We start from the raw sequence: 72,089 nt of genomic DNA, 5'->3' as shown, positions 1-72,089 counted from the left end.
AATGAGGGAAAAATCAGGGAATTGGCCCAAAAGTCAAAAGCACGGTAGTCAGACCATTACATGCCTGTGTAATAGTACTTATTAGTTTTACATTATCGTGTTTATACTAAAAAATTCACTGCAACGACCGTAATTCACTGCAACGACTTACAAAACTCACAAAACTGGGAATGGGTTTGAATAAATTATCAGGGAATATTTAAGCTTTGTCAGGGAAAATCAGAGAATTTTGTTTTCTTGAAAAGCTGGGAATCCTGGAACAAATGCCTCTTAATATTAGCCATTGATAATAAAAAATTATGGCTTCCTTAGAATTTGTAAACATCTTGTTTTCTGCTCCTGCCCCTAAAAAATGAGGTTGACATTGAGAATACCTAAATGTCAGATTCAGATTTCATCATATAACTGGTGTCCCTTTTACCCTTTTTTACACAGGCTAAAATTTCCTTAACCCCGTACTATAGGTGGGGCTAAATTGCCATTTAGCCCCACCTATAGTACGGGGTTAAGCTTAGCCCACTTTCGTTTTACACAGCATTTTTGCAAAGTGGGCTAACCCCACCTTTAGTACGGGATTATTTGGCCCTGCAAAAAAGCAGGGTTATCCCAGCAATTGCGGTGCTAAGAGCGATAGTACGGGGTTAAGATCGCTAGTGTAAAACGAAAGTGGGCTAAGCTTAACCCCGTACTATAGGTGGGGCTAAATGGCAATTTAGCCCAACCTATAGTACGGGGTTAAGGAGATTTTAGCGTGTGTAAAAAGGTACGAGTGAAGTACTTGTACTACGAATGATCGACAAAAACCACTAGTCCGGGGTTAGCGAGTTTCGTGTGTGAAAAGCAAGCATTGCTTATCCGGGGTTAGCAATAACAATTTGGCATGTGTGAAAAGGAAAAAAAATAGTACGGGGTTAAGAATAGTACGGGGTTAGCGATAGTCCGGGGCTAAGAAAATCCTATGTAAAAAGGGTATTTGTGTGTTGTGTTCAGTATATAATAATACTGTATTAAAGTGCAAGTCTAAAACCATGGTGAGGGAATCCAAAGCATGTCAACCTCATTTAGAGCATATACATTTTTTTTCCCTCCACATAAATTCCATCCCCCATGTCCACTCATCTAACCATACAATTACACTCAGTGGGCTTGACCTCATAAAATATTGAAGGAAATTCTTGGACTTCATGGCTACATTGGCCCCATTCACAATAGAAGCATTCACACTAGTAGAAAATTGGCAAGATTAAAAATGGTATTTGAATTATGATTAGAATTTAATTCACTTCTGTTTGGACAGAAAAATGTCTCTGGCCACCAGTAGATTCTACTACTTCACCGTACAAATACTTATGTACATGTAATATTTGACAACCTTTGAGTCATTGTGGAGTTTGTGCATTTATCCATAGATTTTTGTTTAATTTGAATTTGCAAGCTTTTGAAAAAGATTCAGTCACCATGAATCCCAGCATACTTCAAAATATATTGTTGAAAGGAAAACTTTAAGAAATGTCAGAATTTCAATAATTTTTTAGATCGAAATAATCATGGTCACAACCCCTCCCCCATCCCGTCCCCCAGAAAAAAAATCATTAATGAAAATGAGTATTATTCTTATCTATAATTTTCTATTGCAAACTCATGTTTTGCTTAGTACTTTACATTTGTACTTTTAAATAGTGCTATAATATTCTGCGTCATTAAAAAAAGAATAGCTTACGAACATACTTTGTTAATTTCCTATGAATCTTTTCCCCATTGTTACGTTTGTTATGAAATATACATTGATCAAATCTTTTCATTTACAAGGGGTTTCCAAGAAGCAATCAGCTAATTTTTACTTGTTGAGATATGATTGAAGGATTAGTTTAATTTGATGCAGTTGTATTAATTCACCATGCATGTGTTGTAAAGACTTCAATGCCGGTTTTGACTGGAGGCAGTCAGTTACAGGTTTAGTTGTCCCTTTGTTCGGAACACAGTTTATTGAGAAAGAATTATTGACTGATATTTAGTTCTATTGATTTTCTTTATGTCAGGTTTCCTGACAAATTTCACAAGCTTTACTCAATTGATGAAATATGGAAAATGAATGAGAAGTAACCAAGGTCCTGTAAACACAAAGGTTAGCGATTGATCATACGCTTGATTTTCACGATAGATTGTACATTGTAGTCCATGGAATCAATCGTAGAAAAATGTACTACAATCAACCGCTAACCATTTGTGTTACGGGACCCAGATTGTATCCTGACAAAAGGTACCATAGGTGCCTTGATACTACTACTTCCACTTGGTCTTGTTGTAGTAAAGCTTTGGGAAGCGCCGTGATGTAGCGGTTATGACTTTGTAATCAGAGGGTCGTGTGTTCGAATCCCACCATGGCCTATACCGTCCAATGGTAATTCGTCAATCCACACTTTGCCACTCTCACCCAGGTGCGAATTGGGTGCCGGTAGGAAACAGCCATCATTGTGGTTAGTTTAGCAAGTGTGGCTGCTAAAAAGCTATGAATCCAGTGACCGGGTAATGAGCATGATCGGTTAAGGGTTCGCATTGAGGTGAAAATTTTTTTTTAAGGTACTTTTATCAAATTTGCTTTTAAAATAATCTTTGATATCTCAGGTTTCAAAAAACTAAGTTTCATGAAGATTGATGATTCCGAAAGTACCGGAATAGTCCATTTTATTCATGGGGGTGCTGCTACCTCTCATCACGGACGGACATTTTTACTCAAATTGAATTCACTCTAGTTTTATTGTTTTTAAAGTTACTCTAATTTGGTTTGGATGTTCTTGCACTCTGAACATTTCTCTATTATCAGACATAATATAGTAGAAAAAAAATATTGGGAACTAATTTTTTTTGGTAGGTGTTAACATTTCCATTTTGAAATTTCCGTCCGTGATGGAAAAAAAGATGAAAAGTTTTTTTATTCTTTATCAGAGTAGAAATAAAAAATAAAAAGGTTTAGAGGTATCTCTCTAAACACTGTACATTATTTTATTTGAACATGGCTAAAATCCATACATTTTATCCATATCATAAAGTCAGTCAAAAATGATCACGGACGGACAAAGTTAATTCACTCAAATTCATTTCACTCTAGTTTTATTGTTTTCAAAGTTACTCCAATTTTTTTAATGGTCTTGCACTCTGAACATTAATCTATCATCAAACATAAATTAGTAGGAAAAAAATATGGGAAGTAAACTTTCCTTGTAGATGTTAACATTTCCGTCCGTCCGTGATGAAATTAATGTCCGTCCGTGATCATTTTTATTAGGATAATGTCTATGGACTCAGCTTTTTATTCTTTATCAGAATAGAAACAGAAATAAAAGTGTGTAGAAGTATTTCACTGGACACTGTTCATCATTTTATTTGAACATAGCTAAAATCCATACATTTTGTGCATTTAATAAATCAATGAAAAATGATCACGGACGGACATTAATTTCATCACGGACGGACGAGTGAAATACTTGTGGAAAGATTCATATATGCAAATGAGAAACTTTGCTGAGCAGATTATGAGTTTAATTTTAGCTTCTAATTGCAGTGAAAATGGCTCTGAGAATTATTCAGAACTCAAATGGAATAAGCCTACAACTCTTCACAATTTTTTGTGATATCTTTGTTTGGCCGTTATTGGGGCTATATTGTTGTCAGGAAAATTGTTAAGCATTATTGGAATGCAGATAGAGTTGAAAAGCTGCATGTACATGTATATGCCAAAAAAGCGGGAAACAAAGTATGGCAAGAACAAGTCCAAAGCTGTAGATTTCATCAATTCAAGCTTGCAGAAAGTGATGGAGAAGAAGTAGAATGCAATGCATAATCTGATAAGCAGAAAAATCAATTTTTCCATGTACAAACTTATGGATTCACAATGCTTCTAACAGAACATAGGTTTGTGAAAATTACATGAATACCTTTTTTCGAAGTCCATTTTGGAGCTAATTTTAAGCAAATTGCTTATCTGGTAAACTGTGAAAATGCATAAAGCTTGCCATGTAGTGTTTAGAAGTTAAGCTTTGGATTGGAATATCAATTTCAATTTTGGATTTGGTCAGGGCCTAAATACATGAGGGCTGTTGATGTTATGGGGTGTCTCCGCTTTGATATATGCAAAAGATGGATTTAAAGAGAGCCCCTGACAAGTGTTGATCCAACAAACAAGCATAAGGATCAGTGACCTGTTAATCTTTTAGATTTAGTTTTTGGACCTTAAAAAAACATCTTTGCTCTTGGAAAATTAATGCCTAAAATCATCATGATCATAAAAATACTTGTATCAACATGATCAATAATCAACTAGCTGTTGATTTTGAACCTACTTGTATTCTACACTTTAAAAAGACAATAGGGGAAGGCGGGGTAAGTTGTGACACTTTTTGCATTTTGCACGTTAGAATTGATATGACTAGTAATATTGTAGAAATAAGTACCTTACCTTTAAATTTGATTCTTGGGAAATATTTTTCACCTATATATAACTTTCTACCCCCACGCTGAATGTCATTGTGACCTTTGAAAAAAAGGATGTCAAATTGCTCAACTTGCCCCATCTGTGGGGTAAGTTGTGCCATCGTCTGGGGTAAGTTGAGCCACAAAAACTATGTAAAAAATGTATGCGGGAAGAACCAGGATGTCAATTTTTCATTTAAAGTCTTTTCACTTGCTAATTCTCTATGAATACTAACATCTTCTGAAAGTAAAAGGACTGTCATGTGAATTTGCTCCTTTCTGCCTGCATATCAATGGCTTTTTACGTTTTTTATTTTTTTTTTATTATACAGTTGTACATCACCTATTCTTTACGTTCGATTTTGACAAGAAATGTGTTAAGAGCAATCGTATGTCTAGATTATACTGTGCGTCTAGCATAGAAATCAAGTTGCTACATCTTAAATCAAGTTGCAGCAACTTGATTGAAGTTGTAGCAACTTGATTGTGCAACTAATACTGTTTAATATTATTAAAATATGTACAAATCATTAAAACAATTGCATTTGTTTACCAAAAAAGTACTAAGAACTTTTTACAGAGTACTTCCATTGTATTTTAATTGTGTCCGTCCGTGATGTCCGTCCATGATGTCCGTCCGTGATGGAAAATATTTGCAATTCTCTCGGAAGTTTGATATTGGTTAAGAATTCAATATGCTGAACATAGAAGCTAACATACCCAAGTGTTAGGTGCATTAACAATAATTGGTCCATGTAAAGCTGTTTAGATAGAAACAATAAAAATGTACAAAAATTCTAAAAACCACATTTCTATCTTGTCCGTCCGTGATATGGCACATTTAGTGGATACCTGTGTTTGTAGGTAACCATGGCAACAAACTTTTTTAATCATTCAGCATACTATGTCCTACCCTTCACTATAAAACACAAAGGAACCTTGTTCATCTTATTCCTAATTTGTTACAAGCCTTCAAAACTTTCAAAATCTATCAAATGTCCGTCCGTGATGAACCGATCATGCTCTAATAATAATTGTGAAGCGCTTTGAGCAGTCGTAGATTGATGAAGCGCTTTATAAAAGCCAATTATTATTATTATCATTCCTCCTATTTTATTTAATTGAATGAACATTCACCTTTATTTTTCATTTAAAAATTATAGTTTAGAGTTTCATTTTAGATATTTAATTTCCCAAATGCATTTGTCTAATAAAACGTGTTGAAATCTGGATGAGATGTGAACATAGTTTGTCCAGCTCTACATGTATGGGGTATATACATATATGTAGCATGCAATCTTCACTGTTTTTTTCGTTTGTTAGGTATAGGATCACTGGAGCTTGTCAGATGAGAAAACCTGATGACATAAGGTCAACTTAACCCTTTTATTATTTTTATTATAAATACTATTGACTATCCGGCAAGATGCGATGGGTGGGGGTGCTAATACCATGGAGCTACTACGGATGGAGATCTGCCTCTCTTGAACCGCTTTACCCCATGCGGGGCACCGCTATTCCCCTCAGAGCACGGTGGTCCATCACAGCACTTTCACACTCACAGGCGCAGGCCGCTCATAAAGTTGATCGAATTCAATTTAAAATACTGATATTTGGACCCAATGGGTTATATCAATATAAATAAAATTTTCAGATCATAATCAACAAAATATAAAAGTTAGGTCTAACTTGTTAGATCTATCTCTTCAATGCGTCAATTCTAATATTTTTCTGAAACAGTCCGGAGCTGAGGCCTGTACTGTGTGAAAGAGCTGAGCGTGCAACCTCGGAGCTCCGGCATCACACTCACCTTCAACTTACACAAATAGAAGTAGATTGGGCACTGTAGGATACTCGACGATGCGACAATCGCTGTAGAAATGCCCTGTAAATTTGTCGTTATATTTTCAAGGCGAGCAAAACTGAAAAAATAATCTTAGCATCGAAATCAAGTTCGAAGTATGGTTTTTCCCCTCATAATTTCTAAGACAGGTGCAAACAGGAAAAGGTTTTATAAAGCAAGAAAGACAAACATACATAAATGACTGATCTCCAACTTTCTCCTTACGTACTGTGGCTGGGTCGAATCAGATTAGTATGTATGCAAAAATGATCATCTCGGAAGTTCAACCATACATCAAAGTCGTACATCAGGAATCTTCCGAAGAGATATGGACGTTGGAAGAACAGTAAATCGTGTTTTGATTTTGAAAAAAAAAGCTAGAGCTCGAGAGGAAGTTATGTGGGAGATCGTCATTTACGGCGGTGCATTGAAGGGACCTTCACAGATTCTCGAACCTCAGATTTTACGAGCGTGCTTATTGCGTTACGTAAGCGGGCTCTTACTTTTGCCTGGCGGCTCGCCGATTGATGTTAGATCTCGTTTCTTCACCTGAAGGAAGTGATAAAACAAACGATTACCTAACATAGATTGGAAGATGGATCTCCATCTGTAGGTCCATGCTAATACTTCCAAATATAATAGTGTGGTTTCCAAATTCATTTCTCACACAGTGTTTTCTTTGTTTGTTTTTTTCAAATGTTTTTCATGTCATATTCTTACATGTGTGTGTTGGAAATTATTACAGACAATGTTTTATAGTTATACTGAGCTGAGAATATTTATCAAATACCTTTTCTTTCTTTATTATCACTTGGAGCTATTTCTTTATGATTCTCAACACATGGTTTGACTTTGCCCAAAAGTCATATTCACATTGAAATACAGAAATTACTCTGACAAAAAAAAAGAAATAAAATCTACAATGATTTGAATTCAGATTAAGATGAAATACTGGAGTAAGACTAGTTGCTGTCCATTGCTGACCTTGATTTATGCCCATGAAATTTAGGTGATATTAAATGTAAATATGTTTACTTTAAGCTTTATTAGAGATTACCAGAATTTGTTACCATGATGATGGCTGTTCATTAAAGTAGTTGTAATTAGATGATTTCATGATAGCCACTGAGCAAAGCAGCTTCACCTTTTAATGGTAATGAAGTTGTTCTTGCATATTTCATTAGAATAATGAACCATGAAGTCAGAAGGATAGATGATATCATTGTCATCTTGATGCTTATAAAGCCCCTATCCATTCATGTCGTATACTACCCTATATCGCCTGACTGATCCCTGTAGATTCCCTGGTGGTGCCGGCCAATAGGCTCTCTCACATCTCTAAGGCGCCATGTTACTTCCACGGTCAATCCTCGTGCCCGCAGCGCCCGATCAAGGTGTCATGTTTCGGGTCAAAATAGCCAGGGAAATCTGAATGATTATTTCTGGGTTTGCCTATCCTAATGGGATGGGATTGCCGTGAGTGCCACTAACTCTGTTGTGATATCTCAAGTGGTTATTAGGTGATCTAAAATGCACCAATATTGGTTTTGTATTTATCAAGCTCTTACTGTCACTAAACATCCCCAGGTATGTTTTTAATCTACGATGGTTTCAATCTCCAAAGGATGCTGCCTCTTCTCTTCATCTGCCCTTACTGTTGAAACAGGTGGAGCAAAACGGATCTTTTACCGCAAAACAAGTGCCACTAATACCTGTTTTTCTGATCTCTATTGATTTTGTAAATGTTTTCAACTCCGTGTTCGCATTTTGTTACAGTGCTCTAGATTGTCGTAGCTTAATGATTTGACAATGATATGTTATTTTTTTTATATATATAGAAAGTTATGTGTACATAGCTTTGATCGAGTACCGGCCTATGTATTACAAGCTTTCTTTTGTTGATGGCAAATTGATGGCTATGCTAACTTGTTTTCAACAAATCACAAATTTTCATTCCTTCAAGTTCAAGTTTTAGTGAAATGTTGTTAGTTGTACTGGATAATTTGAATCCAATGCAAACAATACACATGAAACCTTGCACTGCTCTCCTCCAACTGTTAAAGTGATTGGTTAACATTGGTTTGACTTTTAAAAAATCTGAGCTTGAAGGTCACACTTGTCACCTGTGTCTGTGATATGTTACAAAAATGAAGCCCAGAAAAAATTGCATTAAAAAATAATTATTTAGTGCTTCAAAAATTGAAATATAAAGTGACCGGAAACACCATCTTAATTTCATCCCATACACTTATGTGTACTATTTGGGCGTCTATAAGATGCCTATTTACAAAATCGGGGTTTGCCTTGTAGTTTTAGCTTTTCATTCTCAATAATGGTTGTTTTCAGGGTTTATTAGTTCTAATACATGCACTTGTACACATGTTTCATCCTGGTTTGAGAATTTTTTAAATCGGCTGCTCACAAAGTTAAACAATACCTTTAAGGGTACAAAGAAGAATGATTCCAGGTCATTATTAAACAGCGCCCCCATGTGTTAGGCTTGTTTGATGAGAAGGGACGTTTTGAGTGATCAAGTTGCCCTTATACATCCTCATGCATAATACATGCCGATAGTGACTATCAATCTAGATGCATCTACTTAAACCAAGGCAACGGCATGAGCTTTGCCAATGATAAAAGTCATATGCAAGTGGGTTATACATCGTGCGATCATATCGATGCCAAACGCTTCAAAAAGTATGCTGGAAAATGAAAGCTCAATCATCAAGTTATCTTGATGGATGATGGATAGAGGAGATACTCGGGGTGAATAAATGATACGAGATTTCATCTGGGTTAGATAGTGGCTCTATTTAATTGATAAATGTTAGAGATAAGAATTGGAACATTTTGATGACATTGCTTTACAAAGTAGTTTTACATTAAAGGTATATGTAAAAGAGAGTTTTGAATTTTGAAACCAAATTTAATTTAAAGATTATCTATTCATGAAGGTGACATGTCTGCCACCAGTAGAGATCATAAAATCAATTTTCATCTCTTATTTCTATAGAACCAGTAAAGTTTGAACTCCGCATTTCACCTGTGATGGTGATATGCTTGTAAATATAAAACGAGTAGAACTTTGGCATGCACAAAGTCTAGAAGGTTCTGATAAAGTGAAATGAATCATGTGTGATGGTTAATATAAGTTATGTTCAATCGTTTTAATTTTAATACCCAACCCCACCCTGTGAACTAGAGAATGCAACTTCAATAACGATTATGTTATTCTTTGTTTGCTTTAGATGAAGTCACAGTCAAGGGACTAACAAGTTCAAAGTTATGATATGCTCACCATTGTGGAAATAACTATAGAAATGTTCCTTATTATTGCAGGTTCTACTGCTCTTTCATAGGAATTTTCTTTTATAAAATAATGTGAATAATACCCTTTTCAGTAACTCGCTGGCCCAGGCCAGGCCCCGGGCTAAGTCGTAAAATTTTGAGTTTATGAATGGCGCGGGCCAAAATAGCCTGCCCCAGGCCCGGGCTATTTTGGCGCTGCTTTTATCAGCACCAGGCCAGCGCCAGGCCCGCACCAGGCGCCGACCAAAGAGTTTATGAATGATAGCAGCACCAGGCCCCGGCCAGAATTCCTCGCACGGTCAAAGGTCACACAATTCTGGCCATGCCTCTGCATCGGCATATGGCGTGTTCAGTTACCATGACAGTTTGCCCTTACGTGCCCGAGTTTTTGAATGGGTGATCGTAAAAGTGGCGCGGCTCTGCTATAGTTACTGAAAGCAATTTTTATCGCTTGGTGCGGACTATTTTAGCGCGGGCCTGGTGCGGACCAAAAAATCATGAGTTACTGAAAGGGGTATTAGTCACAGTGAACTGATCACAAAGATTCATCATGTATGTTGGCACATTGTGTGTGTGTGTAATTCATTCCCAAATTTGTGAGACATGTGATTTTCATGTGAGACACGATAGAATGTTTTCCCCAACGACGAATGATTGATCACAATGTGTTTCAAAAACTTGGTTCTTTAGACAATGGCTAAACTGGGGATGGAGAAAAAGGTCCCTGGATGTTATTTTCAGGGCTGCAGAAATATCACAAGTGAAGGAACTGTTAAAAGTTCATAAGCCCTTTTCTGATGAGCAACTAAAACACACACCAACCTACAGTGGCACAGAGGTTAAGGGGCATGGTTTCAGTCCTTGCCTTTGTGTTAGGTGCTTAAAAGGCTCATGATTGTAGCACTTAGCCCTGACTTGTTTTTTCCAGATACACTATTTCATGGCTATGTGATTCTTTGAATAAAGTCACAATTGAGGATCATTAAGTTCAAAGTGGCTTTATAGGGAAACACATTAGCAAATCATAGAGAATTTTTTTTATTGGACCTAATTGTTGAGTAGTAAATTTTGCAGTTCATTAAAGTGTACTTCAATGCAGAATTTGAAGGTGTTTTGTGTCCTGTACATTGGCTTGTCTTCGTGATACCTTGGATGTTGTCTCCTAGAACCTTGCGATGACGCTTGGCACCACACTTTCCAAGACCCTTTCCTCCTTTTCCGCGACCTGACATCTTGTTGAATGAGAGCTAGTTGTGTACGATACTGAAGACTGGATGTTACGCTGAGCGAATTGTTTGGTCTCTATGACAGTGACCCCTGTTTAACATAAAGACTGGAAGTAGTCTATGAGGCCGTTCTCATTAAGCTTTCTAAAACTAATTTACTGGAAACCGATTCAGGAAACCGGTTTGGAAGATGGCTTTGCTAGCGTTCCCACTTGATAACATGAAAGTTTTCAAAATCACTTCACGTAAAGCGCTCTTGTTGCTATGGAAACGCTCTCAGTTGGGTGACACCGAAGAACGGTTGCGTCCTCACGCTAAAACCAGTTTAACGAGGCAAAGCGATCTTGAAAACTACATCGCGAGGTGGTTTTCCAAACTGGTTTGGAAAACCACTTTGACCGTTCTCACTACCCGTTAAACTAGTTTCCAGTAAACTAGTTTTAGGAACGTAGTGAGAACAGCCTGATTGATATAGATGTTATCCTAAGTGGTCTTACTACAGTACAAACCAGTTTGGAAATAAAGCTTGTGATGTGATTTTCAAGACTTGGTTTGCTTGCCTCTTTAGACTGCTTTGTGGAGATGAGGACGGAGTCAGTCTTTAAAGGTCAAGGTCAAGTCCACCTCAGAAAAATGTTGATTTGAATCGATAGAGAAAAATCAGACAAGCACAATGCTGAAGATTTTATCAAAATCGGATGTAAAATAAGAAAATTATGACATTTCAAAGTTACGCTTATTTTTAACAAAATATTTATATGAACGAGCCAGTTACATCCAAATGAGAGTCGATGATGTCACACACTCACTATTTCTTTTGTTTTTTATTGTTTGAATTATACAATATTTCAATTTTTACGAATTTGCCTGAAGCACAAAATGTTAAAATAATGGAATTCCACGTGTTCAAGGAGGAATGAAACTTCATTTCACATGACAATGACGAGAAAATAAGAATATTTCATATAATAAAATACAAAAGAAATAGTGAGTGAGTGATGTCATCAGTTCCCTCATTTGCATACTGACCGAGATGTGCATATAACTGTTTTGTGAAATGAAGTGAAACTTCAAAATGCCATAACTTTCTTATTTTACATTCGATTTTGATGAAATCTTCAGTGTTATGCTTGTTGAATTTTTCTCTTTTTATTCAAATCAAGTTTTTGTTGGGGTGGACTTGTCCTTTAAGAAGTGGTCTTCACACTTAAAGGACAAGTCCACATGTACATCTGTACATGCTTTAAGTGGTTCTGGAAACCTGTTTGGAAGATGTTCATGATGATAATGCTTGTGAAGTGATCCTTGAAACTGGTTTTGTGAAGTGGTTTAATGGAAACTAGTTTTGGAAGTAGTTGGGAATGGGTTCTAAGATGAATATAATGCGAAGACGCTTGCAGTATTCCTTGATGAAAAAGATGCTGCTCTGACTTTTGCTATTAAAGGAGAATGAAACCTTTGGAACAAGATAGCTTGTGCGAAAAACAGAAAAAATTCAAAGAAACAGATCAACGAAAGTTTGAGAAAAATTGAACGAAAATTAGAAAGTCATGAGCATTTGAAGTTTAGATCGATATTGTAAATATAGATCCTCCCATTGGCAATGCGACAAAGATGTGTGATATCACATGTGAACAACTTTCCCATTGCTTTTGTGTATATTTCACTAAAAATGCCTCTTTTATCACATCTATTTTGTAGATCATTAATTTTTTCTGTAGGAGGGCTTGTAATACAGATTTTCGAGGAATATATTATCGATAAAGAGTTTGTATCACCATTATTAGAAAGAGGAAAATGAGTCATTTTGGGGGTATTTTATAGTCCATCAAAGGGAAAGTTGTTCGCATGTGACATCACACATATCTGTCGCATTGCCAATCGGAGGATCTCCATAGCATTAGTGATCGCAATATTCAAATGCTCATAACTTTCTCATTATTTCTCTGATTTTTCTCAAACTTTCTTCTTATTCTTTGATTTTTCTCTTTCCACAAAAGCCTACTTGATCCAGGGTTTCATTCCCCTTTAAAGTTCAAGGCCAATACATTCCTGTTCTGCTCATCATAATTTTTTTATGACATTGCATGTACATTGATATTTCAAATGGTAAATATTTGGAACATTTTCTAAATCCATTTGGAAATAAGTACTTGAATGTGATCAGTTGACCTTCATGTAATTCAAAGGAATATAAAATGAAGAGATCCATATAAAATGAATACATCCAGAGTCTAATTTGCACACATTTTGAACTTTACACCTGTGATAATGTGATGTGCACATAATGAAAAGATCACTCAGAACTGATGTGATCCCGGGATCATGAGTTTATTTCAAGCTTTATTCTGAAGTCCAAAGTTCTCTTTGAAAATCCTGTGCACATTGAGAATTTTCTGATTGTGTTAACTTTTGGATCTGGTAATGAATGTCACTCTTGTGACGAGCACAGAATGTTATTCAAAGGAAGATTTGGTTGTAAAGTAGCAATCAATGTTTGTTATTCAACTAGATAAACAGGAAACCCTGGCACCCATAATGTATTCCCTTTATGTGATTTCCTTTATTAACTGCAAACAATGTGATTAACTTTAATGTGGAGAGACCTTTTTTTCAGGCTTCAAAGGTCTTTCAGCGGTCTTGTTCTCTGTGGAATGGGGGTGGTTTTCATGTGATCAACTTTCATGCCGAGAGACCTTTTTTCAGGCATTTTGAAATTTGTACTGCATTTATACTTGAGAACAGAATGTGAGTTGATACCATGTAAACATGTGATCAGTTTGCTGTGATATGGCTGAAAATCTAATTTATACTATAGAGCATAAAACATTCACCTATTTTCTGTGGACCATGCCAGGACAATAACAGTATATTTTAGTTATCTATTTATGAAATCTATGAAAACTTGATTGAAATTGAAAAACTATTGTTATGGTTTTTTTCCAGATCTGTAGCACCATCTAAGACCTGGTAATATTTCTTTCTTTTGTACTTTCTAACTAAAATGTTAGTATATTACATAAATGGACATATGATTCACATTGAAAGAAGAACAGAGAAAAGGAAGTTGATTTGCTTGTTTGAATTAAATTAATTGATAGATTAGTTGGATTTTGGACTTTATATCTGCTCTCACTTCTACATGTATATTGTGCTTTCTTTCCCCAGTAATATTTATTCTTAATTATTTTTATACCCCCCCAAAAAAATAATAAAAATGAAATAAAATAAAATGCCCATAACACAATACTTGAAAGTTGCAAATGTAGTGAAAAATGTATAGGAACTTTCCCCCTCATGAAGTTTTGCACATCTATGAATTGCATAGTTGATTTTTCAAAAATTATTTCAGTTGAGCATTTTATTATATTAATTTATGCATAAAATAAGATTTGTTGTTGTAAATCACTCATTGCAGCAGATCATTCCTTGCCATTTGCCCGTTGCAGCATAACAAATGTCAATTTCTAATTTTTTTGGATTAAATTAAAATTCTTGCCTCTTCTGCCAATGGTATATTTGTACTTAACCTTTCTTTACTTTCAAAAAGTTCACTTTTTAAGCAAGCTTTAGTACATGATTTTCTTCTACTAAATGAATTTCAATTGTAAGGTTACTGAATGAATGTAAACAATGTTTTTATGATAACAAGTGGAGTAGTCCATGCAACAAATGTTGATTTTCACCTGGCATTTTTTTTATATGAGCAAACAATAACCAGTGAAAATCATTGTTTGTTTGACTAGTTGTTCTTTTGAGGTAAATAATGAATTATAAATAGTTTTAATTGAATTTTGCACGGATTGGCTGTAAGGCAGAACAGAAGTCATGTTCCAAAGATGTGTTAAGATGTAATTTTGAATCCATTTAGAAGATGCCTTTCAAGTTTGGAAATTCAATTTGTTATTGCTCTGACCAATATGGTTACATATTGGAAAGTGATAGCAGTTCCCTTGAAGTTTATTAAGCATGTCTTTCAACATTCTGACATAATTAGAACACATTGACCCATTCAAAAGTACAAACTGCATTTCTATTCATGTATTAACACACTCATGCTTTCTCTCTCTCTCTCCCTCTCTTCTCATTCTCTCTGATTAGATTAGAAGAACTAAAATGATTATAACACATTTGTTTGATTTCTGTATTTCCTGCTCTTGATGGGACATTCATGTTGAGCATACCGGTGTAGTTTGGCTGATAAAAGATTGAATTTGGCACTGAAAATTCTTGCCCCGTTTGTGCTGACAAACCAGCCATGTGATAAACTTCAGCATGAGTATAGTGTAGAACAAAATAATCCATTTGCACTTATGCTACTCATGCATCATTTTTTAAAAGCCTAATTGCATCACCCATCACTTTTTTAACATGCGCATGGTTTGATGACATCAAAAGAAGCGTTCACATCAATGTTGCACAGCTGTGTCCCAGATTGAATTTTCTCTCGTCAATTATTGAGTGTGCATTCTGGGTCATCATTTTCATCACTTCCTATTTGTTAATTGAGATAACAATAGGTGGTTTCAAACCGCCTCGATCACAAGAATCCCCGTTAAATTACCAGAACTTTCTTTGGCTAAAAAATACCCATTAATTATTCCTGCATTCACACCGCCCCGAAACATACCCTTCGGGATAAGTTCTCGAAATTACGAGCATGTGCAGTATGGTCTAATATAAGCAGGCAAGGCGCGAGATTCAAATTCACTAGCCCAGCAGCCACCCACGCCGCCGCGCCCAATGACACGCTGGGCTAAAAGTTCCCGTAATTTTCTTTCATATTGCCAAAATACCTGCGACCTTGGAAAAATCCCCACGAAAATTCTTGTAATTTCGCCAAATACCTACTATTTAGCGGGTATTTTCTTTCGGGGAAATTATGCGTAGTTTGCTTTCACATTACCAAAATACCTGGTATTTTCTGATCGGGGTAAATTTCCCGATCAGAGAATACCTGGAACTGACGAACTTCGAGGCGGTCTGAAACCACCTAATGCTTAGGACATTTCAGAGAATGAGAAGTTTAGGACATTTCAGAGCATTAATGTAAATTATAAATTTCATGTGGTAAAGAGGTTCACTTATCGGTGCCAGCTTATGAACTTTTATCTTTCATCTAAGAGAGAGCCTCTGAGCACATATCTCTTAACTAAATTGTTTTAAACTCAAGACCAGATTATTAAATTTCAAGAAGTTTTTGTGAGATTAAAGAATGAGTAGAAGAAATAATCAGTTGTCTCACGATGGATCAAACGTTGTTTGAGAGCGACGTTTCATCCGCAAGCTGATTGCAGGCAATGAACAGAGACGCTGCTGTGCACGGATCTCAATGCCGTTGTCCCTGTTAATATTGCTCGCGTGCAAACAGATCCGAATCGCTTCTTTAATACGCAGCGTATACCAATGCTTATCTCTAGCAATGCAGCTGACCTAATCCCAGTAAGGTGGATGATAGGGCTCCCAAGCATTTTCTGCAATAGCAGAGCTATCGGTGCACCTAAGCCGAACATCACCGCGATGTTCCTTCATGCATTCTCCAAAGGTCTACCAGTCTCGCCGATGTAGACTTTGTCGCAGGTGGAGCAAGGGATCTTATAAACAACCCTATCGCGTTTGTCAGGGATCAGGCGTTGATATCACCATTCTTGTGGAAGCCACAAAGAATGGTGGTAAGCTTGCGGGAGAAGCGATTGGCTGGGTACTTCGTGATAGGGGCCGGATTCAATTAATTCAGACAATGAGATGATGTCGTCTTAGAAGCCTGGCTTTTCAAACTTAACCATGAGTGATAATTGATATTAACTTTCAAAGTTTTTGAGCTCTGCTTTTCAAAACTTACCAGACTGAGATAAATGCTCATTACCACTGCAACTTTGAATATAATGGGCCACTGACACTTTACAATGTTGTCATGTGGGTTTTCATCAAATATAACTTGTATGACTTGTCCATGGCTTGTTATGAAAAAGTAATCTGTGATATAGTTATACGAGTACAAAAAATGTGAGTTGAAAACATTCTTGTTGTCTTGGTATCTTGTACATTTTGTCTTGTCTTTGTCTAAGTCCCCAGCAATCACTTGATCAATTTAAGGGTGAAGACTGAAAGTGGAAGTTCACCATGAGGAAAAGTTTCTTGTAAAAATGGCAGAAAATAATATCAAATATTAGTAAAAATTCATCAAGTATTAAAATTATAAGCATTTTAAATTTTTGATTTGTGACGTCATGCATGTAAACGAGCAGTCCGACAGCGGCGGCAGGGTCGTCAACATTGAAATCTTCACCAAGGTTAAGTCTTGAAACATCATCATAACTTAAATAGTATATGAACTTAGTTCATGGAACTTGGACAAAAGGGTAATCAAGTATGACTGAACATCCTGCCTGAGTTTCAGGTCACATAACCTAGGTCAAAGAACTTTTAGGGTAACAAACTTTGACCGTGTTGGGGTATTCATGAAATTGACGTCATAACGTTGAAATTTTATGGATCTAGTTTGTGAAACTAATACCGTGTTTACACATTGACTTGGCTCGCGTGTTGAATCCGCGAGCCGGGTTGAACACTGCGAAGAAGGGATCAGAGATCGCGTTGATACGTACATATAAAAAGGCGAGTTCAACACGGCTCGTAGATCTCGAACGGAAGAAGAATTATGACGTCGCAAATTAAACGCGGGAAATTCACCGCCGGAATCGAATCTTGTCCGTGCGAACAACAACAATGCTAAAAGTGAAGCGCGCAGTGACCTAGGTCAAGAGAGTTCGACACGGCTTTCTGTTTACACACGAAAAAAATTGCCGAGTCTGACTCGGCTCGCGGGTTGAAACCTCCGATTTTGGCGGATCGAAAAAGCCGTGTTCGACACGGCTCGCGGATCACACTGATCGCGTTTACACAGCATAAAATTGCCGTGTTGAGCACGGCTCGCGTGTCGAACCCCCGAGCCGTGTCACTGTGTAAACACGGTATAAGACATAAGAGCAAGTATCCCTGAACATCCTGTGTGAGTTTCAGGTCACATGACCAAGGTCAAAGGTCATTTAGGGTCAACAAACTTTTATGATGTTTGTGATATTTGTGGATTTGTCATCATAACTTTAAAAGTTTATGAATCTAGTTCATGAAACTTGGACATAAGAGTAACCATGTATCCCTGAATATCTCCGTGTGTGTTTCAGGTCACATGACCAAGATCAAAGGTCATTTAAGGTCATTGAACTTTGGCCGTTTTGTGGGTATTTGTTGAATTGGCATCTCATGTAATTTGTGAAACATAAACATAAGGGTTATCAAGTATGTTTTGCACTTGTTTATGGTCAAAGGTCATGTTGGGTCCATGGACATAGTATTTTGTTATCATATCAGTGTTTTTTTTTTGTGAATTATTATTCAATAGCTGTTTTCAAAGTCAGCGCTGTTGCTATATTGAATAACGTAATGCAGACAAGACTGAGGCGTTCTACTTTTTTTCTTTCAGGATTGGGTGTAAGGATACTTGTCTAAAAACTGAAGTGACAATATAAATCATGTTCAATTTTCTGAGACAATGTCATTTGTTTGATTTTTTAACATACACTATGTAGGAAAGCTGCTTGCATATTACATCACAAACCAAAAAGTCAAATTATTATAACTCTTTTGATTCTTAATGGATTTTCTTCAAACCTTCGCTAATATTTTGTATTATTTTCTCTTATTTTTACAACAAACTTTTTGTCAGGCTAAACTTCCCCTTAAGTTAAAGACCAAACTTTACATCTCCTACATTATTCTGTTCACTAGTTATGTACAAGTCATTTTTTAATGTTTTTTTCCAGCTTTTCTAAAAAAAATATATATATAGTATCGATTAGTCAGGTTTATTGTCAAAGCCTCTTTGCGCTATTTTCAGTCAAATGTTAATCCTACTGGCTCCACTCTTCTGCGCATTGGTTATGTACATGGTCAGTTGAGCTGTAAGTGAGTGATGGACAGTGTGAAGTGCTCTTGTCATTTGACTATTATTTTCTGTCTTAGGGATATCTGCAGGCAGGTTACAAAGAAAGTGTTCAGACTTATAAATCATAACTTTTCTGAATTCAAGGCAGGCTAAATGTGATGTTTTAATCACCAATAAAAAAAAGTGAGTGTTGCAGGCAGCAAGATACATGATCTTGGTTGATTTAATTGAAAAGTGTGATTTTATTTTTTGATGGATAGGCCTAAATATATTTTTTATATTTTTAGTGTGAACGAGGTGTTCTTGAATTTCAAAGTGATAAGTTACCTGGAGAATTAAGTTTATGTTCAGGACAGTTACGAGGATAAATTGAGAGTCCTTTCACAATTGGCAAATTAATAACTATTGACCTTAACAAAATCAGATCCATGCTTACAAGGCAGTTATTGTATTAATGGGTAGTTTCACACCAGTCCAATAACAGAAAATACCTTCAAAAATAATTTCAGATATCTTTTCCTGAATACTGCAAAACCTGCTATGAGAGGCAACATATATTCCATAAGTGATTTTTCATATTAGTGAAATGGACAATGATATGCATACATTAACTGATAGATTACAATTTTTAGCAAACTATGGAATATTAGGTGATTTTGTATAATTCACAGGGCCCATATGTTGACATATTATGCAAATAATTGGACACTTAGTTTTCATAACATTATTCAATTTGTCCATTAAGTAACTAGTTTACTTTGGAGATGTCCTTTAAAATGAAAGTTCTGAAATCTCCTAATCCAATTCAATACTCATCAAGTTCCTTTTACTTTTTAATAATGATGATGATAAAAAAATCAAATTTAAGAATTTGTTTTACAAGGTCTGTATGGTCACTGCTGTGAAGTATTCCATATCGATTAATTCTAAACCGCAGGACTGTTTGGAGCTGAATTTCTAATGTGACGGGCTGTAGGGATTTAGCATCAGGTTACTTTCTAAGAAGAATGGGGTACTGAACAGGGACAGCATCTCTCGAGTCTCATGTCCACTGGCCAAAATCTTTCAGTTTGCTCTACCCACGCCAAGGTCAGCGAACTTGCTGCTGCTGCTGCTGTGCAGTCATAATGACGATGACGAAAATCAGGTCAATCAAATTGGCAGCGTCAGTCAGCGCGGCAATGAACATAGCAGGCTCTATGTTGTAGAGATGGTTGAGTGTGAAAGAGATTAGACTCCACAGATAGGGATGCTAGAACCATGAATGTGTCCTGCTTTGCTTGCATTTCAAATTTGTAGGCTGCTATACCCTCTACTTTTGACTAATGATGGAATTACACACGGTTGATGCTCTTTAGTCAGTGCTGGCATTTGGCGACAATGATTGCTTGGGTGTCCCAAAACATTGTAACAAAGTTTCTGTATCGTCTTCTGATATCTTCAGGGTATCATCTGGCCGGTATTGGGATATTTATTGTCTAAATTTACAATTGTGATGTTTGCAGAATCAGACTTCGGAACAGGATATAGTGAGTTTTAGTCATTTTTAGATAGCAGAGCCTTAGGGTGTGTTCATTGTCGAGTTTCAAATTTAAACAGCAACATGAATCATGACTGAAAACTGATTTACATTACGCAGAACACAAACACTGATGTATCTACTGGATTATGTTTAGTTGCAAAGACTTGCTTTGTTGCTTTTGATAATTGGGAGTAACACTAATTTTTGCCATGTTTGCTATTTAAGGCCAGCATTTAAGTAAGCCATTTTCCTGTTGCATCATATTTCAGCCTTTTTCTATTGAACCTTTCTTTTTATTGATTACAACTCAGTGAAGTATTGTACTGTTCATGTTTCACTATCAGTGAACAGTCTTTCGATCACAATCTGTTGTTCAATGACAACTAGGGCCTGGGGTAAATTTACTAGTAGTAGTAGGAAAAGTGTGAGAGAGAGAGAAATTCAGTACGTTAATTGAACGGTACCGAAAAAGATTCCAAGAAGGTATAGTTGGTTAAGTCGGCCTGCAACTTTTATTCATGAGGTAGAACATTTCAAGTGATGCATTATGTTCATGTCATGTGAGTACATCACCCGCCCATGGGAAGCTCACTACTTGTGAAATAGTGCATAGTGTTACAAGATAGCAGGTATGATGTGGGCAATATTAGGCCAAGTAAAAAAAGAAAGTAGTTGATCGTCCGGGTTTTTTGAGAGCGGTGATGAGGGAGGTCCTTACTATTTGCTATCTTACTATTTTTGTAAAAAACAAGGAGGCATTTTCTCGGCACATTTTTTGACATCAGTGATTAGGGAGGTCCTTACTATTTACTTTTTTTTTTGCTATTTTTTATTCAATGGTTGTCAGACCATGTCAAGCTCGAATTATGTGATCGATGCACGCTCAATATTGTAGAAATGTATATAAATATATATGTATGTATATATATGCATAATGTATATACATACAATTGATTGGAAATCTATGGAAAATATATTATGCGATAAAAATCTATTGATGTATTTATACTGATGTATACCGGTACCGTATTGTTGTAAAACAAAATGTTCATGTCAAGTGAATGATTTAAACATTATTCAATATTATATATACACATGTATGTAAAGGTAAAAAAAATGCATGGGGGGTCATTTTTATTACCATGGAGCCGTGTTTAGTTTTCGAGAGCCAATCTCTTTCTATAGCTCTGGGCATGGTTTCGCATAGCAGTTTTCCAGCTGCTTGTATATTCATTTACATGTTGTTCAATACTGTTCAATTTTTATTCATTTTTTAATTGATATGCATGTTAAGTGATGATTGAATAAATTGTTAATTGTTCACATAATGTTTATTATTTCATGTTTGTAACTGTTAGTGTTAGATCTATTTACTAATTTTTACAATTTTCCATCAAATTGAATAGCTCAAGGAAGAATAAAGTTTATCAAATTTGAACAGAATTGGCACTTCTTGGAATCCCATTAATGATTTTGAATCTTGATAATGAATAACCCACTTGAAATTATTTTTTTAAATATTCAATGCACTGCCTGCTGACGCTAGAAAACTCGCCAGAAAATTCAATTCATTCCACAAATTCACATGTTGCGCCAGCACAGTCAATACAATAACATCATCCCAGCACACATTCACCCAACAGTCACAAGCACAGTCAATCACCGTAACACACATCGAAGTACAGGTGCTATCACTCACCAAAAACCCGCCGAAATACAAATTTACGTCATTAAAATTGATTTTTCTGCGCCATATTTCCAAAGCACGCGACGGATTAGTTTAGATTCAGGAAGCGGGGTCCCCTAAAATGCACTAAAATAGAAGATTATCCGTGATCTTTCCCGAGTTTGCAAACTTTATTTTATCGCTAATTTATGATGGTATCTTCAAAGTTCCAATAGAAAACCAAATCAGAAATTTTTTCTTTCTTGCAGTTACGGTGATATCGGACTTTGCAATTGTTTTTGAAGTTGCGAGAGAGATCCCAAAGCACATGAGAGCAAATCGCTCGCCAATTTTGTGATTTTTTTCGCTGTTCAGCAGCCATAAAAATAGTAAATATCGAGAAAATTGATGCTGCAATGAAAAAGGGAACATCAAAAAAGGAACATCACAATTTTTTTTTTTTTTAGCCAATTTTTGAAAATAGCAAATAGCAAAAATTTTCATGCGGCGGCCAAAATAGATGCGCGCGAGGACGATCAACTACTTTCTTTTTTTACTTGGCCTTAAGAGTGGAAAGGAACAGACAGGGAGATAAGGGATTGTTGCAGAAGTATGAAGATAGGTTCATGTCATTGTTATATAATTGCTAGATACAGAAGGGAGTGTACATGTTCATGATCTTATGTGGGTGTGTTGTTGGGTAAGAGGTGACATATGAATTATGTGTGAGTGTGGGTGTGGGAGATATAGAAGGGAGTGTATGTATGGTCATCTATAGGTGGTTTCAGACCGCCTCAAAGTTCGTCAGTTCCAGGTATTCTCTGGAAATTTACCCGATCAGAAAATACCAGGTATTTTGGTAATGTGAAAGCACACTATGCGTTATTTCCCCGAAGAGAAAATACCCGCTAAATAGTAGGTACTTGGTGAAATTACGAGAACTTTCGCAATGTGAAAGCAATTTACGGAAACTTTTAGCCCAGCGTGTTGTTGGGTGTTGTTGGGTGCGGGCGCTGTGGTGGCTGCTGGGCTAGTGATTTTGAATCTCACGCCTTGCCTGCTTATCAGACCATACTGCGCATGCTCGTAACTTCAGGAACTTATCTCAAAGGGTATGTTTCGGGGCGGTGTGGATGCAGGAATAGTTAATGGGTATTTTTTAACCTAAAAAAGTTCTCGTAATTTAACAGGGATTCTTGTGATGGAGGCAGTTTGAAACCACCTATTGTGTAAGTGTGTGAGTGTGTTGATGGGTGAGTGAGTGGAGATGGTATGTGTGTGGGTGTGGGAGATATAGAAGGGAGTGTGTATGGGTCATCATTGTGTAAGTATGTGATGGGTGGGTGAGTGAGTGGAGAGGGTATGTTTGTGAGAGTGTGGGTGTGGGAGATATATAAGGGAGTGTGTGTATGGGTCATCATTGTGTAAGTATGTGAGTGTGTGATGGGTGGGTGAGTGGAGAGGGTATGTTTGTGAGAGTGTGGGTGTGGGAGATATATAAGGGAGTGTGTGTATGGGTCATCATTGTGTAAGTATGTGAGTGTGTGATGGGTGGGTGAGTGAGTGGAGAGGGTATGTTTGTGAGAGTGTGGGTGTGGGAGATATATAAGGGAGTGTGTGTATGGGTCATCATTGTGTAAGTATGTGAGTGTGTGATGGGTGGGTGAGTGAGTGGAGAGGGTATGTTTGTGAGAGTGTGGGTGTGGGAGATATATAAGGGAGTGTGTGTATGGGTCATCATTGTGTAAGTATGTGAGTGTGTGATGGGTGGGTGAGTGAGTGGAGAGGGTATGTTTGTGAGAGTGTGTGTGGGGGAGATATATAAGGGAGTGTGTGTATGGGTCATCATTGTGTAAGTATGTGAGTGTGTGATGGGTGGGTGAGTGAGTGGAGAGGGTATGTTTGTGAGAGTGTGGGTGTGGGAGATATATAAGGGAGTGTGTGTATGGGTCATCATTGTGTATGTGAGTGTGTTATGGGTGGGTGAGTGAGTGGAGAGGGTATGTTTGTGAGAGTGTGGGTGTGGGAGATATATAAGGGAGTGTGTGTATGGGTCATCATTGTGTAAGTATGTGAGTGTGTGATGGGTGGGTGAGTGGAGAGGGTATGTTTGTGAGAGTGTGTGGGGGGAGATATAGAAGGGGGTGTGTGTATGGTCATCATTTTGTAAGTATGGGATGAACTGAAGGTGAAAAGAGATTTGAATGTGAACAGGTGGGATGTGTCTAGTGTGGTGCGAGTGTGAATCCTGGGGTGGTATTCTGAAAACGTTCTTATCTTTGTTCTTATCTTTTATCTTATCTCACTGAGATAAGAAGACGCTAAAATCATTGCAAATCGGTATTCTGAAAATCTTCTTAACGCGTTCTTATCTCTGTAAGGACTGCCCCCTTCTTATCTCCAACACGCCCATTTTTTAAGATTTTACCAATCAAAATGCGCTTTATATTGGCAGTTTAACCAATAAGAGCGTTCCTTATGTGAAGAGAATATCATGGGCGCTGCGCGTTCACTCTTTCTGGCGCATTGCGCGAAATAGGCATTTTATACGCAATGACTGATTTTATTATTATTTCGAGACGTCCATGTGCACAAAAAAAGAAAGAAAAGAAAACTAGAATTTAATTCGTCATGCGGACGAATTAGGTGGTCTGTCTTCATTATTGCCATCATGATCACTATTACCATGTTCATGAAGATCAATATGATCTTCATGATGACAATGGAATGGTCATCATGGATGGAATACTTGTGAAAGACGGGAGATGATAAAGCACTGTGAAAAGGGTCTCTTTGATGTATGACAATACATGTGATATGAAAAAGTAATTATAATCTCTTTTATCTTGCTAAATTTTAACTTTTGTACCTTTAAATTATCATAAAGGATCATGTACGAGGTGGTAAAAAGAAAAAAAAATGGAAAAAAAAATCATCTTGTTTACCCCAGGACTCGAACCTCCGCCCTCGAGAAAGCAAGTCAAATGCGTTATCCATTGAGCCACGATATTCCCCATAGAGATTACACGTAAGCAATTTTGAGAATTACAATTCCAATTTTGCAAGTGAAAAACGGGCATGATCCCGGCATCTGATAAAAAAATAGAGGGAACACTTGCGAAAGCTTAGGATCTCAGCTACATCATACTAAAAGCTCAGGGAAAAGTGACACTAAAAAATGGAGATATGGCTCACGAAATAGAGGAATGTCGAATCCAGTTTTGAGAAAAAGTCATGTCCCATAGAGATTACACGCAAAATGAGGAAAAATGACATGCCTCTTTTCATCGCTGTTTTACGCCATGATGCGTTTCTCAAAATGAAAATTTACTTTAGTTAAGAGAAAGAGTACATTCTAATCTACATTATATCGAAATTTGGGCGAAAAACGATCTATATTCGAGAAGTTACAACCAAATTTGCATAAATTTGATGACGTCATTTTTGAAAAAATGAAATTTTTAGTTTAGGCGCCATTTTGATTTAATATTATTAAAAAACATAGAGGGTTGGGACTCAGTTAAGTAATTTCTTTTTTCAGATATAAAAGTATAATTTTAAGGAGATTCATTCCGTTCTTATTTGCCTCAGTTCTTGGTAAATATATACTTTTTTGCATATCCTTGTTCATATGAAATGAAGATTTGTATTTTTTTTTCATTTATCTGCAGTTAATGTAATTCATTTGAATTAAATCCTTAATAAAAACATGTTGAAAAAAAAAGTGAGTTTGTTGTTGGGTAGTGGGGGTATCTGCTTGAGATGGTGGGGGTGGGGGTGGACGATACAGAAGGGAGTGTGTGTATGATCATCACTATATAAGTATGTGAGTGTGTTGATGGGTGATATGGTGTTGGGTTGGTATGTGTTTGTGTATGAGAGTGCTTGTGTTGGGGAGGAAATGAGTGATTGCGTGGTAAGTGGACAGTTAGAGGGGAGTAAACAGAGATTGTTTCTTTTTCTGGTACTAAATGAAATGAAAAATCGAAGTTTCTTCCAAATTTCATACATTTAATGAATTCACAGTCACAAAATTTTATGTGAGTGCGAGATAACAGTTCAATGTTATTAAATGAGGTTCAAGCAGCTTGAGTAAACATTCTTTCTGAGCTGAGAGTAGTCCCATACATACATTTATTGTGTGCAGTGCAGAAAAGAGTAAATCCTTTTAATTTTAGTGGCAATACTATGTACCCCAGTCTGCAGTTGCTCTATTCAATTTGGACATTGTTCTAAAATTTGTTTCATGGCTAGAACTTGGATTTCATATTTGAATTGTATTATAATGGTCATTTTCAAGGCACTGTCTATCTAGAAATATTCTACTTTGATGTGCACAGACTGGCTGAAAATCGCTAAAAAATACAGTTGTTAGAAAAGTTTGACTTTTTAATTTGAGAGCCTGTTGTGGTTAAGTCAAGTAAAGGTTTCATTTATGAATTAAAATGGAGAAACTGGATATGAATGTGGAGATGATAGCATTTCATGTTTCAGCCCCACTAAATCAGAATGCAATTATAGAATTTCTTGTTTAGTATGGTTCAACTTTGAAATTGATTCTAGAATCATCTCAGTAGGTGATAACACCATATATTTCTCTGCTCGGAGACTACTCTTTTTTGTATCACTAATGAAACTCTTAATGGCCATGTGCATACCAATTGTTTTTTTTTTGTTTTTTTTTCATCTACAAAGCACGTCCTAATGGATTGATTTTCTATTCGTTAAAAATTAATTCAATTCCTGGCCTTGCCCTTTTCTATCTTTCCTGAAATTCCCCACTAGTCGTGGTCAAGTACGTCTCTATGTTATTAAGTGATTTTGATATCAAATGTGTGATATGCTTTACTTTCTCCTATTACATTCTTGTTATTAAGGTCAATAGAAAACAAGGTACCAGCATGTGTGTCATGTACATGTATGTGAATATTTCAAGGACCTACTGGTCGACTACTATTCCATGGTTGTTTGATGGTCGCCTATTATCTTTATCATGTTTCCTTTAAAGGGGAAGTTCACCCTGACAAAAACTTTATTGTAAAAATAGCAGAAAAAATAATAAAAAATGTTGCCGAAGGTTTGAGAAAAATTCATCAAATAATTGAAAAGTTATTAGAATTTCAATTATTTGATTTGTGACGTCATATGCGAGCAGCATTCCTACATAGCGAATGGTAAAAAATCAATAAAATGTCATTTTCTCAGAAAATTGAAAATGGTTTTCATTGTACCTTTTGTATATCAATAGACAAATCATTTCACACCCGATCATGAATAGAAAACAAAATTAAGTCATCAGGAACCATGCAAAATTTGAAATTCATGCATTTTATATTACATAACACATGGGGCAGCTGCTCGTTAATGACGTCACAAATCCAAAACTTTGAACTCTAATAACTTTCTTACTCTTTAACGGATTTTCCTCAAACCTTCACCAATATTTTTTACTATTTTTTCTGCTATTTTTGCAACAAAGTTTTCTTCAGGGTGAACTTCCCCTTTAAACCCCAGTGAGGATATACCATGTAGTGGTATTACAAATCTGTTTTTGTTTGTATCTGATTATGTGATGGTTTTTAGTGTTGTTTAGGAGATATGTTATTTTTATATATTACTGTTAATAGTGAATTCAGACTGACTTGATCACTGTAATGCTGTAAAATACTTGATAATTATTTTCCACTTTCATATTGACTTAAATGCTAAGAGACCCTTTCAGGGTAAGTTCTTGAAGTTATAAGCATGCACAGTATGGTCTGATTAGCAGAAAAGGCATCAGCAACCACAACGCCCTCATCCAACTACTCGCTGTGTTGAGAAAGTTCTCCTAATTTTGACAGATACCTACTATTCAGCAGGTATTTTCTCTTAAGAATGTTACAAGTTTTTGCTTTGACATTGGCAATAATTGTTTCCTGATCGGGTTTGATTGGAGGCAAATTCAATATCAGGGAATATCTGGAACTTCTAAATGGTCTATCTATTGCTCCTCTAGAACTATGGACCTATCAGAGAATCATGTAGGCCTATATTCATTTTCAGGGCTAGGAGGACATTATTATTATATCTCATGTTCTATGGCAGTAATCAGTTTCAAGTACTATTTTATCATCATTTCTACTCTGTTTGTATCTTATGCAGATGTCCACCAAATTTAATGTGCCAAAGCTGTTCTCCTATTATGCTGATGAATTTGAAGGTAAATATATTTTGCTTTGTTTCGTCTTACTCTTAGGAATTAACATCCATCACACCTGCCTGACCTTCAAATTTAAATGCAAATGGTATCCACCTTATATCGGTCGAATCGAGTGGCTTTAATCTGTTTCTATGATGTAAAACAATGTCATTTCCGAGGAAGATGGAAGGCACTCTTTTACATACAAGATTCATATCTGAGACTGACGCTGTGATATAGAAACTTATTTCATTGTAGGAAACAAGGAAGTTGATAATAAGAACCTCTGATGTAAACGCCATGTCTATGTCATGAAAATGTCACTTCCTAATATCGTGAAAGTTACCAGTAATGTCCATGAATGACTTGATTATACATATATAAGGTAGCAGTGCATATTCTCTCTTTACTTTCTCATGTAATTAAATCATGCATGAACGGCCATTTGATGGCTGGACACTAGAAACTGACAAATACAGTATGACAAGTTCATAGGTGCAAAAATAATTTGTTGTTGAAATAACATGGAAAGAATTACAAATTCTGCTTTTCTTTAGTTTAAAGAATTTGTTGTTAGTTAAAAAAATTAACAATAACCAAACAAATCACAAGTTTGCCATGAAGAGAAAAAAAAATAGGTTAATAGTTATAATAACTGTGAGACAGTATCAGGCTGAATAGAGTGAGCTCCAATGTTCTGACTCCAGCATAGGCAGGCATATAGACAGTCACTCCCCCCCCCCCAAAAAAAAAAGTCCCCAAAATGGAGAAAAAGAAAAAGGGGAGAGAAGGGAAGGAGGGTGTAGCTTTCTTTTTTTTCCTTCTTATTTTTTTGTCAAATGAATAAAAACCTAAATAAGACATTCTCTCACTCTCTCTTACAGAATTTTGCTCCTGCGCTCCGTGTGGGATAAATATCGAATTTGCTTTTCCCTTTTGTTTCCCACACCTTTTTTCTACTCCTTTTTCCTCTCCCAGCTATGGGACTCGTGTATTTCTTGCCAGAATTTATAAAGTATACATTGGTTTAAAAAAGTGCATTGACACAACATTTCAGCTCTTCTAGTCAGGGCGGGTAAACACTGCCACCACTCCGAGTCTGCATACGCTATTTCTGCTTTTAAGCAACAATTTTTTGGCAAGTATCTGCTGAAGGGGCAGACTTTAAATTCGCGCCGTGTTATATGAAGAAGTATATACGATGAGACTTTATCCTACATGGCTGCACATCCATCTCCGGGTCTTGTTTTGCACCATTTATTTGAAACTGAATTTTTCTGAAGTTTCTTAATCACACAAAAGGAAGCGCTTATTTTTTAATATGAGCAAAATTACACAATTTTTTTCTTGAGCATCCGTATACATGTATATTCCATGCGCAGCAGTTTTCCAGCAGCATTATTGCCTATGATTTTTGAAGGATGGTATTATTTGTATTGTTTAAAGGGCATTTTGTTCAAGGAGTCCAAAACCGTGTTGCACAAATGGTACCTAAAGGTCAACTTTGCCATCCTTAGGTAACTTCCACAGATCCTTGATTTTTATTGGCTACTGAGCATTGTTGCCATGGTAGTTACCATTGGATACTACTTTAGCCACCATAATAGCAACTTTGATGCCCTCTACCAGTTGTGCTTGCCTGCTCTCGGGCAATATGTGAGTGTACTAAAATGAAACACTGCGGGAGATCTAAGTAAAGTATAAAACATGGAAGTGATGATCTCTTATTTTACAGCTTAATCTAGTTAATTAGTTTTGACTCCATACACCACTATGGCCTTGACCTGAAGCCTGTATAGTATGGCCAACTTATGTTGCTTGTCCATAGTCCAGTGTATCTACCTGACTTCCCTTGTCCATTTATCAGTGTCATGATTGAATGATTATGTTATACCCCATTCTCATCAATTTCCTTTTGGCCGGCCTTCAGCTATTATTTTGATGTGATAGCAATTCGGCCAGGCAATGAGTTGGTTCAGGGGGGTCCAACCATTGGAAGGTAAAATGCCACTTCGTCTGCTGCCAACTCATCCACTCATCAAATGGTCTACTTTCATTCTGTCCATCAACATTTTGTCTAACAACCATTTGGTCCAATCACTATTTCGTCTAATGACCATTTCGTCTCATAACCAGTTGGTCTAATATCCATTTCATTTTCATTCATTTTGCACAATGTAACACTTAGTCCAATTAGACCAAACAATATATGGACTAAATGGCTATTGAACCAACTAGTTATTAGACAGAATGGCATTAGACTAAATAAAAGTAGACCCTGTGGTGAGTTGAAGAACTGATGGTAGACCAAAATGACAGTAGACGAATTAATAAACTATAGTGACATTGGTTAGCCTAATTTCATTCTGAATCCTGGTATTTTTATATCAACATTAGGGTAGATTTTATTCTTTCGTTGTCTATTTATTAATCATTGATTATGTATTGGTTTGATATAAATTTATTATCCATATGTATTTTATTTACTATATTTGTAAGGGGTTGCTTGAATCTTGATTTTGATAAGAAAATGGTTTGATGAGATATTGTTGTTGTCAGTTGTGTGGGTATTTAAACAGAGTCATAAGGTGGTTTCAGACTGCCTTGAAGTTTGTCAGTTCTAGGTATTTTCTGATCGGGAAATTTACCACGATCAGAAAATACCAGGTAATATTGGCAATAGGTGGTTTCAAACTGCCTCGATCATGAGAATCCCTGTTAGATTACGAGAACATTTTTAGGCTAAAAAATCCCCATAAATTATTCCTGCATTTGCACCGCCCCGAAACATACCCTTCGGGATAAATTCCTGAAGTTAGGAGCATGCGCAGTATGGTCTGATAAGCAGGCAAGGCGCGGGATTCAAAACCACTAGCTCAGCAGCCACCCACGCCCAACTACACACTGGGCTAAAAGTTCCTGTAAATTGCTTTCACATTGCCAAAATACCTGCGACCTTGGAAAAATCCCCGCGAAAGTTCTCGTAATTTTGCAGAGTACCTACTATTTAGTGGGTATTTTCTTTCGGGGATATTACGCGTAATTTGCTTTCACATTGCCAATATTACCTGGTATTTTCTGATCGGGTAAATTTCCCGATCAGAAAGTGCCTGGAACTGATAAACTTTGAGGCGATCTGAAACCACCTCATGGGCAGTGTGAATGCAGGAATAATTAATGGGTATTTTTTAGCCTGAAAAAGTTCTCATAATTTAACGGGGATTCTTGTGATCGAGGCAGTTTGAAACCACCTATACTTCACTATGACTAGAGGCACTTTACTTAAAGGAGTTTACATGAATACCTTTTCTTCCAGGCTTACTCCATGAGTGCCCTTGTACGGTAATCATGCCGTCTTTATTTGAAGTTGATTCATCCTATGGATTTGTTACACATGATCAACACCAAATAAGCTGAAATAAATCAAGGAAAATACAATTAAAAATTTTTGTTCATACACTTGCTGTTATGTTCATCATCACATTCTATTTTCTTCTTTGACTGTCATGAAATCGTTTCAAAGACATTAATATACATTTCATGGATTTTTTAAATAATCATAAAGATAATAAGAAACGGTTCTTGCTGCACCTAACACATAATATCAATGCACTTCCCAAAGATTTGGATATTGTTACCCTTGCTTTAGCCTGGTTGCCCTACGGCTACAGTACCCAATCATTTTAAGGAATTAATTCCTGGCAAGGTACCCATTTACCTCACTTGGGTTTAGTACAGATTTGTGTATGAGGCTGTTCTCACTACGTTCCTAGAAGTAGTTTAGTGGAAACTAGTTTAACGCGTAGTGAGAACGGTCAAAGCGGTCTTGGAAGCGATCTTCCAAACCAGTTTGGAAAACCACCTCGCGATGTAGTTTTCAAGATCGCTTTGCCTCATTAAACTGGCTTTAGCGTAAGTGAGTACACAACCGTTCTTCGGGAAGCGATCTTCGCACACTTTGAGCCCGCTTCTCCACACAACAGGCGTAGAATGCCTATGCTGTGGTTTCGAATTTTGCGCAAAATGTGTCACCCCACTGAGAGCGTTTCCATAGCAACAAGAGCGCTTTACGTGAACCTTTCGATCACACTTTCGTGTGATCAAGTGGGAACGCTAGCAAAGCGATCTTCCAAAGTGGTTTCCTGAATCGGTTTCCAGTAAACTAGTTTTAGAAAGCGTAATGAGAACGGCCTCTATGTCTTGAATGGGTATTTTTCTACAGTATACTGGGCAAATGTTCCTATTGGAAATTGTAATGAAATGAAGGTAATGCAAATTTATGTTAAGTGCCTGGGTATGAATGATTCTAATCCCTCATGTACACTTCACAAAGATTGATGCACATTCATTGAAATTCATTTTGAAAATTACCCATCCATTGTTTTCAAGATATATTCATTCTGTTGTCATTGCCATGTGAGAGATAAGTCCTTTTGCATAAATAATGGATATTTTTTATTCATGAGTTCATGTTATCCTTTCAGCCTCCAGCTATGTTCGTTATCAAAGCTGAAAAAAATGAGATAAACAAAAAGGACACCTTATATGTAATGAGGCTTATCTATTTGATTGTGTTTGCCCAGTGATATGACAATGATGGAAATTGCCTTCATGTGGCAGATGCTATCATGAATAGAGCTTTCATGTAAAGAAGCAAATAACCCTTTGTTTTTATAGATCGCATAATAAGCATGGAATTCCCATTTGTATTACATTTAAAAGCTACCCTGAAGTGTTCAGTCAAAGTAATATCTTTAAGGCCGTGTTTATGCTTCTACTTTTCAGGCCAGAATCAGCGTTTCCAAACGTGGTTAGTCGAAAACACGGTTGCGTCCATGCTATGCAAATACAGTCATATTGCTCCATGTTATCTCTACGTAATAACAACAATCGGGAAAAAAAACTTTCGAAAAAAGGCGCGCCCAATTTGACCTCGCTTTACGATGCGAAGCCAGCTGGAGATCATGATTTGCTCTGAAAAGTGAAGCATAAACAGCACTCCCAGAACTACGTTTACGATCGGCGTTTTGAATCAACGTTTGAAATCGCTGATTCTGTCCTCGCAATGGAAGCATTAACACACCCTTAGAGTGGCACGTAATAAATTATGCAATGGATTGAGCTGAACATGATACAGAGAAGTAAAAGAGGGAGTGATATAGAGGAGAGAAGGGATAAACTTATGTTCAGATACAGCATAACATAGTGAACCAGGGTGCTGCTGTGTTATAAAGTTGGTCACAGAATGAGTGACTCATTTTACGTTAACATGATGAATTGCCAAAATATGAACCAATTTTTTTCATATATAACTTTCCATCAGCACTTTATATAAGATGATAATTATCTGTCCGTACATTTAACTTCACTCAGAGAATAGGTGGTTTGAAACCGCCTCAATCATAAGAATCCCCGTTAGAGAGAAATGCCAATAGCTGCAGTTTCTGATTTCATGAGAAAGTCTGTAAAACCAGGCTTAATTGTCAGTATATCATCGAGGATCTAGATCTGGTAAAGTTACATAAACTGAACTTTGTGAAATCTTGAAATCTACGCTGATAAATGTTTACACTGAAGATCACCAACACAGATAGGCACACGTGGGACAGTGTATTATTATTGCTGGAATAAAGACCCGACGGAATCCGCGCTTATTTTGCTTATTTCTCAGCAATTACACAATTTCTTTCAGAATCCTTTGGCACATATTTTTTATTCATACAAACAGACACTTTGGTGGTCATTATGTTAGATTCTGTAGAAAGTCATTTTAAGATCGTTATCAATACTGGAATTTATCTTTTAATTAGGAACTTTTTTAGGCTAAAAAATACCCATTCATTATTCCTGCATTCACACCGCCCCGAAACATACCCTTCGGGATAAGTTCCTGAAGTTACGAGCATGCACAGTATGGTCTGTATAAACAGGCAAGGCGCGAGATTCAAAATCACTAGCCCAGCAGCCACCCAAGGCATCCTTGCCCAACGACACGCTGGGCTAAAAGTTCCCGTAAATTGCTTTCACATTGCCCAAATACCTGCGACCTTGGAAAAATCCCGCAAAAGTTCTTGTAATTTCGCCAAGTACCTACTATGTAGCAGTTATTTTCTTTCGGGGAAATTACGCGTAGTTTGCTTTCACATTACCAAAATACCTAGTATTTTCTGATCGGGGTAAATTTCCCGATCAGAGAATACCTGGAACTGACGAACTTCGAGGCCGTCTGAGACCGTCTAGTGTGACTCTTAGCTTTGAATCAAGTCAATCAGACGTGTAAACTTGGCTACTCATTTTCCTCTTCATGCTGAACTTAACAAGCAGCTTTATAAAACACCACCCTTAAATACACAAATCAATCATTTATGCATCTCTGCTATGCAAGCTGACTGGTAAAACGTGTCTTGAAAATAGGTCAAACCATTGTAAAGCTACAGCAACCATAACAAAATGAATATTGGAAAACTCCATGCTTCCATAATATTTATTTGATAGGATGAGAAAAGTGTCTTAATGGACTGTATCCCACACTATGAAATTTTTTAATGTTTTGTTCAAGCGTTTCCCCCGATAAGCTTAAAAAATCATGATCCTGCCCAATATGAAGATAAAGGGAGAATCAGTTACCAAAAAAAATAGAGGAATGACAAAACAAAAAAGAAAGGGAGGAAGTGGTAATAGAGAGGGTGAAAAATTGTGTGTAAGTGATTAAAATCATATATTGGCCATGCCAGAAAATTCTGCATAAATATATATCCTAAACCTTTTATAAAACAAATTTGTTTGTTTCATCCAGTTGGTTTGAATGTCTGGAATTCAAATTATTAATGATGTCTTATTTTCTTTCAAGTTATGATCTTTATCTGTAGGCATTCCTTTTAACATTCTTTTTACTAGTACTTTTGCTTGTTAAACTTGAGATTGGAATATAAACACATTTGTATTTTTTTCTAAAGATTCTTTAATAGGAATTAATAATTCTCTCTTCTAGATATTTTACCTTTTCAATCTTCTCTCCTTGTCACAATCAGTTAAGAAATGAAAATGAGTTTAATAGATGATATCTTCCCAAATAGTGACACTCCTCTCCAATTCCAATGTCCTCGATTATGATCACTCTTTTGATTTGAATTGAGCATTAATGACTATCTAGTCACTTCTATCCCTCATTTTATACATAATCATAGATTATTATCAGAGTGAGATGTGTCGACTCCTCTTACGTTCACCGCATTATCCTTGGGAGTGGGACACAAGATGAGAGGTAGAAAGCATTAATGACCGTTAATTTATGTTGTATTAATGCTCTTCTGTCACTCATTTTGATAAAGTGCAAGATATGATAATGAGACTGGAAAATGTTGATGAAAATGATTTTACCGATTGCTTACTATGGAAGAGGTTGGACCCCATTGCATGTATGAAATGGGTTGAACAATTACCTCTGGTACCTAGTACCTAATATCTGCATTGCCTCGATTGACATCCTCAAACCTTGGACATTGGGTCAGACTCAGATACATTAAAACGTGGCAATTGCTTCAGGCACAAAAGAACATCTTCAGCATTTGCTTTATTTCATATTCATATTAAACCATTTGCTAGTGCTTAAACCCTTTTCTTGCCTTCAGAAAGCAATTGCTAGCAGTTTGAACAATAGCGACATCACGCTGTTGTGAACACAACTCACAGAAAAGGCAGGGCTCGGAACGCAGTGGCAGTGCAATTTTTTTGTGTGGTTTGAATAAAAATGAATAAAACGGCTGTTTTCGACTCGCCGTAAGGCCACTGTAGGGGAAATGTGACTGCTACATTGTATGGGACGACACCAATGGAGCCAAACGCAGTGCAGTATATGTGTAGTATGTGCATGTGCTATGTGACTGGCTGATGATTGACATTTTCATGTCAATTTTGTAGCTGATTATGGTAAGGAATGGCAGCAAGTGCTGCACGCGTCAATACTGTCCTACAGCGCCCTCTTTAATTCCGCGAATGGTAACCTGTAAGTCTTTCAAACACTTTGCAACTATGTGACTGGCTGCTTTTCCTGGCTTTATTTATTTCTTAACTGTATAACCTTCTTTTTATATATATATGTATGTATATATATATATATATATATATATATGCATACATCCTACATAAGGGTGAAGTCTATGAATGGGTTTATTCTGTTATAATACACATTTCAACGTTAAAGCTTGTGTATAGTTTTGGTAAATCCACCAAAATGCACCTATCACTATTCCAATTCATTGCTAGCTAATATGAATGGATATGCCCTATAACAGTTATGATGTGGAGGATATGAAATGAAAATGTGTTTTACAGGATAAATTTAGCGATTTTACATGGAAATTTAACTTGATTGGGTCACCCGATCAAATTAAAATATCTGTGTGTTTTTGTCTTTCAATTAAATCCTATTCCAAATCATGGAATGGGCTGAAACTTTCAAGATATGTTCTTTGTCTGTAACTTTTGGATATCTAATCACTAAATTTATAAGATAAGTGCTTGAATGCCCATTTTTTAATTTAAAACAAGCATCGCTGAGAGAGGGCGCTATATATCCAAGATTTGAATATTTGAAATTTTCTCAGAGAAGTGCAGTTGGAAAAATATCTAACGGTCTCTACGCTTCAGTAAGACTGTCATATTAGATGATATTCGATTATCAATCACATTATTGACCCTTTACCAAAGCTATACACAGGCTTTAAGTGGAAGGTCGAGGGCGTTAAGGCACATTTTGAACATTGTGATCACAACATCTTGTGATTCATGAATGATTCCTTAGTGAGAAGCATCAGGGTGTATTCCAATGATTTCTTGATAGTTCAGAGTGTGATGTTCATACGTTCAAAGGGTGACATTTCAATAGATAGTTTTGTTGTATATAAGTGAGAGAGGTCAGGGGAAGTGCACTGAGTTTGCCTGCGTTTATGATGTGTGACAAAAGCATTTTCAGTTGCTATTTATATACCACTTGTGTGTTTTGTAAGAAGTCAATGTAAAGGCAACAGTTCGATTCATGGTCTTTAATTTGTATTCTATGTTGTCATGTAAGGGCATGTCTAATAGCAGAATTCTTTTGGGATATTGTCTAAACTTTTGGTGTGCTCCTTGAAAGGTTTATTTCAACGACGAGATGATTTTGATATCTAGGGCCTGTAGACAAAATCAAACAAGTGTGACAGTGAACATGTTGTAATTTTGCTTAGTTCACAAAACTGTCACAAGTATATGCACAATTAGCAGTTTATAGCCAAGGGATAATAGACACTTTGCAATCACTTTTTTTACTCTTAGTTTCAGACATTTGATTTTTTTTTTAGTTTTGATAACTTAATAATTCTCTATGCAACATGATTATTAACAATATTGATGAGTTCAAATTCTTTTTTTTAAAACTTGTTGGTAGCAAAAATTAATAACATGGAGAATCTAGTGCCTCAGTGGAAGTACAGTGTTTGCAAGGTTTGTATAGATAGGTGCCGCACAAGACTTTGGACGAGTGCCCAATGTTCACCATCTGAAGAAACTGTATTTTCAATGCATATACTTATGCACACTATATCTCAATAAACAGAGTAAAATTCACAGAGCAAAATGCGGAAAATTTGATCAAAATCGGATAACAAATAACAAAGTTATTGAATTTTAAAGTTTAGCGATGTTTTGTGAAAAGAGTTATATGCACGTCATCGTGAATATTCATTAGGTGGGCTGATGACGTCATATCACCACTTTCCTTTTTCTTATGTTATTACATGAAATGATAATTGTTTCATTTTTTCATACTTGTGTGAATGATATATCTCCCTTATAATGAAATAGGTTGTAGCAATGACAGCTAATGCTCTAAATCAATTTTTTAAAGTTCTTAGAAAAAAATGAATTAACCTAATTTCATAAAAGAATAAGTGGTTATATGACTTTATCAGTTTGCTTTATTCATGAAGACATGCCTAGAACTATTTCACCAAAAGAATGCAAATCTTTAAAATGCCATAGCTACATGTATGTTATTCCTTGTCCAATTTTGATGAAATTTTCAGTGTTTTGTTTGATTTTTCTTCATCTGTTCAAAGCATGTTATTTTCAGCCTGGAGTACCCCTTTAACTGCATTTCTTTTTGTTTCATAAAACTCTGAAACACCAGTCTTTAAATTAATAGGATTTATGGTATTTTTGTCGCTATTCTACTCTTTCTCCTACTCTAGCATGTCTGCTGGAGCGTGCAATTAAATGTAGATTTTGGTTGTGAATCTTTTTTCACTGTGCTATCATGTGACGCATTCTAAACAGTTATCTATCATACCTTTAATGGGCTCAACATTAATTTTCCTCTTTGCATGTGAACAGCTGTACTTTTCTATGTCCTGTATTGATGTAGATTGAGTCTGGTTTGGCTTTTACAATGTATTAGGCCATGTTTATGCTTCCACTTTTCAGGCCAGAATCAGCGTTTCAATACGTGATAAGTCCAAAAAAACATGGTTGCGTCCATGCTTACTTTAGGGACCGTGATTTTCAGTTTTAAAAAATTGCCCTTTTCCGTTTCAGAAAATCTCAAATTCTGTTTCAGCATGCCATAGACTTTGTACATATGGAAAAGTGACAATTCCGTTTACACATTGAGTAGCAAAATCACAACACATACACACTCGCGCTGGTCAAAGTTTGTATCTGCTACTGTACCAACAACACAATAGAATCAGTTCTAATCGGATCTATGCGGGTGCATAATTTTTTTTTTTTAAACACATTTAGCATGCATACATCCTCACCTTTCACATTATGTTATAGTGCAATTAAATTTCATCGATAATTTTGGGGTTTTTGGACATCGTTATCATCAGTCAACGAGTTTTTCCAATACGCCATCTTGGATTTTAAGACCATGATATTGTGCTGTTACGTCTTCAAACGTAGAGGGCAGCAACAGACGACCGTGTAGTTGGAGCGATATGTGTGCATGTGAGGCCCAACCCGGCCGCGCTGGCCGGTACGGGTACGAGCGCGGGGTACAATTCTGTCCGTTTTCCGCGATTGCGGAAAATCACTGTCCCTATGACTTTTCTTTAAAGGACGTTTCAAAACGCTGATCGTAAACTCAGGAAAAGGTTCGTTTGTAAAGGTTGTTTGACCAGAATCAGGCTTTCTAGGGAAGTATAAACAGAACCACGATCGTAAACGTGTTTAAATGACGTCATTTGGTACATGCTTCCGGTGAGATGAAAATTCGCGGGAAAAAACAGTCGCATTGCTCCATATGGTTGCATGTTATCTCCACATTATAACATCTCTCGGAACAAAAGACTTTCGAAAAAAGGCGCGCCCAATTTGACCTTGCTTTCCTGCTCAATGAAAATTACAATGCGAAGCCAGCTGGAGATCATGATTTCGCCTCTGAAAAGTTTCGTGTGTAAAACGCAAGCATTCCTTATCCGGGGTTAGCAATAACAATTTGGCATGTGTGAAAAGGAAAAGAAATAGTACGGGGTTAAGGATAGTACGGGGTTAGCGATAGTCCGGGGTTAAGAAAATCCTGTGTAAAAAGGGTAATAGTGAAACAATATGTAGCAGCTATGAAGTCATAAAAAGATTGATTTTCACTGGAAACGAACAACAGATCAGAAAAGTAAAAAAACAGATTTGTTAAGATCTGTAGAAATGTTCAGAGTGGTGCAACTTCTGTTACATGTTTCTGTCATATTCTTGGTAATTCATGCGAAGAACCTACATTTCAATGTGCTTACTGAGTTATGTTTCATGAACAATGAGAGGTTTTTAAAAAAAAACTTTGACTAATGATCTGTGATGAAAGGTTCTCTCACCCCTGTTTTTCCTCTTTTACCCCAAGATTGGTAAAGAGACATGAAAAAATCCTTCAGGAATGTGCTTTTTCCAGAAAACATTTCAACATGTTTCTTTCACTACTGACCACAAAAACAGTAAGATAGCCGGTATGTGGTATTAGTGGTTTGAATTATTGGAATTCCAATATGTTAACAGTAAGACTGCTTTCATTTCATGAAATAAATGTCCATATCAAAGTTTAATACCACCCAAGGTTTATTTTACCCAATAAAAAAATCAAAGCATAATGCTGGAAAGAATTCATCAAAATTGGATGTAAGGAAAAGAAGTAATGATGGCATTCAATTTAGGGATTGACGAATGTCATACTGACAACAAAATTGATAGAAAAATTAGTTTAAAAATTCATGTTTAACTTGAATGGAGGCTAGAGTTGTGGTTGAAGTTATGTTTCCTTCTTGTTGTTTTACTGGTCATAGATGGAAATAGCCAGACAGGAGGGAGAGGAAGTAAGGGGCTTTGATTGTCTGGATTCTGTAGGGTTAGAAAGTGACCCAGATTGAAGATAAAAAGCTCTCATTAGGCGGTTTCAAACCGCCTCGATCACAAGAATCCCCGTTAAATTACAAGAACTTTTTAAGGCTAAAAAATACCCGTTAATTATTCCTGCATTCAGACCGCCCCGAAACACATCCTTCGGGATAAGTTCCCGAAGTTACGAGCATGCGCAGTGTGGTCTGATAAGCAGGCAAGGCGGGAGATTCAAAATCACGAGCCCAGCAGCCACCCACGCCGCCGCGCCCAACGACAAAATACCTGCGACCTTGGAAAAATCCCTACGAAAGTTCTCGTAATTTCGCCAAGTACCTACTATTTAGCGGGTATTTTCTTTCGGGGAAATTACGCGTAGTTTGCTTTCACATTACCAAAATACCTGGTATTTTCTGATCGGGGTAAATTTCCCGATCAGAGAATACCTGGAACTGGCGAACTTCGAGGCGGTCTGAAACCACCTTCTTATTCTCTCAACCCCCCCCCCCTCCTTCCCTTAGCTCTTCCCCTCTCTTTCTATCTCACTCTCTTTCTATTCCACTCCCATTTTGTCTCCCTCTCTCTGTTTTAGTCTAACTCTAACTTGTAATTTTCAGTCTATTTCTTTCTCTCTTTTTTTTTATAGATCTAGTCATTTAAGCTTTATACCTTCACTGGAGCCCGGAGGGGGTCCTCAAATTATAACATGATTCCTACGTGCAGTGCCAAAGTTGGGGGTGGGGGCTCTGGAACTAAATCTTGGTCTGAAAACAAGGGTCTCCGAAACAGCTCTTGGATCAACAATTGCTAAAAAAGTAAAATGCAATACTCTGGAACTGACCACATGAAAAAAGGGGGTCTCCGGAACTCATTACATAGTAGGTGTAGCGTAGTAGCGGCTACATAAAAAAATGGCGCACGCATCTTGCTAGATTCATAGCAGGCTAGCTGCGAGTACAGGGAGCTTCAGCGGCCTGGCGCTTTGGCTCTGCGCCAATCAAGCATGCCGCTCTGACCGGCTGAGAAATCACAAATTTGAGGGTCTCTGGAACAAGAAAAAATAGGAATTTCTATGGCTCTCTGAATTAATGATCCTCTGGAACGGAAATTTAGGCCGACAATGGGGGTCTCAACCACGGCACATATTTATCATACATTTATAGTAAGTACCCCCCACCCCCCTGGATCTGAGTTCTAGAATCTACCAAAGATTACACTCCCAAGAAACTAATTAACAAGCCTCTAGGAATGATCATACAAATTACAGGGTTTCCATTAACGTTTGTTGATGAAATTCATTCTAAGACTGGTGTTTATGCTAGTGTAGGCTCAGGTTTGTGGTGCAAGCCAGTTAGTAAGGGTCTAGGGATGGCCTTGGAAAACCTTTGAGAAGCCTAGTTCCTCCTTACAAGGGTAAATTGCCAATTTGTTTTCTGCCAACTCGTCCACTCAACGCATGGTCTGATGCCATTCCATCCATCAACATTTCGTCTAACAACCATTTGGTCCAATAGCCATTTGGTTCAATCATCACTTTATCTAGTCACCAGTTCATCTATTACCATTTCGTCTAATATTCAGTTGGTCTAACACCCATTTTCTTTTCATTCATTTTGTTTAATTAGACCAAATGGTATATGGACTAAATGGCTATTGGACCAACTGGTTATTAGACGGAATGGCATTAGACTTAATGAAAGTAGACCATGTGATGAGTAGACAAACTGATGATAGACCAAATGATAGTAGACGAGTTGGCAATTGGACGAATTGGCAGTAGACGAATTGGAAATAAACCCTTACTAGTGCCTTTGCTCATATCTTAATGTCCTCTGCTGCCCTCTATCGCAGAATACAGACATAGTTGCCAATTGCCTTCTTATGAAGTGAGATAAAATTAGGAGTCACTTGGCTCTTTTGTTCTGTTCTTCAAAGTAAGTTTATTGTAATTAGGATTTTAGAACAGTATCTCTGGCAGGGTGCAATGGGTATGATAAATGAAAGAATTCACCCTAATTAGGATATGAGAACACACTGTAATAGGTTTGAATAATGCATAGCTATAACTTGAGCAATTATCTTTAATGCTTCTAATTAGGCCAAAGAACAGCTGACATTCTAGTGACTGTTCAAGTGAGAAGAAACCATTATGATCATCTTTCATGTGCACTATTATATTCAATTTCCTTTTTTTAAAGTTGAATGTTATCCAGGGAAGCAGGATATTTCTATGTCCATTCTAAAGCCAGAGGGTTTTTTTTTTTAGTCTTGGAATGGATAATCTGTTAACCAGTTCTACTGACCTGACAATAAATATTTTGATTGGATAAGCGCTTATACAATTCCAGACGCCAACTCATTTACGTTTTTCGCACTCTTTGCTCTTGCTTTATGTACTCACTTTTTCAATATTTTCATTAATATTTTCTAAAGCATTTCATTTGTATATTCTTGTTTTGTTTGTTATCATTTATAACTTTTATATAATTAAATTGTTTTTACGATTTTTGGGTCCCTTTTAATGCAAGTTTTGCTGAAAGGGCACTTTATTAGAATATTGTTAAGTGAAAAATAAATGAGTTGAAATTTATTTTTTCATAATTTGAGTCAAATTTTATACTATACAAATCCTAGATAAAACAAAAATGGTTATTGGGCTGTTAAGTGGCTATGAAATCAAACATTTTTTTTCCCAAGCACTTCCAGGTTAGACCTAGGTTTTGTTTGATTACATGAGTCAGAGTCATATAGGCTATAATGTCACTTTTAATTATACAATTTGTGTGTGTGTGTGTGTGTGTGTGTGTGAGCTATGTTTTAGTGTACACAAAATGAAAATTTCTTCCTTTGAAAATATTTACAAATGAATAGTTTCAAAGTAAAATGCAAACAGTTCAGTGTAAGAATTGACTCTTTTTCATTTCTTTTATTGGTTTCTACAACTTTTTTTTAAAAAAACATTAAAGAAAATACATCAAACAAATTTGCATTTTCTATTACATATCAATTTCCTGAAGGTGGTAGGGGTTGCCACTATAAGCTAAGCTTAATCTAAATGTAAGGGTGCAGGTGAATAATACCAGGGGGAATGCTTGTTCCTTGTATGTATTAATTTTGATTTGTTTCTTACTGTTTTTTTTAATAATGTGTTTCAAAGAAGAATTTTTCATTTACCTCTGAATATTTATTCAATGATGATATTTCAATGTTTTTTTTTTCAAAAAGTGAGAGATAAATCTTAATTGTTTTATTTTTAAAGCTCTGGAGCAATATTTTTTCCTTTTATTTCTAATTTGGTGTTAAAATCGCAATACTGTTTAGACAGAAAGCATTTTTATTTCAACACAACTGTGTGTAGTGCAATCTGATTTATATTAGGTATATTTCAGATTCCTTGGGAGGGATATTTTTTATGATTTTTCATTACTCTTTGCATTGAGTTCATATCAATTTTAGGCCAAGAGAAACCCATTAATCTTGGAAATATCCATTTCATCATGAATGGGCTACTTAACATGTAAATTGAATCATTCAAGTACCCTGTAAATTTGATGAGTGTGGGATAATAAATTGAATGCAACATACAGGTTGTTTTTGACATTTCATGATACTGGTATTCACCTTTACATAATAATGTGGAGCGTTGTTGCCCAGTGGATTAGTCATCTGACTTTGAAACAGAGGGTCATGGGTTCGAATCCCAGCCATGATGCAATTTCCTTCAAGAAATTTATCTACATTGTGCTGCACTCAACCCAGGTGAGGTGAATGGGTACCTGGCAGGATGAATTCCTTGAATGCACTGAGCGCTGAAAGGCAGCTCGAGCTAAAGCCGGGGTAATAAAAATAATAAACAATGCGCCTCGGAATAGAATATTTCTAGATAGATGGCGCTATATACTGTAGATACCTATTATTATTATTCATTATTAATTAATGCTTCTGCTTCAGTGTACTGTGCACAGATGAGGTATTGAATAAATTCATGCGTGTAAGGTGTGTATGCAATGTACTTAATATGCACATTTTATTTTTTATTTATTTTTCATAATTCTGCCTGAAAATAGATATGTTGTAAATTGGAATGTGAGAATAACAGTCCAAATTGAACTTTCCAAAGCTGTAACATACTCGTTTCTTTAATGTTGATAATAATATCTCTCTTTTGTGGGGGGGGGGGGGATTTCTATTTCCCATATCTTTTGGAGCACTAAACATACTATTTTCTATATACTGTGGTATGCACTAAACACAAACTTATTTTCATTTTTTTATTCCTTATTCATTCAGTGAATCTTTAGTTATTTATATATTAATTTTTCTTTTATTGCTCACATTTTTTTTATTTATTTGATGAATGGTAGAATCCCTTTTGGGGGGGGGCAAGTAATATGTTCATGAATTTGTAATTTTCATTTGTCCTATTTTCTTGACAAGAAGCCTGAAGGCCTATGTGAAGGCATTTTATATTCTTAAATATGCTTATCTTTGATTGAAGGATATCAGTAATAGTGGTCACTTGTACTAGATTTCTATTTCAAAAATCTTTTCTGAATAAATACTAAGTAGTAAAAAAAAACTGAACTTATCCTTTGACATGTGCAGGAAAAGACTTAAGTCTTCTTTTTATAGTAACTAGAAGTAGAACAATTCCATCAGTATTATTTCCCAGCATTAAGAACACAATTTCCTAGCTGCCTTGAAGAGCATGTATGATATGCTAGAGAAAAGACCATGCTTATAAAAAAAAAGGCAAAAAGAAATTTTGATAACTACACTACATTCCATTTTCAAACAATCTATTTTTAGTGGAATATATTCAGTCTTTTTTTCACTTGCCTAAGGACAGCAGTTGCATATTCAAAATAGAGGCATGGTGGAATTGACCTAGATGCTGCTTCAGTGCATCTGTTGTAGTTTCAAAATCAAACCTTTTTATACCAGCAGGTGATGCCCATTTTCAACATCAGTATTAAAATCACTTTAATACCACATTGCCAATGCATGTATTTTAGTATTGTACAGTTAGGTTTGGAAACACATGAATGACAATTCTTATCTAAACTGCATTAGGCTGTGAAGTGTAATTATGATAAGAGGTCTGAATTGGAGTAGACTAGTAATGAGTTCTTGGCATTGGCCTCACTATCATGTCAGAGAGCATGAATGCAGTTTATCAATCTTTTGTGGTCACTCAGCCTCCAAATGCACCTCCTAAATAGCCAAGCCCCTCCCTCTCTGTATAGTCTTATTCATGCAGACTCATTGGAATCACAGAGTGTGGTGAAATTTAATTACTTTAAAAGAATGCACAAAACTGAAAAAGAAGTATCGACTGACATCAAGTTCATTTTAGCTTGAATATTTTCAATAAGCCAGTTCGTAGTTCCTTTCTGCGCATGATCAAAAGATTCTACGCATGATCAGAAGAAGGTCATTTGTACTAAAGTGACATGGCGCTTCAAAATCTAATGAGATAAGCACCAACTTAGATGTCTTGATTATTTTTTCATATATTCTTTTGAATTGTCGTTTTCATTTACATCCACAAAAAACAACAATACTTCCACGAACACTGGTATTTCACAGTTTACAAAGTACATGCTAAGATATGCATTCAAAGAAGGGATGCAACAAATGCCTTCATTAAGTGTTTATTTGTGTGCTATTCTAGTCACCTGGTCTATTCAATTTCTTCATCCTGCTATGTAAGGCCAGCTTACATAATATCTTGCTTTGAAATCTGCCTATCATGATGAAAGAAATGAAAGGTCATTTGACCAAAATTGTCCATGAAGTAACTACGAACTGGTCTATTATCTATAAACTGGTTCTTGTACATTCTCAGAGTAAATTAGAATTAGAGATATAATACCTCGACTCACCTACTTCACAAATTGACTTTTCACATTGTCAAAAAATGTTTTATTATCACATGCAACATGTAGGAAAAAAAAGACTTCAACTTTAATCTTAGATTGAAATATATATATATATATATATATATATATATATATATATATATGTATACACACACACACACAAACATGTATATAATATATCATCCATAGAAATGTATATGAATTTGAGAACATTGAGTAATAGTGTATACCTAATTTTTTAGTATTATCTCATACCACCTAGAACTAGGCCTACACCTATGTTACATATCAATCTGGTTTTATTAGTAATAGATTATGTTCCTGGAAGTTAATGCATATTTGACAGCTGGGCATCATTATCATGCTCTCTCTATCCCTCTCTGCATCTTGGATATGAATTTCTAAATTTCATACCACTTTGTGTTTTGTTTTATTCAACTTGCTCCACGGGAGAGGAGTTTGTTTTGTGCAGTTGTGTTTGACTGTTGGTATTATTGGAGCTAACATGAATGGTTTATAATGAAAGGAAGTACAGACTAGAGAATAGGAAGCGTTATATATCAACAAGATCATCCGCCAATCAGCAAAGAGTGATGTCGATCGATGGGAAGTAAAGCCTCATACTATTTTTCTTATGTTATTCATGTTATGCCTGAAAGCTGGGTCAACAATGAACATGTATCATGTTTAATGAGACATGCGCACTGGGTTTATCATTGGCAGCAACAACTAGTGAAGAGTTTTGATTGATCAAATAAGTTTATGTCATCAACTTCTGTAGAGAAATGTTAACTGTGTGCAAAGTCAGTTCCAGGTTGGTAATTTTGTAGATTACCTGATTACTTATCTCTTCCACTTGAACCTGTTAGCCAATGAGATAGTGAGACAGTGCTATTCATTTCTTTCACATTTCGAGCCTACATGTAATTATGGTCCAGCCTTGACCACCCAATACTGGAAATTCACCAGAAGCCTATTAAACAGAGGAGGGGGGGGGAGACTTAGCCATCAAGCATGGTAACAAAAGCATGAAATGATATTTGGATACATGGAGTGATAGAAAGGCTTTTGATTGGATGTGCAGAGAGGCAATCATCTAGCCAGGTTCAGTCACTCATTCGCGTCACTCTACATGCCTGGTCAAGCATTCACAATCAAATGCTGCGCACAATACAAGTACATTAACGTTGGAGTGTGAGGTCATTGCCATACCACTAGCATACAAATCATATGTGGTGTATATAATGAGAGTACTATGTGTGTGTGTGGTTAGTAGAAGGTTTGCTTCCAACTAGGAGTGAGTAAACACGCAGGGTTTCTCTCTCTCTTCTCTCGCTCTCTCTTCTTCTCTTATACGGAACAATTATTGTCCATCCATCGAGCAGAGGCTTATCTTCCACCAGCAAATATGGCCTCTAGGCAGGCTAAAACAGGGGTATGTTCTCTTCCATTTTATATACTTTTTGCATTTCCTTGCCATTTTTCATGGTTAAATCTATGGTTGAATCTCTGGTTCAAAGTCGTGTCATCTGTTGATGCTGCCTGCGAGTTGCGTTGCACGTTTGCTCTATGGTATCTCTCTCCGTCTCTCTCTCCAATAGCCTGCTGCTGCATGGATACTATGTTGTATGTGGCTTTGCGAACTAGCCAGAACCATCCTGTAGATGTTCGGCCATGTACAAATGCCACTGTCCACTACTCATACACAATCTACCGCACGCACACACACTCACACAAGCTCACTCTGCATACTCCCACAACACACACTCGCGCTCTGTCACACACAGCACACACACACACATTCAGCACTGGGTGCACATACAGTGGACAAACAGGGCTCATACATGCATACTGCACCCAAGGCCTGTGTAGTGGTAGAGTTCAATGTGAATCTATGTGATTATATCAGGTCAATATTGACAGTGGTCTCTGCTGGTTGCCTATTGGTCCTACTCATTGTAGAGCAAGGGATCGCGGTACTCTCTGGTTTGGAGTAACACGTTGGAAGGATTGCTGTTGCAATGAAGCGTTGAGTCCTGCTCCATTCCTTTTAAATAAGCCATACTTTTCTGCCCTATTATAGAATGGAATAAGGATATTTTGCAGGCCCTTATATTGTTTTTATTCTGTGATAACTCTAGTCTCTAGAAGTTCAAAATGGTTTCAGAAATCTTTTTCTTTCTCTCCTTCCCTCCTCTCATTTTATTCTTCCATTGCCATTCCATTCTATTTTTCATTGAACATTGTACTTGATTATTCTAGTCTTGTTAAAGAAACCACTTGTGAAAGAATATTGCTCTTTGCTGTCTTTTATGGAGAATGTTACGATTTTTTTAAAGTGGTAATGAATTTTGGCTACCACAATGATTATTTGTTTTTTACTACTTTTTATGATTATAATATTAATCATTTGAGTGAGTTTTTTTTTTTTTTTACATTATTTTCATCATGGTAAATTCTATCAAATTTTGCCAATCGATTTTCCTCCAGTAAGAAGTCAAACCTATGAATTATATTGACAGAGTTTTTAATTTTATTCATATTGAAAGTGACTCATTTGTGCTATTTTAGAAAATGATATTGGTTTAGATATATTACTTTGTTCAGTAGATTTTATTACATTAGTACTCAACACAAATTTGATTTGAATTTTAAAAAGAGAAAAATCCATTGAGCATGTAAATTTCATCAAAATCAGATGTAAAATAAGAAAGATATGAGATTTCAAATTTTTGCTTAATTTCACAAAGCAGTTATGCCCATCCTGTTTGGTATGCAAATGAGGAGACTGATGACATCATCTACTCACTATTTCTTTTGTATTTTATTATATGAAATAGGAAATATTCTAATTTTCTCATTGTCAAGTGAAACAACAATTAATTCTTCCCTGAAAATGTGGAATTAGCATTGTTTAATACTATATGGTTCAGTCAAGTTGGTCTTTATTGTCAAATTTGTAAAGAATGAAATATTGCATAAATCAAACAAAAAGAATTAGTGAGTGAGGGCCCTCATCGACTGACTCATTTGCATGTCACCGAGTTGTGCATATCACTGTTTTGTGAAAAATGAGCGAAACTTTAAAATGTCATAACTATCTCGATTTACAGCCGATTTTGATGAAATTTTCAGCATTTTGCTTGTCCTATTTTTCTCTGTTTATTCAAATCAACATTTTTCTAGGGTGGACTTGACCCCCAAAATGTTATTCTGAAATATCCACCAAACAAGTCAAGTGGAGTAATTCATGAAATATACAAATTAAGCAAAACACTGAAATATTTCATCACTATCTATCATGTAACAACAAGAAATTAGCATGATACAGTTTTTAAAAATTACATATTTTGTTGGTTTGCAAACTTAAAAAATCTCTCACTTGCTATTTGAATTGGCAAAGATTAGGTTTTTCTGTATGATTTGAACATGTGAAACAATCATTGTAACTTAATATGGTTCATTAGAGAGCAACATCTTCAAATCTTTAAAAAATAAATTTTTCATATTCTGATAATAAAATACCAAAAAGTAGTGAGTTTGCAAGACTGTCATTTACCACCAATGCTGTGTATTTAATTGTTTTGTGAACAGTTTAGATGCTAGAGCATTTTCATTAAAGAGCCAATTTTGATGAATATTTCAGTGCTGATGCTTATTTTTCTCAATCAATATGAACTTGTTATTAGAGTAGACTTGACTGTTGAATTTCAAAATCCTTGAAGCCAGTGAGGGAAGAATTTGCTCAATAATTCTTCTTGTCTTCATTATTGTTTTATTTCTAAAACATTTTTCGTATATATCAAATCTTTGGAAAATGTGATCAGGGATTTTCAGAATATTCTATATTTCTATACCTCTGCAAAATATCTTTTAAAAAATTATTTTAATAAAGTAATATTATTATAAGCTGTTCAATCATTAAGTAATTCTGGTTTAAAATTCAGTACCTGTTATGTTCCTTCATTTATCGTGACATCTTGTACCCTGACATAAGGAGTCAACAATCTTGGAAATTTATTGTAGTTATGTACAAAGTTTGTTCATTGCATATTTTTCACAATATTATTTTTAATTACATACCCTAAAATGAATTATTTATGAAACCAATAATACTATATAAAAATGTATTTTTCTCTTATGTTTCTCCTTGCAGAATTATCATTACAATCTCTGTTTCCAAGGAAAGTGTGAAGAAGTAGATCATGAATGGCTGACAAAGAAGGATTGCAAACAGTTGGGTCATCCCGAAGTAGCTCTAGTCATTCCAGTCTTGGTGAGGATTCCACAGGAACACCACCTCCAGAAGAACAACAGAATACCTCTCCTGGTGTAAGCCCTCGTAAGCCAAGTCAAGGGTACCAGTGCCAACTCTGTACGTTTATTGCGTCCACACAAGCTGCTTTCGATGAACATATGAACATTCATACAGGTTCGCGCCCATACCAGTGTTTAGAGTGCGGCTTCAGTTGTTCATTACATAGTACGTTACAGCAGCATCTGGCAGTCCACAGGGTCGACATGACGAGTTCCATCTTAATTGATCGTCGCATGCCAGACATTAATAAAGTAAGAGACCTGCCCCCGCCCCTCATGCCGGAAGTGAGTCGAGGCATTCCCTTGCATGTATCTACCTCAGGTCCCCCTCCAACCATGGAAGGTCTCAACTCCTTAAGCGCCCTTTCACCATTTTCTGAACATGGACGAGTGTACCAGTGTAAGCTGTGTACACACATTTCTCCTACCAAGACACACTTAAATGAGCACATGAATGTTCATTCAGGGAAGAAGCCCTACAAGTGCCTGGTTTGTGGCTTCAGCAGTGCCTTCCGAAGCAGCCTAATGAGGCACTTGATCGTCCACACTGGCACCAGTAAGCAGTTCAAGTGTGACCAGTGCCACTACCAGACACCCTACAAATGCAACCTTCAAGCGCATCGTCGTAAGCGCCATAATAATGTTGATGTCAATGGGGCACCGTTGCCACCATTGTCCATGACGGAAGATAGCTCGCCGCCTTTCAGTGCTCAAAATAATATCTCCTCACCTTCAGACGAAGGGCTGTACAAGGCCCCTCTCTATACCAGTGAAGGCAAACCAGTCTTAGATACCTCAGGAAGTTTTGATAATGGCCCCCCTTCTTTATCTCATGCATTGTCCATGCAGGAAAATAACCCCTATGATGGCTCAGACAATAGCATAAGGGAAGTGGAGATGGGCAATGGCAAGATTGTAAAACATTCAAATATTTCTCTACCTCATTCAGAAATAGCCTCCTCAGACACACTAAGTCCCCAGAAGGCAAGTCCAGGATCAAGTACGGGTCAACCTCAGGAAATGCCATCCCAGGAAACACCGGACCTCCCGGGCAACCCCTCACCACATCTACCTTCCCGGGATGTCCATGAAAGCGATAGCAACCATAGTGCCCCTTCTAGATCAGGTAACATCACTCCTGGCTCTCTGGTGGGTAGCATGGTCAATAATACAATGAACTCTGTCATTTCAAATACATCTATATCTCCTCAACCTCTTCATCCCAACGAAAATGCGCCTCATTGGGCCAACTTTCCAATCTTTAGACGTAAGAAGGAGGGCGGTGCCAGGAAGCGGAAGAGGACACCCTTTCCAAAGAGGGAGCTGGTTATGTCACCAGAACAAGAGCATGGTACAGAGCTCTGGATTGATACCAGGTCTGATGTACCCAACACAGAAGGTCATGTAGCAGCAGCATATGCCAGTGAAGCTAATCACCCTCTTGGAGTCAAAGCAGAAGGGGTCATGCCTGCATTCCATCACCAGGCAATGGTCAATGGTGTTGACGTGCCGGGCTCTCCACATGACCACAACATGTACAAGTATCCTCATGGAGTTGGCCAGAATCTGAGATCCCCTGGTGATGTGACACCAGACTCAGATGAAAACTCTGGTCACACGCAGAGGTACTTCAAGCAAGGAATTTATGAAGGTGAAGCGGTGACCAACAATGGTGAAATATCTACCTCTGGCCCACAGGCGGCAGACAAGGGCAACAAGAGTAGCAGCAGTAGCGGTGGTGAAGAAGATGGCAAGATCGACAGCCAAGCACAGACGGAATGGATGGGAGGTGATCCAGTGGGCATCCCTCACCAGGCTGTCAAATGTCCTCACTGCGAGACCTTCTTTACCGATCATGTCATCTTTACTCTGCACATGAGCTGTCATGGCACAAGGCATCCTTTCCAGTGCAGCATATGTGGCTACGTCTGTCGGGACAAGATAGAGTTCACTTGTCACGTGACTCGAAGCCAACATGTCAGGTAATGCTTTCAAGCCATGAAATATCTAAAATATTACTTTGTTACTTTTAAGTAGGTGTTGGAGCTTTGAACTTAAAACATTTTTTGATGCGGGTGCAAAATATATGAAATATAAGTGTTTTTGACTATTATGTGTCGAAATGTTCCATGTTATACTTATAGCGCAAGCTTATTTGTCAAACTGCAATTACTGTCTATTTTATCATGTAAAATGTGTATTATCAAGTGTATTGAAATCATTCGAGACAAAAAATCAACAAGTGCTTGCATTTTATTTTGTTCAAGCAAAGTCTTATCAGGAGAACCACTGTTATAGTTTTATACTTTTATATCCAATGAGAATATTTCTTATGTGCACTACACATATACATTTATATGCCAAGTACCTAGAGATAACAAAAATCATAGCTGGATTTATTTCCTCAAATCAGTAAGTATATATCTATTTTGGGCCTGTTTCAGGCTTTCATATTTGTGATTTTTAAGTCAGGATTTCATAATACGTATTGTAAATTTTGTAACATTTATTATTGTTATTATACCTCATTGTAGTAGTGATGATTAGTAGATTATATTGTAGATATGATACTCTAATATTTACCAACCCTTATGGGGGGTTTTCCGTCGAATGTCTTTTCATCATCGTGTGAGTTCACACTACCAAGTATTATAGAATGTATGATCCTCAAAACCTTTCAACCTCAAATGTGATAACAACAACTCACAAACCTCAAAATGGAAGTCAAACATTACAGTATCATACAGCCAAAGTTGCCCTTTTCTTCTGTCAGTAGATTAAGAATATCTTTAAATATTAATTCATTTATAAAGTTTTGGCTATTATATAAAAGAATAGTGAACTCCCATTCCTTCCCAATTTAAATCCTGTCCTTATCACAGAAAAAAAATTAAGCAGATGAATGATCTAAAACCGCTGTAAATCAAGCCAAAATATGCAATTCACAAACCTTTATTTACTAAACCTATCCCTTTCTTGTATACTTTTGTAAGCAACCCGATAACCCTAGTGCATGCCAGAGGCTTGCCAGACATAGCAACCAACAAGTAATGCGAACTAGATATCAGTTTACCATTTATGGTATATATATATTTTGGGTTAGTCCATAGAAATTAGATATTCATAAATTTGAACAAGCTTAGCAAACCTGTTTATTGAGCAATCAAATCACAGGAGTACCTGTAAATTACTACGCATTAGCTCCATTTCTGGTTTTGTGTTTTGCACATTAACTGTGATCTTTAATAGGTTTACTTATTTTCTGTTTTTTCTCCCATCTCTGCCTCCCTCGATCTCTTGCTGTCCTTTCTCTCTCCTGCTCACCGTTCCATGAGCCAAGAGATTGCGACAATCAGCAGCAATCCTGAGTCTTCTTGCTTCCCTGCTTACTCTAATTTCATGTCCTAAATTTAGTGTTGTATAGATTGCCTCATCATGCATACATTGCTACACAATCCCTCACTGAGCCACCATGAATGTATGCATACATAATATTAAGATGAGATAAACATTTCTTCTAATGCTTTGCCATAATCCTTCTCTCCCATAATCTGATCCCTCAACCTAATTCTTCAAATTGTACTTCATCAGCAGTGCCAGATGAAGGAGATACTTTTCTCATCAAAATGCATAAGTCTTGAATCTGAGCGATGAAGCTGTTTCATTGCTCAGGACTGCTCACTCACAATTCCTCTTGGAAACATGGTTGTTTTATGAGCAGCCCTTTTACACATGCTCTATTTTTTTTCACACAATATGATCCCCTATCATAATGCAATGTGTTTTTTGTGTCAGGCTTTGGCCCCTTCTTCTCACTTGTTCATGTTTATATACTTGGGCTTTTTACTCTGGAGGAAATGGACAGTCATAATAGCAAGGTCATGTACAGGGGATAGTTATAAATTTAGCTCTGCTTGCTTCACAGGGGCTCCTTTTACACCAAGTTCATATCCTGCCTGCCTGATGATTCAATGTCCTTGCTCCTGACATACTTCTTTCCTTCTCATTCCATCCTCTTCCCTTTTTGTCTCTTTTCTTAACGATACTTCAGACCAAATTGAGAATATTTATCAGGATTTAATTCCACCACTAATAACTGCCCCCACACTTCCAAATTCAGATCACTAAGACATGTCATTTAAATGGGATACAGGGTATAGTATCAAGCATTAAGTACTTCAACTAAAGAATTGTTACAAGTTGAAAAGTAAAGGAACTCTTTCCCTTCAGAATATAAGGAGATGGGGGTAGGTATCATCTAACTGAACGAATGAAATCTTTAATTCTTTAGCCAGGTTCTAAGTCCATCCCTGATCAGTGCTAGCCAAAGAGCTTATTTGCAGTGAAGACGCAATTGGCTCAGGTTGTTCATGAATAATATCCTGGTTCGTTTAGACCTTATAAACGTCATCTTTGAATCAGAAGCTGTGGCTACTATACCAGCTGGAGTGAGAATAAGAGTCCAGATTCGTGAAACTTTGATTGTGCTTCTCAAGTCATCGATCAGTCTTGAATTGATCTCTGGCAAACTGTCTGCCAAAAAAAAATGAGAAAAGTAATCCTTTTCCTTTTCTCCTTCCACTCAATATATTTTTACCCCTCATCTTCCCTCTCCACCCCTCTCTGAAAATTTCTACCCACCCCAACTCCCTTTCTTCTTGTTGTTTACATGTTGCACTCTGCATTTAAAGACAGCTTTGTTGATCATATTTCTTAAAAGTCATTTTACCAGTTTCACACATTGCACAGGCAAGCAGGTCACACACACACATGCTTCATGTTTATAATTTTGCATCCTTTTAGAACTTGTCTGTTATAGCAACAAGTTAACAACTACCAAAATAACGAGCTTTGCACCATTTAATGAAACTCCGCAGCCCTGACAAAATGTAGTTCTCTATAACAGCTACTCTAGTAACAAGTCAGTGATAGATTTTTTTCACCTGTCGCCACTTTAAAATGAATTCTTTCTTTTTCCTCACACAATTGATAATCTTTTTCTTTTGAATATCTACTGCTCTATAATAGTGTACATGTAAAGGAATTAGGGGAATGCGTGAAGGTAATAAAAAATATTTAATAAAATCACATTTTATTACAACTATCACATAGCCCTTGTCACCAACACAAGTCACAGTGAATCATTGACTGTAATGGGGAAGATAAAATGGTTAGCTGAAATGAAAGTCCATTGTTGTGTATTGAGTTCTTAAAAGAAACAGTGATTAACCCCCTTACTAACAATGTCTAATTTTACCTGATAAGTTCTAACAGAATTTTCGCATTCTATATTGTTTCCATCGAACCAACTCCCTCTTTCCTTACGTGATTAGTGCGATACACTGTTGATCAGATTGTCTTGCATTAATTTGTAAAAGATGTACATTTTGAAAAATCTCAGGCTGCAAGAAACTGAAATATACATGAATAAAAGATTTCTAGCTCACTTGGTCACTCGCAGGACTGGTATTAAAATCAAGATCCCAATCAAGAATTAAACAAATAAAGTGATTACGGGTACTTGTTTGTGGGTCTTGGTGAATATCATGCTTTTGTCATGTTAGTCAATACTTATTCTGAAATTTCTCAAAATAACTTCCCGTTTGTGATATCTATCAATAATTATGTTGTTTCCTCTAAATTTCATTGATTAGATAACATTTTGACATGAATCCCGACTCATGTTCAAGACATAAGACGGCTGGTAAGCTAATTTGATACTATTTTGACCATATTGCATATTCTATGGGAAACAGGAAATAACATTCATTGTCTGAGAACTTTGAATGATTAAAAGGAGACACTGTACATGTTTTGTGTATTATAGAACTTGTAAAAAAAATAATAAGTAACTGAATTTGAATGGCTCTGTTTCCCATTTACTTGTCTTTTTTTTCGCTCTCTCTTCTTAGCTGCATTTCAATTTTTTATTCAGAAATAATTCTTTATGCTGCATGCACTCTTTCTGCTGCCTAGAATAAGTAGACAAAAAATTGTAGATTATTAGTGCAAATAACAATTCTGTATAATCATGTAGGCTTTAAAAGAGATATTATAAAAGGATTAAATGGGATTTTTTTCATCATTTTTTGTTACCAATACCACTTTTGTTCTCCCATCAAAGAGTTCATTCTGTGCTTTTGCTTCTATGTCATGCTTGTAGCTTTCAGCGCTCAAATCAAAGCTATGCTGTTGGTCACATTGCTGCTACTACTACAACCTTTAGTCATAACACACACATACATCTCCATCAGATTGCCAACTCATTTCTATTTCTCTGTCCAAAAATAGTTTATTTTTTTTGCTTATTTTCCCCCAAACTTTTTTTTGGCCCAATATGTTTTAGTATCAATCTAAAATCTATGTACATTTCGGAGAAATGTCCCACTCCATACTAAAGATTACTAAATAACCTTGTGCTTCTTTATAGTTTTATGAAAGCATTTATTGTCATATCACCTGGTCCATTATGTATTCAGGGATTAATAAAGAACAAAACTTTTGCCCAATGGGAATATCAGACTGCTTAACTGAATAACTACCTCATCTCTGTCCTATGCCTATACACTTTGAAATATAAAGACCTAACTGATAGTCACACGGACCAATTCATACTGGACCTGTCTATTGGAATGGTCCATTAGATCTAGATCCATTTAGTGTTGATTGGTCTCTGAAAGCAACTACATATATATATATATATATATATACAGGCCAGCCTTTCTAATTTTTCAGAACAAGATCATATCATCTTGACGCTCAGAAAAGATACCTAGCGTATAACAACAAAAACAATCATAAAATGGGTCGCTGATTAATGTAAAAAAAAATGAAGATATTTCCCTTCATGGTATTTTAAGTTGGTTTTGGTGATCTGGGTATCTTTTGCACAGAAAATAATGGAGCTATATACTGACAAATTGTGGTAAAGATTTGGTAAAGATTATATTGGACTCATTTATGTCTGACAATTATTATGTTTCCCTGTAGTGAATTCCACCATTTTGATCACATTCAGGCCTCGTTCTGTAAGCAGTGTTATTTCCCTTAATGAAGGCTTTCAAATATCATTACAGGATTAGCTAATATCAGAGATGTTCATGAAAATTGTCCCCTCATTTCATGCATATAAAAGTAATTTCATTCCCCTCCCCCGCCCAAAAAAAAGAGAGAAGATATTGTTATTTTGGAACTTCAAAGTTTAGGTACTTTATGCATTTCTTTAGATGAGATCTTCATTTGACGATGAATTTACCAAAGCTAATAATTAGCTTGAAGATGAGGTGATTTCCAATGAGTTTAATTCAAGCCCACCCACCCTCTTGAAATATTTAGTTCTAGCTCATAATAATCCTTTTTGTGTTTTGATCTGTCATTTATTTTAACTGCAGCAAGAGAATAAACACATCAGAGTTGTGCTCATTTTAGCTATTTTAAGAGTTCACATTTCCCCTATACGCATTAGTTTTCAAGTAGTGGAATCCTTTTTTTGACAAGGTATATGATCATTAATGATCAAGGAATATCACACCCAATCTCTTGTATAGGGAATTGTACGCTGTTTTACCTGATGAATTAGCTGGCATCATTTAGTCAATTGCAATTAGTGAATTTAACTCAGGGAAATATCATCATATCTTCTGAAATAGAACCTAGAGATACCCAAATTAAAAAAAAGATCCTCTCTTATCTCTACTTAGTATATATGATTTTAAAAAAGAGCAATTTAATGTTGACAGCACTCAAGTTTCTCTAACATGGTATCCAATTTAAACATTTTTATTTATTTGTGGGGGTTTTTTTGGGGGGTTGGGGCATTTTTTTTTATAGGTACCTGGATGTTTTGTGAAAGTGTGATAACACTATACAATCAGGAATTCATTATAGTTCCATACTGATTATATAACCACTATCACTCATGTAGTACTAATGTTCATATATGTCCAAACCATGAAAAAATACAGGTGTATTAATGTATTTGTAAGTTTAATTTTTTGGTTTTTATTTCTTATTTTGTTTTCCTGGTGTTGAATGTGCTGTGTACATAAGAATGCTACCTCATATCTGGCTTTACTTAGATATTAAAGACAAATAATTAACCCTTCTGTTTTATAGTCACTTTGAATTTATGATCACAATCCTTTAAAGACTAATGCTTCAATGAAGAAGAAAAAGTAAGTAAATCACTTCAAAGCAAACAAAAATGATTTTCATTTGACAAGTGTTGAAATGTATTAAAAACTTAATAAATAAATAAATAAAGGAATTAAGGCAATACAAATATTATGTTGGCGGCATTGTGCAGTTTTTCGAACACATCTTCTAAAGTTCCACATTATCATTTCATTTATGAAAGAGGTTATTAGCACTTTTACCTCAATTGTAAATTTGCAATGACTGAAAAATGAAGAAAGTTTGGAAATGGAAAGTGCATTATATGTCTAAATTACCTCACTGTTTGTATCACATCTCTATTAAGCCATATGTATGGAACAGTTATAAAATGATTTCATATATTTTGGAGGAAACATAACTTACGAGTATGTTGCACAAAGTAGATATGAAATTTCCATAAGAACCATCATCAAATCATTGGTTTTTCCTTTTTTTTAATGAAGACAAAGTGATATTTTTTCAAGTTTCTGTACTACATTATTTATCAAGATTTGAAAACAGGTGGTCGGTTTAATTGTACACATAGTTTACTCTTCATTCTGTGTTTAGAAATGTTAAATATTTTCACCTCACTTAAATGAATCACATCAAACTAATATATTCTCTTGTGATTTGTCAATTTTATGAGATTATGATATTGCTATGTTATTGGTAAATGAGATTTTAATGAATGAGGGTACTTGTTGTAGCCTATGTAAATATTTGATATTTGTTGAAAATCTACCTCACTAACTATTTGAAATATGAGAGATTCTGGTTGACCATTATTAGGCCTGTATCTCTCGGCCACCGTAGTGTAAATTGAGTGCATTTTATTTTGTTTATCCTTTAAAACTTAGAGGTATGAGATTGTATGAAAAGGAAGAATAGTAGGTGTATTGTGGACTTCTGCAGGGAATATAAGTTTGTTTGTTTTTTGTCAACATGCATTTTTTTTCTAGTTGCTGTTCTTCTCTTTTTTCTAGACTCATTCTGGTCATGGCATTGTGGGGTATTTCAGGAAAGATGATTGTTTTTTTTCTCCATTGTAATTGTGACATTATCTCTCACCAAACAGTGTCATGGTTGGATGGATGTGTACATGTGTATTATAGAACTGTTTGCTCTCGCTTCAAGCACAATGTATGTTTTAGTGAAATGAAGTCATAAGATTGTATAGTATTATATTAGCATTAGTAATTGATGTATAACCTATCTGGTATGTTTAGAATGTGAGCCCTATGGTATATAACAGATCTCAAAGTACATCTAAAAACATAATAATGTTTGTACTTCTGTTGGAAGTGTATGAAAAGAAGAACAGATTCAAATCAAGATCACATTTTTTTAATGGATTATACCTAAGGGTTTTGTTTTAAATGCTGCAAAATCTATTGAAATAAAATGTTAACGCAAGAAAGTGTACATGTTGTCTTTTTCGCATATTATATAATTTTTTTTGAAGGAAAAGCTCAAGTAAGTAATGAATAACTACTTGTTAAATAGTTAATAAGATGGATTGCATACTGCTCAATATTGATCAACAAGCCTTGTATATTTTCACAGCCATATTCAATGTTATAACCATGGCCAGTATAAACTTGCTTTCAAGTTTTCCATCTCATGATGATTAATTGTTCATATAACCCATTGTGTAGGTAAAGCCAGTCACAGATTGGATTTCAAACAAATTGTTTTCAGTATATAGACCATTCAGCCATTTTAAAATATTAATAATTGGGCATTACCTCCCATATCATGCATAAAGGGATTATTGATTTGTAGTGATGATGGTTGGAATGGTTGACAAACTTTCTCAAGGGAAAGCAGAAAAAATATGTAGTTTCAACGAGGATGGTGTTTTTGTGATTTCAGTACTACCACAATGACTGAGTAATTGCAATAATATTCTTAAGAATTTAAGGGGGATGAGCTGTTAAAAATAACCAGTTAACAATTGATCAAGTTTGTGGGATTAGTGGATCCGAAGCTGAGAGACACTAAAAAAAAAGAAGCCACAACTAAACATACTGAGACTTTTAATAAAACTAATCCAAGTACTCCCCCAATGACAAATGAATACAGAGTAACAAAAAATTGACAAGAATAGCACCATATATTTCATTGATTTCAGGTGTAAAAATGAGAAGGTTGTGACATTTGGAAGTTTAGAGACTTAAAGCTATCATACCTTTCTTGATGCTTGTTTGATTTTGTATTTTCACTCAAATAAACTTCTTGTTGAGATGGACTTGACCCTAATTGTCAATCTCAGTAGTTAGGGTATACTTACAACTAGGGCCAGAGTGTTTCATAGCTGATCTTAAAATGCTTAACGAAGAGGAAATACTAACATTTAAAGAACCCTAAGATAATGTTTTGAATAAAGCATTCATTTGGTTTGGTTTTTTTCTGAAATATTTTTACTTCTTGAATTGTCTAGAGGGAAAACATGCATTTTAGAAAGCTATTCTACTTGTAAAAACAGTCCAAAAAAGACATCCTTCAAAAATTATATATTAAAAAATATTTATGATACTCAAGGAATCCTCAAAGATTTGCCATGTGGGCCGTTTTGGAAAAAAACTATCATCTGTGTAGCTTCAGGAATTTGGTACTTGTTATAAATATTGGAAGAAATCACTGAATGGCAGGTTTAATTATGTTGGGAATGGGCTATTTAATGATCCATTTTAGGAAGTTAGATTATTGTAGAACGAGTAGATAGAGCGGTGTGTATAGAGTGAACTAGTATTTACTATTAACCAGTGATTGTGTATTGAGAGAAAATCATTTGTAAAGTGCATGATAAGATAAAAAAAAACACTATTTTGTGAGGGGCAGGTGTCGAGGGACCCTAAGGGGAGCCCCCTCTCTCTCTGATAATCCCTTCCTAATTGTATCTCAGGGACTAAATGCTATATGTTTAAGATTAATACCTGAGCCTTTTTTTGTATTATGCATGCTTTTGTTTCCCATGTTGTAATGTGTGATGACAAAAGTTATATGATGTTTCACTGGAGAGAGTTATTTCAGGGATATCATAATTCAGGCTTTATATAGGTATATAGATATATATATGTGTATGTGTTATATATATATGTGTGTACCTATGTTAAGGATCCTGACTTTTTTTTTCTTTTTCTCGCAACTATATTTGTACATTTGTTGAATATATTCAATTTTATACTGTGTAACATGCTTGCTATTTTCTTTCTACTTTTACATTTTTTTTCTGAGCTTCTTGCAGTTTTAGTGCTATTAGGATACCCTGTCAATAAACAGACTTGGAGAAAGTTCTTTAGCATGTATCAGTAGTGTAATGTAACAGACAAAATGGAAGACTTTGACTCTATTTAAATGTGTGATTTGGAGCACGATACTGCTGTGTATAGTTTTAGCACACTAATGAAATAATTGTACTGTTACGTGTATTTTACCAAGTTTGGGCATTGTTTTACTGTCCACATCAGTCAATGTTAGCTCACAATACACACATAGAGGCAATGGAATCTGTTGTATCTATACCCCAAAATGTATTTATTTTCTTTCAAATTGGACTTGATCCTTTTTTGTTCCAGAGATGGGGTATTAACTCACATGTATACGTGTATTTCTCAGGGAGTTCTCATCAACTCAAAAATTGAAAGAACCTTATTTGTACCTTCTACAGGAGACGAAGTTGCTGGTATGTTTTTACTGAAAATAATAGCATTGCCAAACTTGTTGCATTAATCAGATTCCATTGCCCTTTTGGTTTTTTGATCATTTTTGTCCTTCCCTACGTACCTGCGATGAAGGGCATGGTTTTGTGGGTATGATAATTTCACATCTGGGGCAGGTTTCATAAAACTTGTTGTAATAGCAAATTTGCAATAACGATTTCAAGCTACTGAAATCCTTCGATCTGATTGGTTGATAGTAGATTTGTTATCATAGCAAGTCTTCATGAAATGATACCCCGGGCTCCGTAACACAAAGATTAGCGATCAATCGCTAAATGAACTGACCAATCAATATCAATTTTACACGCGCATTCGGTTTAAAATGCTGACCAGGGACCAATCAGTGCGCTTCTTTCATATTTGCAATCCATCGCAAACCTTTGTGTTACGGAGCCCAGATTGTGAAGAATTTGTTCTGATGTATTTCATAATGCAGGTGGAGTTGTGATGACACACTCCATAACTTGTGATGAGTAAAGAAACCAAACAAGAACAACAAGGAGACAAAACCCTGCACCAATGTTACGTGGAGATGAATGGGAATTTTCCAGGAAACTTACATTAATGTCATTTATTAATGTTTGAATTTCGATTTCACTCCAGAAAGGTTGCCATGCCTTAAACAAACACCTTTATGCAGGATGACGGGGAAAGAAAATGATAATTTGTCTTGTGTATTTCATGATAAAAAAAAATCACACATTATTATGATGTATTTGTTGTGCTTCTGTTTTATTTCCTCTTTAAATCGTCTCTCTCAGATCTATAGTTCTCTCCATTATAAGGGGAAATTAAGAAAAGATATTGTTATATTCAGTATTGGTGAAGGAAATTGTGTTTTATATTTCAATACTGAATTCAATTCTGATTGTACATTTATTTCTGTTATTTTCCATTTCTCAATGATATTGCGAATCATGCTTGTGTCTGTTTATGTTTTGTCTATTCATTCATTGTACTAAGAGGTGTTTGGTATGTCGATGCACACCCACAGGAGATGTATCATATATATTTATACAGTGCAAGTGCCGATACCTTCTATGTACAGTCCAGAAACACATTAAATTTAATTAAAGATACTCTGTAAAATAAAATAAAACATTCTTTCTGTGTTTTTTTTTGTGTTTTTGTTAAGGAACCAAATTTTCTTTGATTGCTGATCACAAAGATACTGCGCACTCTCTTACTGTGATTTCTCTCCTTTCTGTTTTTCGACCTTTTTCTTTTTTTATAAATTCATTCTTATATTGCCACTTTGGATGATTGTGTGTGAAAGCCAAGGTGGGAGGATGGACGGATGTATCTGTGTGTGTGGGGGGGGGTTGGGGCTGATGGATGAGGTATATAAATTATTTGAGAGGTACTGGGGGTCAACAGCTATTGAAGGGATTGAGAAGATTGAAAAGAAAGTGAACACTCATTATTGACTTCGACGAAAGTGAAAGATTCAAACCAACTCCTGTCACTTTTCTATCTTTTTGGCAGTCTGTATAACAAAAAAAAATTAATAGCTCTATGCATATATAGACCGTACAAAATTTATGTTGTGTAAATATTTATTTTATACTCACAAAATACTGTCTGTTTAAGGGAAAGGTAGAATTCTAGCAATTTTTTTTTACAAACACTCATGGACTGTGAAATGATTGATGAAGAGTTGAAATATAATCTTAAAACAAAAACATAGTTTGTATTCTTAAAGGTTCAATTATTATGATATATCTATAACTTGTGATCCTCCCATTCACCCGGGCGAGTAATGTCGGACAGTTCACCATGTACACTGATCAATGGCTTTCTCATGCTGAGCACATAATGAAAAGAGTGTGTTTTATTGGAAAATGCACCCTTAAAGGCTTGTGTAAAATAAGACAAATGAATACTTATCATGTATTTGGACGTTATTGTTGTTTCGAAAGGCATTCTCTGAAGCACATTTATCATTGGGTAATAATGAAAACGTAAAGAATATTCCTAGTATGCCCCCCATAAAAAAATCAGCCTTTTAAAAAAAGATTCATAGAGGTATATTGATATGTGTATGTAACTACCCAATGTAAGAATGGCGTCTGTGTTGCCAGTTTGAAATCCCCATATATATATATATAATGTTTACAACAATTTACAACATTAAAAATCAAACTTTCTGATTGTTTCTCCTTTTTATTCAAATTTCACTTATGTGTCTGTAAAAGGGATTTTTATCCCTTTTAAATAATATTTTCATTTTAGTCGGATTCCACTTTCAAAATGTTGGATTTGTTGCTCGTAAAATACTACAAGTGCTCATTGTCCTATTCGGCAATTTTACGATAAATACATAAAGCACATAATTTTACATTGAAAATTACTTTGTCATGTTTTTTTACGATAGTAATACTTCTGTATGAATGTTCAGTACTTTTCGTTAAAACGCTAATTTTGTCCATAGCCTCATGATTATTGCGCAGTAATTTTTCATTTAAATTGATCTGTAGCGTAATAGGCATTTACCTCTTTCTTGGAAAATGAATAGTAGACCGGTTGATGATACCATCTATCTACCCGTGAATGGAATGAAAGAATGCTATACATTGTGTGCATTTCAAAATCACATGACCGGATGGTATGCGTTTTGTACCCTTATGCTTTCGTAATGTAAATATGCACGACATTAGTCATTTTCAAGGCAACACAGTGCCGTGGCAATGGAGATGTACAGTAGAACATGTTTCATCAGAGCATTCGGGATGTATTTATGAAGAGAGAGAGAGAGAGAGGGGTGGGTGACGAGGGAGAGTTCTGTTCGAGATGTATTTGTTCTGTTTGCGAAGTTACCATCATCATGATGTAGGATAACACATACATTATGATATCAATGGGAGTATAAATATCGCCCACAAACCCTGCCGAGTATAATTGATGTTTACTTCATTACATCATTGATCCTAATCACTAGCTAACCTACTGGGGGCAGGGGGGCAGTCTGCCCCCCCCCCCCCCACCGACGACTCACAACCCATACAAATAACGTATCCCTGCCCCCTCCTGATGAGCTTGAAGATCTTTTTTTTTTTTTTTGCTTGTCATTTTTTTTTCTGGTACGAAATCCTATAATTGTGGTTGAAGACATTTTTTTTTGCTTGTCAAATTTTTGGGCGGACGATTTTGCCCCCCCCCCTGTGAAAAATCCGACACTACGACACAGTACGACACTGATCCTATTATACAAGTAGGATCCATGATTGCATTGATATGCTACGACGTGGAATGGTATAGCGACATAAAGAGGATGATTATATCATGGAGCTATTAATGATTATATTCAACGCATTAAGTGGGTGGGAGAGATTTGGAAATCGATGTCCAATTTAATTTCGTAGAAATGGCAGGATTCCGATTCATGTATTTCATCACATACAAAAAGAAAAAGGAAAGAAAGTGTAATGCGAAAGCCCGAGTTTGAGAAAGAGAGGGAGAGAAAGGCGAACTGAATATTTTATGCCCTTTTCGATTTCTGAGAAATGTGACACATCGCGACGGAATATGCAAAGTTTGTCCGTTCATTTCTCACGAAACCTTTTCTACATGTCCACGATGTATACAACATACTCGTGTGCACTATACAAAGCTTCATATCACCATCGGCGCATACAAGTAAACAGTTGTAGGTTTAGGCAAATACACTTGAATAAATACCAATGATGTATGTCATCCTATTTTCATAGCGTCATTAGGGGATAGGGATATGTATTTCGATTAGTAAATATGTGTGTAAAAGTTCACATCGAAATTGCCCTACATAATTTTGTATTCTCTCAAAATTGAATACAAATTCGAAATGAATGAGGATCGATTCATCGCACTTCATAACACTCCAACTCTATTTAATTCTAAATCCAGCTTATCGAGTATTTTTCAGTACTGATTTGTCTAAAAACTAAATTTTCGCTTCTTGTAATCAAACTTAATAAATTAACCACGTGCAACTAAAGTGAGGTGTCCTGAATATTTTATTTCTTCAAAATATGGATTTTTTTTTGTTCCTAGCTTCCTGAACATCGTTTTTTTTTTCTTTTGACCAACAAGCGGACCTATTCTTTTTCCTCTTTTGTTATCCATATATACGAGCCTGAATTGTATGATTATGTTGTGTTTGTATTAACTGACCTGGTGCCCGAACTTTTCATGTTGTTGGCATCGGCATTAAATAGTTTTTATTTCCGATCACAGGGTCAATATTCCTGGTACATGGAATTGTTAATGCATAATTTAATTTCCGCGTGTAATAAAGCATGGTATTGCGTATGATAGATAACAGTGAATGGTAAAAAATAATGACCAGGAAAAAAAATGTTTTGCTTAATAAACGGTTGAATTCATTATGAGGGCTATTAGTTACACGTGGTAAATGATGATGGTGTACAATGCTATCGTGTAAATGGTTCAGGCTTGACATTAGATTTCAGTATATATCACCATGAATTCGCATTGTATGTATACAGAGATGCATTTCCTTATGCACACAGGTTATGTTCCAGAACTTTGCCTCGTAATGCGTGATCGTAAGTATCATGCGCTAAAATCACGTGATCATGTGTTATTCCTGGTTATACACCGCTGCCATAAGGCACACGTTTGAGCGACCACACTTATCAAATTAAAAGAAAACAACAGAAGTATACAGATTACTATATTTTTGGAAATTGGAAAAAATGTATTTATCCTGTTGTTTCATTTCAGATCTACTTTTATCTACATAATAAAGACAGGGTAATGTCTTTTCTAATGAAGAAATTGTTGTTCGGCGCATCTATATAACTTTACATTGTTCTTACGTCATATAGGCTAAATGTGCGCCTCTCACATTCCCTCACATTACTGTAGGTCGATCTCCCCATAATCTACCGGGACGCTGGCCATTCATTTACATACAACTGTGGTTTTTTGTGATTATAGCAAGGAGTTCCTTGATTATAGCGAGGAGGTGTTTATTTTCTCAGCGTAATGATAGCACATAGCACGGGCGAGATCAAACATTGCAGGCTTTTATGCTAACAAAGTAACATAATACAAAGGTAGAAACCATGACCGCATCACTGCCCATCATACAAGTTCAAAGTTCACGGGCACAAATAATGATAGTCTAAAAAATCAGACACATTTTGTATTCTGAGCCATATACTGGCAACATTGCCACTGAGGCACACATCACAGCCAATGCACAAACAGACTTAAGAAGTCCAGTATTTTACTATTAATTGCTAAGCCTAATTATACATTAATAGTTATATTCTTGTGCTAAGTATCTTCGATGCCTATTAATTAATGATGAGGATATCAAATTATACATTCATGAATGAAATATATATATATATATATATATATATATGTGTATATATATATATATATATATATAAAATACACCCGACAAAGGAAACTATAATTGGTATGGTGTCGAAAATCTGTCTATCTGACGGTCAATCGGATCGGGGTCGGCCTAGCCACTAACCCATTTCTGTGGTCTAGTGGTTAAGGCACCGGCGTTCAAAGCTGGGGGCCTGGGTTCGATTCCTGGCAGAGACATGTTTTCGGCATCACCAATTTTTCCAAAGGGTAGATTTAGTGGAGCGTTGTGGCCCAGTGGATAAGTCTTCTGCCTTTGAAACAGAGGGTCGTGGGTTCGTATCCCAGCCATGGCGTAATTTCCTTCAGCAAGAAATTTATCCACATCGTGCTGCACTCGACCCAGGTGAGGTGAATGGGTACCCGGCAGGATTGATTCCTTGAATGCATGAGCGCTGAAAGGCAGCTCGAGCTAAAGCCGGGGTAATAATGATAATAACAACGCGCCTCGGAATAGAATATGTCTAGATAGATGGCGCTATATAAATGCCTATTATTATTATTATTATTAGATAGCTCTGGGGAACCTTGATTTGAGCTACGCCTACCATTGTTCTCTTCATCCATTTCTTTACAATATTATAATAAAAGAGTTGCCAAAGCTGTTGTACATGTAAAACTTTACACACACACACACATAAATATATATGATTTAGCTCCAGTGCGTCCCAGAATAAACGAAACCGAGATTTAACGATCATTTATCATAACTTAATCATAAATAGAATAGACAAATGACCTACCAATTTAAAGCTTAGAATCTCCTCTTTCATCTGATATTACTTAGATTATTTCTTATTCACGCATGAGTGAGCAAAAACAATTTGAAGAAAGGATACCAAAAACTCATTTGGCGGGGGGTATCTGGGTTTCAAAGAGAAAACCACATTTCTGATAAGTTCAATATCTGCTCTTTAATTTGGTACCTCAATTACAGAAAATGGTCAAGAAATAAAAAAGTTCTGGTCATTTGAAATAAGGCTTGTATTTCCATAATTTCATGAGATAAACGTGTTTTCACCGGTTTCCTACAGAAGCTTCCGCATGGTGAACAAAAGATTTAATGCGTGGCTGATCGTCAACAAAACAGAGTGTCGAGTGAGTTTGAAAGCCAGCCTGGAGAACTTCTTCATTTTATGAAATTATTGAAATTCAAGCCTTATTTTAAATGACTAGAACTTTGTTATTTCTTGACCATTTTCTGTAATTTAGGTATCAAATTAAAGAGGAGACATTGAACTTTTCAAAAATGTGGTCTTCTTTTTGAAACCCAGATACCCCCCCGCCAAATGAGTTTTTGATATCCTTCCTTCAAATTGTATTTGCTCACTCATGCGTGAATGAAAAATGATCTAAGTGATATCAGATGAAAGAGGAGATTCTAAGCTTTAAATTGGTAGGTCATTTGTTTATTTTATTTATGATTAAGTAATGATAAATGATCGCTAAATCTCGGTTTCGTTTTTTCTGGGACGCACTGTATATATATATGATTTAGCTCCATTTCATGTAATATATCAACCAACGGGTAAGTGGTGTGCGTAGGTTCGTGGGTGTGTGCACGTGCGAGTGTTTTGTTAGGGTATAGATGGTATACATCAAGTTCAAATGTGTCATGGTGTGTGTATACACACTCGCTCACATACCTGTTATCTGTCAAACACACACGAAATTAGAGAGAAAATGTGAAGATGCTCCAGGCTGAAAAGAATCAGATTTCCTTTAAATTACTAATAATTTAGCGCGTATCGGGCGCGTGTGTAAAACAAATGTCAAACGCTGATGCGCGCTATGGTCACAGTGCGCCAAATTGACACCTGTTGCCATGGTTATCCACTCTATTTTATTCATGAATCCACTGTTTTTATTCATGAGTCCACTCTTCAAACAGTGCATGAATAAAATAGCGTATCTAGCCATGGTAGCAGGCGTCAATTTGGCGCATTGTGACAAAAGCGCGCATCAGCATTGGATACCTTTTTATACACACGCCAGATACGCGCTAAAATTTATACAGGAAATCTGCATAAACCATGGACTCAACCGTGGGTTTTCAAAACCATCTTTGTGAATTCGGGCCTGAAAGTTTAATCAAAATCGGACCCGGAATATCAACATTATATTTGAAATGAATATCAAATGAACAAATCGATGATGTCGCAATTATCACCACTTCATCCACTCGCTATTTCATATCTTATATCAAATTATGCTTATTCAAATGTTGTCCCTGAAGAATTAAAAAGATTTGTTAGACAAGTGAGTTAATGCATTAGATATTCATTGCTTTAACTTGTTTCATTATTAGGAAGACATTATCATGCGCATGCATAAAAATGTTCCCGGCCCATCAGGGAAATCAGGGAAAATTATTTCCCTTTTTTCCAGTCAGGGAAAATCAGTGATTTTTTTTTAAAATACCTCATCAGGTAAAATGCATCAAATGAGGGAAAAATCGGGGAATTTTAATCGGTCCAAAAGTCGAAAGCACGTTAGTCAGTTGGACTCTTGTTATATTTTGTTGCATATCAAAACAACATCAATTGAATGACTGGATATTGTGGTACGAATTAGTTTCAGATTGTTTTTATACTGAAAATACATGTAATTCACTGCAACAACTTAGAAAACATGCGAAACTGGAAATGGGTTGTAGTTTACATCCGGCTCTACGCGTATGCAAGTTTTTGCGGCGATCGCGCAATCAACGGCCGAGATCGGGTGGGGGGGGGTCTAATTATGTTGGTCTGAAATAGACCAGTTAAGAAAGTGTTAAATAATAATATCAGGGAATATTTAAACTTAATCAGAGAAAAATCGGGCAATTTTGTTTTCTTGTAAAGTTGGTAATCCTGAATTCGATGTTACTCATTACTCAAAAGACTACAATTCCTGTTATTACACTCTAAAAAAAAGTTTACCCAATATTGGGTAAAATGTGAACATGCATGTTGGTTGGGTAAAAAGTTACCCAGTATGGTGTCAATTTAACGCAATGTTTCGTTGAAAAAGCCAAATATGGAGTAAAAAAAAATACCCAGCAAACATGCATGTTCCCTTTCTGGCCAATATTGGGTAAAATTTTACTGAGTCTAGAGCATTTCCAATTATGGTAATATACGTATTGTTTCATACAATACTGTTTTATTTCATTTGTTATCTTGTAAAATATTGACGAAGAAGAAAATTAATAGAACAAAACAAAACGGGAGGCTCTATGCTACATCTGCTGCCACTTATATCATGTACAAGGCCTTAACATTTTTTCCCCATGAGAATACTGTTCTTTTGATAAAAAGAAAGAAATCAACATAATCCAAACAATAGGACGTGATTTCCAATGTCAGTCTACAAAGACCAATGACGGTTGATAAAATGACGATTGAAAGAAAACATGATTTTATAATTTCGTCCACGGGTTCTACACAAAGAAATATGATGACCTTGTATGATGTATTCTGAAGTATTATCATAACAAACATCCCCATCATAATTATGGCTACTGAATGTCTCAAGGTCTTTGAAGACATTTCATGCTTCAAATATTTCTCACTTCCCACATGAACAAAGCGTACATGAGAATATGAACATGATTCAAAATGACGCAATATTGGATGTTGAAACAATATACTTTGTTGCCGAATAGTCTGTTTTCAGTTATTGATGTGATTGAAAAAAATGTCAACGTGGTGTTCTTTGGTAACATTTAGTGCTAACGCAAACATTCGTATTCCCGAAGCTTCGTTATTCCGAAGGGCCGTATTTCCGAAGGTTCGTTATTCCGAAGGTTCGTATTTCTGAAGGTTCGTAATTCCGAAGGTTCGTAAGTCCGAAAACGAAATGAGGTTCGTAATTCCAAAGGTTCGTTGGTCCGAAAACAAAGTGAGGTTCGTAATTCCGAAGGTTCGTTAATCCGAAAACGAAATGAGGTTCGTAATTCCCAAGGTTCGTTCGTCCAAAAACTTAATGATTAACGAACCTTATTTCGTTTTCGGTCTAACGATCCTTTGGAACAACGAACCTTATTTCGTTTTCGGATTAACGAACCTTCGGAACATCGAACCTTATTTCGTTTTCGGATTATCGAACCTTCGGAATAAC

General features: G+C 36.0%; 1 protein-coding gene across 2 annotated transcripts; it reads left to right on the top strand.

Annotated features, from left to right (window-relative positions):
* The first annotated feature begins 28,106 nt into the window (after window positions 1-28,106).
* On the top strand, window positions 28,107-63,692 carry LOC121424744 (ikaros family zinc finger protein-like). 2 transcript variants are annotated; one of them, XM_041620505.1, is made up of 3 exons: window positions 47,619-47,842; window positions 50,564-52,706; window positions 56,379-63,692. In XM_041620505.1, exons 2-3 carry the CDS (start codon window positions 50,617-50,619, stop codon window positions 56,380-56,382), a joined length of 2,094 nt encoding a protein of 697 aa, XP_041476439.1. In that variant the 5' UTR covers window positions 47,619-47,842; window positions 50,564-50,616; the 3' UTR covers window positions 56,383-63,692. The 2 variants fall into 2 exon arrangements, with proteins under 2 accessions (XP_041476438.1, XP_041476439.1); XM_041620504.1 differs by lacking the exon at window positions 47,619-47,842 and adding an exon at window positions 28,107-28,186 and having other exon boundaries at window positions 50,564-63,692.
* The last annotated feature ends 8,397 nt before the right edge of the window (window positions 63,693-72,089 follow it).

This window comes from Lytechinus variegatus, chromosome 12 (assembly GCF_018143015.1).
Source record: "Lytechinus variegatus isolate NC3 chromosome 12, Lvar_3.0, whole genome shotgun sequence".
NCBI classification, from domain to species: Eukaryota; Metazoa; Echinodermata; class Echinoidea; order Temnopleuroida; family Toxopneustidae; genus Lytechinus; species Lytechinus variegatus.
Note: the sequence above shows the minus strand (reverse complement) of the source record. Positions and strands in the feature narration are given on the sequence as shown.

Coding starts and splice junctions, on each gene's coding strand:
- LOC121424744 (XM_041620504.1), top strand. CDS start 50,617: ATGGCTGACAAAGAAGGATTGCAAACAGTTGGGTCATCCCGAAGTAGC.